The following is a 62773-nucleotide window of genomic DNA, read 5'->3' on the forward strand; positions in this document are numbered from 1 at the left end:
CTCCATACATACGTAGTTAAGTTAAACCAAGTTAAGACCTAGCAGGGCAACCAAGTTAATACCTAGCAGTAGCAGCCGGTAAGCTTCGCTGTGCCTAAGCTTTGCGCGACCGAGTGCAAACTTGCCTGATTTTTTTTTTTTTTTTTGCCGACGTCTATTTCAGGACGTCTTCTGAGGTGTTTTTGCAGTCACGGACAAAGCAATTGTGAAGATACAGCGCTATCAAAGACGACAAAGCATGTTACTTATTCAATTTTTAAATACTAGATAACAAAAACAAGCGTATGGACAGTTTTCGTGTTGCTTTATTGTAGCAATAGAGGCGTGAATACGTTTACAGCAGGGGGAAAGCTTGGGCGTCGTTCCGATGGAAATCGCGCCATCGTGGACACATGTGAAAGCTCGCGGCGAAAATCGCTCAGCGACGTGTGCGGCAGCAGCGATATCTTCGCTCCAGTCGCTGCCTGCGAAACAGCTGTAGGCGTCCTATAAGTGTAACGTTAGTGTTGCCCGACATAAACGTACAATTAGGAATCACACGAGTGGGGAGGGAGTTCATTTTCAAAACAATGGTGACTAGCCGATTGTAGTGTCTTTGCTTTTTGTGGTGATTACTAGGGCGCTAATGAAATGTGCACATAGGGGCTTGCAAAGCATAGTACATCGGACATTTTTACAATTTTTAATCGACACCCTGAGTCCGATCTTTCTAAAGGGCGTGGTTTTTGATGGCCACACAAAAGACATAGTGCTTTCAGTATGGTTATCTTGTGCAATCCGCCTTTTACATTGCTCTGTGGCACCACCTTAGTTGACGTCATGAAAAAAGATGTAACGGCTTCGAACCGTGCTACGCAGGCCGGTGCGCTACATGAATCGAGCTGAAAGGTTTTAAAGCGATTGTTTTTTTTTTTTTTTGCTCTTACTCCCAATTTGCAGTTTGTATGTTTCAGTCTGGTATTTTATGTGAACATTACATGTACTCCTATATACAGTTACATCCATCTAAAAACATGTCCCGTGGTTGGTTTCCAACCACATGCTCTAGTCACAGACACATGCCTGAAAAGGCGGAATAAATCCCATGTTGAAGCCAGGGATTTGAGACACTTAGCGCGTTAGCCACATCACATAGCAACACTTTACTTGAAAAAAGTGAGCACTCTGCGCGATAGAAGTTAAGGGATGCCTCCGTCAGTAAAAATTGTGGCACATTTGTCATCCTACTGTGGCGCTGTGGCGGGTTTACAAAATGTTGAGCATGTCATATCTTGTCATTGAACACGTCATATTGTTAATTAAAGCTACAACTTAATCTACATGTCTACCATGGTGTCTGATGCACGCGTTCGTCCCTGAAATTTGCAGCGAGTCTCTCATCGTATTCGGTAATGTCGTCTTACTGGCTTATGCGAGCTTCGCGTGTACTAATTCCCGCAGTGCGTGGGATGTGCATAACTTTTCTTTGTGTGTTTATATGCGCCGTTCTGACATCTAATTTTGGTTTTGCGTCCGTCTACACTGCCTAGGCAGATCATCGACTCCAATTCCGCCGCGACCGACAACGCTTCGTCGCAGTAAGGCAACGTGGTTTTGTGACAATTACACTGAAGAGACACCGAAAGAGCAAGTCACCTTGCGATGAGTCGGTGAACGAAAACATTGCACCCGAGCATTATTGCCTGACTGCCTGCGCATGTATACACTATGGTTTACTGAAGTAAAGAAAATGAGAACTCAGGCTGCAGCTCCTACATACATTACAAAAACAAGGTGAATGCATTTCAGACCCAAGAGCAAATCAATGAGTTTACCGCTCCAAATGTGCATATGGGCTACATGAGAAGTCAAATTGAAGAACTCCGGACTAATTTTCACCACCAGGCGTTGACGATCGTCAACTGAAATATGTGTACATTCAGTCCGATATTTACCTCACCCGCGCACGCGCAGATGTTTTAATGACAAGCGCTTTGCAGGGGAAATAGCTTTCGAGGTGGTCGATGTTTTCCAAAAGCTCGCAAAGAGCGCAAAAAGAGCTCCGTCATCTCCTATAGGTCGTTCCTTCTTCCCTAAGCTAGCCGCTATTAGAGGTCCATAAAAAGGCAACAAGCCCACGTCGTCACGCGACAGGCTTATAGGATATATTTGACAGCCACTTTCTACAAGCGAATTAGTTCACGTCTGGAAGCAGAACACCTCATCCATACTTTGGTTTGTCATTGACAGGTGTGCTTGGTCATTACATGTGCGGGTGATGCCACACGCTTGCTGCCTCTTTGTGCTGCGCTAGTAGTGACTTGCAGTGGGGAGAAGAAACATTTTAGCAAGCGATGCAACTCTTTGCACCATCCGTACGCGCATGCGCTTACCAAAGACACTCGTCGATTCCATGCCGACGGAAGGCGCTTACCTACAGAAACATCGGTTATGAATTCTACAACTGTTCCACCGAGAACCATTAATGCTTTTTTCGATGTGTTACGAAGTAATTTGGAGTGCTTTTGTTTTTGTTTGTTCTAATAAGTATATTGGTCATTGTAATAAGTAACATGGTTATTGTAATACCCAGTGACTGAAGCTGGCGACAAAGACATTCATTGAACAACCGCACACACCCGGTGGCACATACCATCGGGCCCACCGACCTGTACTATGTTTAGAGACCAGTGCGCTGGCCCCTCGGGCACATAACCCGGTGAAACGTAGCGAAAGGAAGGGCCCGAATTTGAGACTATACTACTCGAGGGATCGGCCCAAATTTTGCGACTGCACTATCGTAGGGGTCGGTCAACGAATACCGCCTGATAGTGGTCACAAAAAAAAAAACTGCGTTGCACTGTTCAAGAACACTCTATAATGAAAAGCAACACAACGTACACTTATTACGCAGAACCTGGAAATGCCTTCCTGGAGTTGAATGATCGCTAAAGACATCAAGAACACTCCAATCGTCTTCGACAAGGTAATATTCCTCAGCTCGCTAGCGCATGTGATCTGGCGCTGGTGCGATTGGGGAAACCTTGAGCGACTACTGCCTACAGGAATGCTGCCGCCATGGCTAACTGCGTAAGCACCAAGAGGCCGCCATAACCACGGCGCCATCGCGGCAGGTCTTCTTTCATATAAAAGAAGTCTCAGTGGAGAAATGTGCGCCGCTCGCAATTACAGGTATAACCGCGTTCCTCTAGGAAGAACCAAAGCGTTGAACAACGAATCAAGGTTGCGGTATTCTTCAACATCAACATAACATCCGTTGGTTTGAGACCGACTAAGTTTTCGTTGGACCGATAAAACAGCCACGGGCTGAATATGCCGCGTGGTACGATCCAGGAGTACAACGTGGCCACACGCTGAAGCCCTTCTTTAGGCTTTCGGGTGGCTTGCAGTATGCGTCGGATTGTGTCCACAGCCGCTAACAGACTCAGGCCGTTGATACGTGGAGGCCACGGAACTTGGTGTTGTCCAAGGAAGTGCACTTCTTCAAATGTCAGGCAGTAGAAAGTGCAGCACAGCTTTTCTATTTCCTTGGCCGACAGCACTGAAACTTGGTTCTGCTGGTTTAGGCTGCTTGGGCGTCGGAAATTCGGGCTCAGTTTCTTGGCGTCCGTGCGCAGAGCGAGCAGGCTGCGTCCTATTCAGCTTTGAAGCAGCAGCTTTGCGGGAAGTAATTAGAGGCTCGGTGTTTACAGAACAATGACGGCACTATCGCTATTCTGCCAAGACTGCAGCGGAAGTACTCGGGGTAGTGCTGGGCTGAAGAGGTATACTGTGGGAACGAGCATATATAAAAGAGGTTTGGCGTAGGCTACCATGGTAGCGGGCTTGATACTATATCTGATAGGCAGAAAAAAAATGTTGGAATGAAACTTGGATAAGGAAAAAAAAACTAAAATATAATGCGCTGCAGTTGGATGATGGCCTTCAAAGTGACATATGAAAATACAGAATTTGATATCGGAGTGCGTCCTTTTATCTGCCTATTCCTTTCGTGAAATTTCGAATCAGATTAGGAATCACAGTGCTGTTAAACGGAAAGGCGAAGTAGCAAGTGACGGTTGAAGTTTTTCACTTACACTTTATATTCTCGATCTTACGCGGTTTTCACAAGATCGCATATTAGACGGAACCTGCCGTAGTTGCTTAGTGGCTATGGTGTTGGGCTGCTAAGCGCGAGGTCGAGGGGTCATGTCCCGGCCATGGCGGCCGCATTTCGATGGGAGCGAAAGGCGAAAACTGCCCGTGTACTTAGATTTAGGTGCACCTTAAAGAACCGCTGGTGGTCCGAATGATTCCGGAGTCCCCCACTATGGTATGCCTCATAATCAGATCGTGGTTTTCACACGTAAAACCCCATAATGTTTCTTTTTTTATAGTAGGCGAATGTAGAAGCAGTGTTATGGCACCCAAGGGAATTTGCAAGGTCCGTAAAAACAGAGCATTTGCGGCAAAAAGCTTCCAATGCCTACTAAAAACAAAACAAAAATCAACTAAGCTGCATGAAAGCCAGTCGCCCTGTATTTTCATCTCAATGTATCAGGCAGAATATTATCTTCAAAATATGCGGAAATGAATCATTTTAACGCTACGAAAGCATTAATTACATTATTCCACAAAACATTTTCCTACACGCTTACTTGGTGTCGATGGCGCCAACTATTTCATCATTTGGATTCCTAGTGAATTTGCCCGTTTCGAAAGCAGTCATCGTGGAACACTCATCGTCTCGACCCTCTACGAAACTTGGGAAGAGAGCCCGCACACTTTCCCCAGGCTAGTTCCCACGCCTTCGCTCCATCATGTGCGACCTACCGGTGTACCAGCGACCTACCACGAAAACAGCGCAAACAGAGAAAGAAGGCTGTTCGCTTTAAATCCGGCAGAACCCATCTGACAGTGAACGTTGACCCATGAGACTTAGATGGCTCATGGGTCGACAATTTGGCCATCCAAAAAATTGATGGTGCTGTCATTTATTGTCGAACGAAGGACCTTTGTTATTAAGGCACATTTACTTAAGATAAGTTTATCAAGGCGCTCGGTCCCACTACCTTTGTTGGCAGTCATACCATCGACCTTTGCTGGGATCGGAACCGCATTTGGTGGGAGAAAGCAATAGGAAGTAGCAATGCATTAGAACGATTCATGGAACCACCATGCCACATGGTGCCACCAACAAAAGTCGTGGGTGCGAGTGCCTCAAATAACTCTACCTTAATTAAGATAGAGTTAATTAAGGCACTCAAACCCATGACCTTTGGAAGCACAAAACAAGTAATAGGACGAAACAATGCATTGGAGTGAGAATGTCAAATAATTTAATGAATGTCTCGTTAACGCGCGGGCTTTCGCCTTCCTTCTCTTAGGCGTATGCTAAAGCGGCCGTGAAGTTTTGCAGCTCGTCAAAAAACAGATCTGATGTTAAAACCGAGTGTGCTTCAGTTGTTTTGCTGCATAGCAAAGTGAGTTCGATGTGCCTTTCCACTTAAGAGTGGCGCAGTCATGGCAACTCACTGTGGTTTTTGTGTAATTTCAGTTTCTAAAATAGCCATCTTTTTTGCGCGTGCTTGAACAAATACATTGAACAAGCATGAAGACTGAACAGGTTGCTCTTAACCTATTTAGTCTCATTGTTTTGTATTCTTCCTAGTCCTATTTTTCTCGGGCTAGCACAAAAAAGATCCAAATTCACCAGCTAGTACAAGCTGAAGCTTTCCTAAAACAAGCACTTAAGCTGTTAGAAAGCACAAGTCCTGTACTCCACCGTCTTTGTGCCTCCGTGCTTTTGCTAACAATGTTAAATCAAAGACTTCCCATTATTACGGACATTGACAAGTTCTACTACCTTGACCCTGAGTCTCCAGAACATTGTACACGCCACCCACTTACCTGCCCGACCAGCCTAACGTTAACAGCTCTTTTCCTCTGTCTACGTCTGCGAGCCCATCACATTAGAAGTGAAACTACAGTATACCAAGTGCAGATGTGCCGCATCTCTCGCGTTTGGTGATGTTGATGGTTTGTTGCATGTGCAGCGCCTACCCCCTGACTTGTGCAATCTGTCCGCTTGTCTTGGATGCAAAAGTAATAAATTCGCTCATGTAGCTATCTCTCGCAGCGCTACTTTCTCCTCCATAGTCATTCTCATTGTACCTGACACAGAAACAGCTTTTGTTTTCTAATATGTCACTGAACAAATTGTCTCGTCAGCACGTCTTCGTTGTCATCATCTGAACAATGTTGTTCATACATGTCCTGGTCTTGCTTTCGTTGTCGGCGTTGCCATCGATGACGTAGTGTCGTGGTCTGCCAGCGAGGCTGCTGATGAACTCACCTACGACGTAAGCAGCGCTACCATGGTGAAGATAACGTTGTAATTCGAGCTGGCTATGCTTTTCATGCGCAAGGCACTGCTATAACACATAACCATGCTAGATGACCATTCATTACTAGTAGTGTTACTAATGCGACGCATTTTCTGCATCATTCGAGACACTTTCTGAAGGGTAGGTTCTTGTCTCACTTCGTTTTGGGCCTCTTCACTTAAAACAAATGCGACATCAATGGCAGGATCTAAACCTCTGTCTTCCTGTACAGCTGCCTAATGCCTTACTGATAAGGCCACAATCACACGCATATTTCTTTCGTGGGAAAGTCGACTAGCTTTTCGAGACGCCTGGAACTTGCGTCACCGATCAGTTTCTCAAAATATTGCCTCGTGACTGCTCCCGCTATAAAACAGTGTGTTCCACTGGATCACAATCGTGATAGGCCCACATTCCCCAGTCCATTCCTTGCAGCAGCTAATGCTACGTAGAAGCTTTGTGATATTAATATGTGGCGCCTTCATGATTGTCTGAGGTCGCACAAGTGTTAATGTTTTATCACAGGATTACAACTGCCATGGCCATTTTAACACACACCACATGACGCATTCATATAAATGTTACTCGATTGGTAAATAGTCGCAGATCACGTAACGATCTTTGTTACTTTCGGCTACTTTCTTGGCCACGGCAGCCGCATTTTGATGGGGGGCGGGGGGGGGGGGATGCAAAAAACAATAGTGTACTTAGATTCAGGTGCACGTTAACGAACCCTAGGTAGTCCAAATTATGATGGAGCCTCCCACTACTGCGTGCCTCTAAATCAGATCGTGGGTTTTGCACGTAACACCCCATAATTAATTTCGCCTACTCCCGTCCAATGCCTATGGAATCCAACAATCGGCATGTCATAAACTTTCCCTTACGACACCAGTAGAAATTGTGCCGTCGCTGTCATACAATAGTTTTCACCGTCGTTCTCTTGATGCTGTCGTTCCACACATTCTGGACACGACTGGTCGTTTTACGTTGGCCTGCCCGCTGCTGCTTTGCGCAAACCAAACAATGCTGGATTGCCAGCTACCTGGCAAATGCTTCACGTAGAGTGCAGTATCAGGCTGCGTATTACCTGCAGATTTTTTTAATGCGCGGATGTCTTTCTTTGGCTCTTTCGCTTGTTTCAATCGGTAATTGGTGGTCACACACACTGCAGATAAAGGGGCGCGCACTCTTGCACGACCAAGTTTCCATGTGAACAGTAAATATGTGCGTGTAAAAAAAACCTTTGATGAGAACGTGTCTTACCCATTTATAGTTTCAGATGAGGCAATTGCAACGACAAGATGACTATTTTGTCAATATTCAATATACATCCAGGGCTACTGAGGTGGTCGTAAGTTAGGCAAGGGTCTACAATGCGAAGGCACAACTTAACATTGCTGGAAGGTGCGTTATCCAAAATTGTGACTAGAATCATATCAGTCCATTAAATGTTCGCATTCTATTTGCTGTTTTACAAGCAAAAGTAAATGTCACAGAAGGACGAAGCAAGGTAAATATGCCTGGTAGCGAAGCTTCTATAGAAGCCCATACGTTCAAAACATGGCGGTTCATCTGCCGTTCATGGGGTTTAGCGCCATCTGTGTGAGGCGAGAACACTTCCGGCCGAAGAAAAAGTAATTTCACAACATTTCCATTAAAAACAGAAGTGACGTCATTTTTCTCTTAAAGGCGCGAAATTTGTTTTCGAAGGCCTGCCATTAGAGCTGTATATCGTATTCAAATGCCCCGCCATTCGACTTGATGGGCGTTTCGAGCTTTCAGCGCGGAAAGCGATGCAGGACAAAGTTGAGACGTGCGGGCGTCGAAATCGCGTCACTGCACGGAACATACTTTCTTTGAAGGCCGACGAACGCTTTGGGGGTAGAGTGCTCGTCCTTTCGTCGGACGCCAAGCCCGTCGGCCAGCGCTGTCCCACGAAAACAACTAATGTAAACAACTATCTGGCGGTCGCAACTCACTACTTTTGACTGAACAGGTTAAGAAACAATGAAACTACCCGCGTCACCAAATTCAGACAAACGTCGACAAGCAAAGCAACACATCATGTGAGGGGGGCGTCAACTTGACGCGCGCGCCTTTCTGTCCACTTCAATTGCATTGCAAGTGATAGCGGCGTCAACGCCCGCCGCTATCTGTGGGCGCTCTTACGTTGGGCGCTAAAAAGATATTTGTTGATAATGATGAAGTAAAATGGAGTTCTTTTTTAGTCATGCGTATATACAATTGAATAGGAATATTATTTTTGTTGAATGAATCAAACTGTGCCTCGCTTTAATTAAGAACGCTTGTTTCTTTCCCAGTGTTTGTTCCCTCCAAACATAGTCGCGCTGTAATCGCTGCTCCCATAACCACCCTTGCTGATTTCGGTGACAATTCGTTCTGAACCAGTTTTCGCCCGAAGCTTCGCGACCATTTGTATCGACCTTGGACGAAGTCCTACGCATATCAAGTGTTTCGTAGTAGCCCGAATAACGACTGTGCTGCCATGTGCCTTCACTGCAGCGCAAGTCACTTGTCAAGGGTTTGCGTGCAATAGCGACGTTAAGTCTAGTGGACACGTGCAAAACTTACACCCTAAAACACCCGGCTAAGACGAAGGCAAGAGTCTTATTTATGGCTTCTGGTGGTCCCTTCGTAAATGAATGCAATCCAAACATGTTTCGTCACCGACTGAGCTACAGCTATCCAGTGAGCGTAAACTCTGTGGTAGCACCTTGATAAATAATGCATTTTTACATCTGTCCTGTAAAAACTCTTGATGCATCAAATTTTCATGCGTTTTCATTGATCAGAGTGTTCAAACTGCTATCGCCAGAAGCGCAGCTGAGCATAAATTTTTTGATATTACGGCAAGGATACCTCTTAATTCATGACACGGCCAATATAGCTCCTTAAAATCAACTAGCGCGACAAACCCACGAGTTACGTATTTGTAGGACTTAACGTCGTGAAAATAAAGATACTTTTTACGCACATAGACTGAACATTTTCGAACGCTTCTGAGCCGAAACTTTCGTTAAAAGGGAAATGAAATGCTATAGGTGTACTCATTTCGTTCCAGTATCCGACATAAATCCAAATGACGCAAGCATGTGCTCTCGGAAACCGCTGCTACGCAATGTGACCAACACGTGAATCATTTCAAAGATCTAGTTGGCGTTGAGACGATAAAAGCATGCGTGCGATTGTGACCTAATGGTTATAAGGCTTCGCGCTTTTGTGCGGGGGCACCGAGGTAATTCAATTCAGTAAGTATAGGCTATTCTGCAAGATATCAGAAGCAACGAAGGTAGGGAGAGCTGGGAAAAAGCTATTCTTAAAAAATCCAAACTTTCAGATGCCAAAACCCCGTCCTGATAATGAGGCACACCGTTAAACATCTCAAGTTGTAATAAATTTTTTTTGGAGAACTCGCAAAAGGTCGCACCACTTCTGATGTTTAATGTGCACCCGCCACACCGGTACACGATTATATTGGCATTCCACCCTCACCTAATAGTGGCAGCTACGGGTGGGAACAAAACAGCGCCCTCGTTCTCAGCAGCTCATCTCCACGGCCACTTATCGGCCATGGCCAGTGATGCGCCCGCTAGTTAATTGTAGCGCACCAAAGCAATTTTCCGTGAAATATTTTTGAAGAACACCAGACAGGAACCATAACAGAAGTGTTTCACGTTATCATCGAATAATAATTTGCTATAGTGCTCTATTGTCAATCGATGTACAAAAGACGAGTGGACAGTACAGAACGCAAGAGTTGAACGAACTGGCGGGCAAACATTTCGCATTACGGCGTTCGTGAAGTGCACAAGTGTTGGGAGTGTTTAGTCTCGACCAAGTCGTCTGTTTTGGTCTTCAGTCACCGCTTTGGGGGTCGTGTCGTAGGGCTTCTGTCCATAATACACTTTGGCCAAAGGCAAATTGACAAGCGTTGCTTCCGTACGGCAATAAGTTGCACTTTATTTAGACATCGTAATACGTGAACCCCAAATCGGCAAATAAGCAGAAGTGCAGCATATCAGATGACGGCGCCGGATAGAGACCACAGCCTTGAAGCAAGTGTAGCAAGACACCGATCACTTAAGAGCAACGACATCAATTTTTTTTTGAAGATGGAACAGAAGATAGACGAGTATGGGGGCACCGAATGGCATATTTGAGCAACGTTTCTGTTGGGGCAGTGTTTTTGATACGCTGCGCATTGACAACCAAGACAACATCGGAAGCGCATAAGGATTTAAGATACTAGGTACTGCAGATTACTGTAACGAGTCTGCGTTCGTTCGAGTACTCTGCTTGGTAAACTTGCTGGAAGAAGTTTGAAATGGCGCTGCTAAACTTTGCCGCACCGTGGCTCGAAGATTACTTGCACATGAAACGTTCCTTGATGTCACTCTGGAAGTAGAGGTTCACTTTGGCACGACTGATCGACGGCCTGGTGAGTTTGTGCACAAGAGAGCACCAGTTCTTGTTCCGTCTTTTCCTGTCCCGTGAACTTGCGCGACGAATCAACCTTGAGTCTTCCATAACAGTATGATGCGGTTTGATTTTACCTTAAAGGGAAAAAAACGTGGAATAAAAGCACTCATTATTGTGACAACAATATCGACGTAAAAAACAGTACTATATATTTTCTAAGGCGATAGCACATCGAGATCACGAGGTTACTTCCATGTACTTATCCATAAGGCGAGGTGGGGCGGGGGGAGCGATCATTGGCAGCGAGCAAACCCTAGATCAGCCACCTTAGGATCGTAGCCGGGAACGCTCGCAACATGTTTGATCTGTTGTTCTGGCCTCTGCACATGGCTCCTACAACTATGGATGTTTGGCCAAGACGTTCTTAGCAAGCGCTCCTGTCGTCCTAATGGGACAGGGCACATATGTAGACGGCAGTGCCATTGTAGGGCCAACAACCTCATCCGGGGCTTTGAAGGCATGCAATACAATAACAACTTTTCTTTCATGCACATTTTAAGGTTAAGGGCATCGTAATAAAGTGGTCAAACACTCCCTGGCTGGTTTCTTGACGTGCTGTTAGTAAATCTGGAAATATTATCATATACTTACCGACATAACCGCCACTCATCCATCCTAAAGACGAAAGGTGCCAGATTTTGCGATTTTCCTGGTGTGAACTCAAGAAGATGCTGCCAGTTTTCATTTCTCAAATAGTTTCAAACTGCGACTTCTCAATTCCAACTTTTCAATTCTAAAACAAACTTTAAAGAAACAAATTCGAGCGTCTTTTTCTACGGGTGGAACCTGCGCTTCATCCGCGTCATTATGTAGGATCATATAATGAAACACAATAATTGAAGTGCGTATTTTACGCAAGGTAATGCGCCTCCCCTTAGCGCACGAGGAGACCAGCGATGTTGTACCGGGTGTTCTATTTGTTCTTTGCTAAATTAATTTCGCTATCCGGCTCACAACATTGTTGAAAATGTATTGCGCCAATGTGAGATTCTAAAGGCGATACGGCGCGATTGTTGTTGCTAGTGCTTTTACTCATATTCGACGTACTAAATTCAATGGGCGCGCTCACACACACATACATGCACAAAAGAAAGGAAATATGTATATGGAACGGGCGCAGGCGTCTTCAATTTACGCGGCGAATGTGAATGCAAACTCTAAGATAGTGGGGTACGTATTGCGCGCCGTGAAATCAAAAACAAGTTATGTGAAAGTCACGTGCAGGCATTTTCCTGCCAAACAATTTGAAAGCTGTCCTTCAATATAACTGACAAAGTGAATTGAAAATGGTTGCCCGCAAATCTTTGCGCCAAAGTGTATTCCGCGCAGCTTACAAGAACTAATTTTGCCCGAAAACGTTAGTAACAGTTATTCTTTGTATGGCGTGCTGTCTACTTGTAGTTGAAACGAAGCATCGAATAACTCCATGGCGAGTCATATAGTTCCTATTATTTGAAAGCCTATTCATCAGACGATTTTCCTTCTTCCTCAATAGACTAATATACGCTCAGCTGGTAATTGGCTAATTGATCAACCAACTACTTTTTGGACAGTTTGAAGGACCAACACGTTCAAAAAATTGTTCCTAGAAGCGCAGGCTCATTTTGTGACACCGTTTTACACACGTAATTTTTGAGGTCGACAAAAATATTTCTTACCAGAATGCATTTTGAGGCCGTCATCGTTTGGCTAGATGTGCCGCCCAAACAGCTCAGGGAATGTCACCGTTGCCAGATGTCTGATTCCACGAATACCCATGTCATCGAGAGCGGCAGCGAAGCCGCTGCTCAACGTCTCGTAACCGCCAACCAGGTGCTCATCGAGGCTGCCTCCTAACACATTGTTTAGAGTGAGCATCAGCTTTCTCATATCAATCACATCGGCTGCACGAACGGCCAAGTAGGGCATTTCCAACCAAGCACACAAACATATAAGACTGTGCACTTCAGGCTCGTCCTCCAGGTCACCGGTCACAGCACATGCGTAGCGGCCATGTGTGCATGCCAAGGGCACGTACGTGTTTATCCTACCTCGATAGCAGAACTCTCGCGCTATCATAGAGTGTAGCTTGAAATCGTCGACAAACTGTTTCAGTCTGCTGTTGAGGCGATAAAGCTGCCACCCTTTTAGTCTGTCGTGCGGTATAAGCCAGCAATAGAGCCATGTGATCAGTCTAAGCCGCTCATGCAATGATCTGACGGCTTTCAAGTTGCCGCGGATTGCCTCAACGGCTAGGTGCCGTGGAACGCCTGTGACCCGCACACTTGGAAGTATACAGGCGACGTCCAGCTTTGCCAGTTCCTCTTCCGGCACCTCATATAAGCAATGGCATAGCTTTTCCAAGTCTTTGTCTGTCATGGCCGGAACTGCGAACGGCTCGTAGAACTAGTAGAAATAGGGTGGTCAGACAGGCGGTAGCTCCGGTAGTTCCAAGGCGTTCAGTCTCAGCTCAGTTGACCCAATGGAAAGAAGCGCGCTGGTTGCAGTGGCAGATGGTGGCGATGATCCGTGGTCAGGAGGCTGGCTTTCGCAGTTGTCTTCGTATTATTGCAAATGTCACACTGAAGTGCTGATGTTCGGCTTAGCAAGAATGACAGCTTTAGCAAAGATATTACAAGCGATATTGTATTAGTGATAAGAATAAAGAAGGAAATCTTAAGATTTGCACTCAAGAAGTGGCCAAATGGTTTGAAATCACGCGTGCTTGGGTTCCTGAAGATTGCGCTTGCGCATTTTGTCCTTTTCGCATGCTGCACAAAGATTGCACATGAAAATACTTATATGTAAGTACACTGGCGTTTTTTGCACTTCATCCCCGTGAAAATGCAGCTTAGCGTGCCCCTTCCTGCGTCATGCTTAGCGAACTTAAAATATTACAGCGGACTTATGCGTGCTTGAAGAATCCCAGTTCAACTTGCTGCGAAGCTGTTTCTTTAGCAGTGTCATTATTAACTTCAACTGGCTGTTACAAAACAGCCCACGCAAACGACACGCTGCAATGATACCTTAAACGTTACCCGCATGACTTGCCCGTTGGTCTACACGCTTAAAACATTCACCAAGTAAAACGCTTTTGAGCACTTTTTCTAATAATTTTTAAGTAAAAGTCGTACTTCACCCATACATTTATGCCTTTACATGCGCATCAAGAATAATATTTCTCTATTTACAGTATATTTACTCTAACTGTGCTTATAGTTCTATTAAGCTAACTAAACTATATGAAGCTAGTACTCTTTTGACGCTCTGAATGTTCGTTTATAGACACCTTGCAGTGCAATTTGCGCGTGACCTAAGTGCCGATCTGCAAGTGAAGCACTGGGACGGTCAGCGTCAAAAGCAGCAAAACGGGAGAAACTCTGTATGGCATTCGCTGCGACACTTTCGATCTCTCATCATGAGGCAAGACTGTCCGAGTTGTAAAAGCGTCGAAGCGCCTATGCTCAGCATATGACAGCACACGTTCGCGATCGATATCAGAAGCGCGAACAATTGCGAACTTGATATCGTTCAAGCGCAGTGCATAACACTCAGATGAGCGACGAAAAGTGAGGCACTGTCCTTTGGAATGGCGTATTATTCTTGTCGCAACTCTATCGGCCGGTGTCGGCGATATTGGGGCGGAAAATGAAAATTAACTGCACACGGTGCCTATGTACTTTTTTTGGAAAGGAATCATTCACTAGCACAGGTATAGCTTTTCGTGCAGAACATCTACAACCTGGCCCTTATATTTTTCTAAATGTGAACAAGCTTCGTCAGTCACGATTGGAGTAAACGTGCGATAAGGGCCTAATATTTAGAGGATCTGGCTCGTTTAGGGCATAGGGGACGCTGCAGGACTTCTACAAACAGGCTATTCAAAAGTCATTCTACGCTAGTACTATAACCGAATATGATATAGCCTTGAGTGGCTATACTTCCAGACAACCCTCGTTGTCTGGAAGTTCGCAAGTTATACAGAAATGAGTAGAAACAGGAAAGATTGAAAGTGTGGGACAAACACGAAGGTTGAAGAGAAGGACAGCAAAAAGCGACTACCGATTTCTCGCGGAATTGTAAATCCGGAGGTGCCGTCTACCTGAAGCTGAGGCTAAAGGGGTGTGTTGCCTCTGGCGATGGGCCTTAAGTATCGAATTACTCAGCAACGGCTCAACCACCACCATCCCCTTTTTCTCGGAACAGGATTACGTCGCACAGGTAATCACAGGAGGGTCCGTTACCCATGTGCTTGTGTTCGTGGTGCCGCAAAACACGAAACGCCGGCTCACGCAGATTTCCCTGCGGGCAACCTCGTAGAAAAAAGTACTTTCCTTTAGTCTATGAACAACAGATTTTTCTCATGCAGCAATGTTATCTCGTAGAGACGGATTCTGTGACATTAAAGCAATCCTAACATTTTTAAATGATGCCGGCCTACTGCAAGGCATCAGCCCTAAAAGGTCATAGCACATCTTCCCACTAGAGACCGCTGCTGCGAAAATGCCACATTGTAAAGCACGCGCCTCCAGGCTCTTGGGTTCAAGGGTGAGACATTATTGCTACTGCTCTAACACTAACAGCAATAATATGGACACTCCAAGCGCATTTCCTGTCGTCACCGTCCTCGTCGTCGTGATGATCCGTGTAAATTAAAACACGATAACAATATCATAGTGCGCTGTACGCTGTATGTGCAAGTGAAAGGTTGCGAGGATCAGGCGACGATCGCGGTTCGATCTCGCACGCGCTATGGTGAAAGGAGGGGCGGAAACGCGCCATCTTCTGTCGCACGCGAGGCAAAGGGGGGGGGTGGGGGGGACGAGAAAGGTGGGAGTTGCGTTCTACTCCGGTGGCTGATCCTGAAGGCGCGGCCGCGCGGCCGCCGTGTTTTGACAGCGATCTGCGACGTGGACAAATTACACGCCCGCGCAGGCCTCATCTTCAAAACGATCTGCGATGTGTACAAGGTGCTACTAGTGCCGATAGCTTCGTACGCGCTGTGCTTTCGACGTTTAGTATTTACGAATAGTGACTTTTCGATTCGAAGACCGAATCTAATGGGACAGTATTCAATTCGTTATTCGAAACTTTCGAATATTCGCACGCCCCTAGCCACCTGTGACAGGGACACAGTCTGCCGCGCGCTATGTTTTAGCAGCTTAGTTTGCGTTGATGCGAGGGACAGCACGAATGTCAATTGGCTCGCTGCTGCAGCCGCGTTTCCCGAGTGCAGCGTTTTGACAGCGAGTTTCCGCGGTCATCGTGCGAGATGTGTTCATATTTACCTGTGTGCGCGTGACACTGCGATTGTTAATTTAGTTGGTACGCGAACGTTTGCCCGTTTATACGGCCGACAAAACTAATATCCGTATATCATATACCTGTATACTACTTTTCTATCGCAATCGATGCTTCACCTTTTGGGCAAAACTACGACTTTTTAGCACATAATTTCTGCGTCGGATTAATTCATGTACAGAGCAGACCTCCTACTCTTAGCAAATACCGGCTTAAAACAACGCATATAGGGCGGAAAGTAGATCAAAATTTCGACGCTTATAAATGGCTCACTGTAAGCGGCCTACTGCGTATGCGGCTCTTGCTTATGCGGCCTGCATTTAAACGGCCCATAGTAAGGCCGCTTGGTGAATTTCACGCATAACCCCAAATTTTATGCGGTATTTCAGATCAAATCTGTCCGGCTTACTAAGCGGCCAAAATCTTATGCGGCCCATTGGGTATTTTTTACCGAAAAAAATTATTTTAAGACAGGCGCCATCCACAGTGGTTTTGCGTGCTGTTTCATAGACATTGCATAGAACCACATTATAGGAAATTGATAACACAACACAAGCATGACAACGCACTTCACACAAACATGGGCACACTGGGAATCGAACCTGGGTACACCGCGTGAGGACCAAACACGCTAACCACTACTCCACATCCCTACGCTGCCGCGGAGGACTCGCACAGCTATTTGTAGATACATTTGTGTTTCCGAGGCTGTCGTTGTATGTCGATTGTAGGGTTGGTAATATCGATGACCGATTAATCGAATAATCGATTAAAAGTATCCCGCAATACGATTAATCACCAGTGATGTCCACCGTTCATTTAATCGACTTAATCGATTAGGCCTGTTCGATTAATCGTTTTCAAGAGTTCGTCAGGAGTGGCACGAGAATTCTGAAATCGTACTGGAATGGCGGCCCACGAGCAGTGTCTGTGCGGCTGGGGTGGAGCGACTGTCGACTGTCTTTCTGAGTCCCGAGTGATGCCGAGCCGAGTGCTTCCCCTCTCCCCTCCCCCCCACCCACCACACACGCCACCACGCCGCGCGATGCCGGAGGCTTGAAATGCCCTCACAATTCAAGGTACACTATAGCAACCCAGTCGTTGATCTTAGTACCACTGCCAGTCCACTAAAAATGTTTCACAGCATGCGCGCTGGCTTAGACCATGTATTTCATTGACATAGCGACGGAGTTCTATATTCTCGCGTGCTGGTTGTGTGCCATTCAAAGTAGGTGTCGGTCTCACCCAAACATGCCAGCCAATGGACATTCCTTCGCTCTGTAGAAAAGATGATATGGAATAAAATCCTAAACCACTGACTTCCTTTTCCCCTGTGTACATTGCATTTTCTTGCATATTTCAGTTGGACTTCACCTTTCACTTTTGCCATTTTTCTTAATTCTTCTTTAACTGTACTGTACTGGGATTCACTAGTGCATAGTGTACCTTATTAAAGCGAAGCTGGATATGTCTATAGTCGGATGCAACTTAAGTATGCAGTGAAGCCCCGCCCACGCCCTCATAACCGCCAGCCACTGTTCCTCCGCGAGGCTGAAAATAGTTCGTATTTCAAAGTTTCCCTGTTACCTAAATAAGGCGGTAACCACAAAAACAAAATTATAAACGCGTAATTTTATACGTTTTCACTCAACTATTATAGCGGAAAATACAATACAAGTACAGTCGTATCAAGTATGACGACATTTTGAAAACGTCGCATAACGACGATTTTGTTTGCTTCTGTGATTGGTTGGCGGAGTAACACAACCCCGCGTGGTCCATCTACCTTTTGTGCCAACTGCTGTTTATAAATTTGTATCCTACTATAGGCGGAATCATATGGCTAGGCGAAATCGCCTGTGTACACAAAATTATCACCATCAGCATTGGCTCGAGCGACGTCGTCTTCTTCCGCACCTGGCTCCTTGGCGCCCTTCGAGTTGCGCTCGTGCTCATGCTCGACATGCGCTCGTGCCACTGCTCCCGCGTTCGTCGTCGTCGTCTGCATCCACAGCTGGCTGCGTTGCCGCTAATCATTCCAGCGTAGAATTTCACTTCTCTTCTGTTGTCGTAATGGGGAGGCCGCATTTACGGCGCTACGATCCATTGCTTAAGGGGTATGAGCCAATTATTCTCTTACGTGATGGACAGATTAAATTTTTGAAGCAATTTAATTTAGAAGAATCGCAAGCGGCAGTGGCGGGCGAATGCTGCTAACAACGCCGCCGAGCAAATTCGAGACATCGAACGCAAGCGACAACGGTGAACTGCGGGCATACCGTCAGTGACTTTCTCTCCGTCGCAGCCGAACGTGTGTGTAACCTCATAATTGAGAAATACTTTATTGAACCCTAGGCATTAACCCAGTGATAAACACCGGGGCCGCACGTATAAGCTTCGCTGGTTAACCATCTTCACGGAGTGGCAGGGCCGATGATTTTTTTCATTCTGGACTAAGTGCCATTTTATAACATAGATTGTTCATCTTGTCAAAAGCCAATAGCCTTTAGCAAGGTAAATATTACATTTATCAAACATTTATACACTTGTGTTTCAAACTTGGTTCCACCTATAAAACATTAAAACAGGGCTCTACAAAAGTAGATAACTGCGTTTCAGCCTTTTTGAAAGTGCCCGGCAAAAATTTCGATTAATCGATTAATCGATGAAAAACCGTGCATTGATAGCGATTAATCGATTAAAGGCTAAAATGATGAACGATTAATCGTTAATCGATTAAAATAATTCATCGACCATCCCTAGTCGATCGTTCACCGTCGGCGATGGTGCGTGATATACACATTGTTTTTGTAGCTGTTACCGATGCTTAGGTGGTTGGTGACAGCAGATGTATGTAAATGAGTATCAGTATACGAATAGCTCATAAATCAGGTAATCGAGAAATCTTCTGAGTACAATCAACCTCTCTACATGGCTTTCATAGATTATGAAAAGGCATTTGATTCATTAGAGATTCCAGCAGTCATAGATGCATTGCGTAATCAAGGAGTACAGGAGGCATACATGAATATCTTAGCAAACATCTACAAGGATTCCACAGCTACCTTGGTTCTCCACAAGAAAAGCAGAAAGTTACCTATCAAGAAAGGGGTCAGGCAAGGAGACACAATCTCTCCAATGCTATTCACTGCATGCTTAGAAGAAGTATTCAAGCTCTTAGACTGGGAAGGCTTAGGAGTGAGGATCAACGGCGAATATCTCAGCAACCTTCGATTTGCAGATGACATTGTCCTATTCAGCAACAATGGAGACGAATTACAACAAATGATTGAGGACCTTAATCGAGAAAGTGTAAGAATTGGGTTGAAGATGAATATGCAGAAGACAAAGATAATGTTCAATAGCCTGGCAACAAGAATTCGGGATCGCCAGTCAGCCTCTAGAGTCTGTAAAGGAGTACGTTTATCTAGGTCAATTACTCACAAGGGACCCTGATCACGAGAAAGAAATTTACAGAAGAATATAATTGGGTTGGAGTGCATACGGCAGGCATTACCAAATCCTGACTGGGAGCTTACCACTGTCGTTGAAAAGAAAAGTGTACAATCATTGCATTCTACCGGTGCTAACATATGGGGCAGAAACTTGGAGGTTAACGAAGAAGCTCGAGAACAAGTTAAGGTTCGAACAAAGAGCGATGGAACGAAAAATCTTAGGACTAACGTTAAGAGACAGGAAGAGAGCGGCGTGGATCAGAGAACAAACGGGGATAGCCGATATTCTAGTTCACATTAAGCGGAAGAAATGGAGCTGGGCAGGCTATCTAATGCGTAGGATGGATAACCGGTGGACCATTAGGGTTACAGAATGGATACCAAGAGAAGGGAAGTGCAGTCGAGGTCAGCAGAAAACCAGATGGTATGATGAAGTTAGGAAATTTGCAGGCGCAAGTTGGAATACGCTAGCGCAAGACAGGGGTAATTGGAGATCGCAGGGAGAGGCCTTCGTCCTGCAGTGGACATAAAATATAGGCTGATGATGATGATGATACGAATAGCGCTTTCAACAGCTGTCATGTGGGGCGGAAAGGCTAAATGGGGTATAATTACGGAGCATGGGGGCTGCATGAAAAGAAAAACTGCTTCGCCAGGCAAATCTAGTTCTGCATTATTTTCTCTTTATTCGCTATGATACGGCTGCAGTCACTGTTTACCCGGTAACTCAGCTTTGTCTGAGAAACTTTCAACCTTGCTCAGAAGGTTCAGTTAAAACTTATCTGCGCTGTTGCGCTGCCTCGACGGTGTAACGACAATACGGCTCCGGTATTCTGAGACGTCGAATAAGCGGGTGGGATATTACCGGCAGGTCTATGTTTGTTTGACCGACAATTATTTCCATTCACCTCCACTGGCCTCAACAGGGATGTCCTGTCCGAAAGACTGACATATATATCTTTTGTGAGTATCAAGAAGAATGCTTTCGAACTGATCATATTATGCTGTTCCGTTGTAGTTAATGAATCAGTCTTTATTTTGAAGCAGCAAGGCGCGTCGGTATCTCCGCCCGTGAGCCTACCGTAACAGCATTGCAAATATCGGAAGCTTCACTGCTTTGCACAAGCTAGCTTCTTTTCACATATTCACCTGACAGGTACATGCACGCGACGTTGCAACGAGCTACCATGGCCATACATGTAGTGGCGTCGAGCTTAAAGGAACGAGGCGTCGTTAAAGAATTTATATTATGGGGCTTAGCGTCCCGAAACTGCTGTGGATTATGAGGGACGCAATAATAGATAGCTACGGATTCATCGTGGCCACCTGAAGTTATTTAACGCGCACCGAAAGAATGACACAAACTTTTCTGCATTTCCGTCGGAATGCTACAGGTTCGGCCGAAACGCTAAGGTCACCTTGTTACTGCGGCGACTGTCATTGAAAGTGAACGGATCAGCTGTTTGAAATTTCGCATAACAAGGTGGGATTTTACCGGCGTGTCGAAGCTTACGATGGCTCCATTCATATACCCTTGCAAGTCGATAGCTTCAACGCAAAATTAACGTGGAATAACCGCAATTTGCCCATTGTATCTTGCGTTGGATTTGTGAGATCAGCACCACCGCAATGAGCACTCTCTGCTATCTGGAATGCAAGTGAATCACCGTGCGCAAGACCAGCCGCATTCATGCACAAACTACTTTTTGTTATCTCAAAAAAAAGAAAAAGAAAGCACCGTGCAGACTGCAAAAAAGTGCACGCGCTGTAGTTAGTAGGCACGCACTATTGTGCTGTGTCCGGCAAAGGAAGGTGTGTCATGAAGTGGTTGCAAGCAGGTCAGATGGACTGCCCGCTTGCATACCTAATTATCTCGAAGGAGAGATCGAATTCGGATTTAGGTGTCATGTACATTAGTTGAGTGCCTCTGCCTTCGTCATATCAACTGTGCCCTATATGCACAGTTATTAAAAGCACAAGTTTTTTCCTACAACGTTAAGTATGCTTTTTGCGGAATGTCCACTTTATCTGTGCACGCCATCTGAAAGCATGCTGTACATTATTGCAGACGCGTACGTTCATGCAGACACAGACAAAGAAGATATTTTTCAAAGCAGCATGATTTATTTACAATACAACAAAGTGAAAAGTGCCCAGCATAGCTTCACTGTAGGTGTTCAACACAGAATGGGGACTTATATACCAAGCTCTAACAGTAACAAATAAAAGCCACACTGCCACAGGAAATCCTAAAGCAGATAGGCAGTGTTAGTGCCTGCAACTTTTAAAATGTGAAACAAGCATAACGCATTAACTTCCATGTACTTCATGCAGTTGCGACCAACAAGAGTTGGGCCTCTCAGTTCACTCTTGTTCAATAAAGAATGTTTTGTTTATAACCAAAACTATATATATGCGTAAAATAGCAGATAACTACAACATGAGGAACAGAACGCACATATGTACTAAACTTACTGTAAGGTCACATTTTCTATAGATAAGTTATCTAATGAGGAATTTAGACAGCTAAGTGCTCGCAGCTTTAATGAAAAATAGTTATCTATGACTAGCATGAAAAAAAGAGAAAGAATGAAAGCGCTGCATGAAAATGTACGAGGTGTCTTCAAAAGAAACCAAACTTTTGAAATAGCACGCAAACCGGCAAAGAGCACGCTGCGGCTCCTCAATGGATGTAGCAGCTGGTTTAGACAACAAACTACCATTTGCCGCGTTTCACTCTGACCATTGGTTTGTGAGCTAGAGCCGCCGAAGTGCGCACGTGTACAAGCTTTTTGTTGGATAGTGCCAAAGTAACAACGAATGAGGTTGAAGAACAACATGTGCGCGTGAAATTTTGCCACAAACTTGGCAAAACTTTCACAGAGACATTTCAGTTGCTTAACCAAGCATACGGGGAAAACTGTATGAGTCGCACTCAGTGCTATGAGTAGTTCAAGCATTTTGAACAAGGCAGAATGTTGGTGATGATCCCAAGCCTGGACGACCTTCCACATCATAGATGGTGAATATGTCAAGATAGTGCGTGCTTTGATTCGTGAAAATCATCATTTAACTGTTCGAGAACTATCTGACGAATTGGTCATCAGCATACTATCATGGCATCCTATTGTGAATGACAAACTTGAGATGCGTCGTGTCAGTGCAAAATTCGTGCCGCGTTTGTTTACTGTCGATCAGAAACCCCTGTGCTGAAATATGCCAGGAACTGCATGCCACTGGCAATGATAATGAAAACTTCTGTAGCATCACAACAGGCAATGAGACGTGGGCTTATGGCTCTGATATTGAAACAACAGTGCAATCATCGCAGTGGGTGGGTGAACAGTCTTCTCGTCCAAGAAAGCACGCATTAGTCAGCTAAAAATCAAGGTAATGGTGGTGTTTTCTGACTGGAAAGACATAGTCCATCAGGAATTTGTACCACGTGGTCAGATGGTAAACAAGGCAGTGTACCAAGGAATTCTAGCGTGTTTGCGGGATGCTGTGCGCAGTAGGAAGCCTTAATTGTGGGAAACCCCGTCTTAATTGTTGCAGCATGACAATGAGCTAGATCACGCTTCGCTCCTTGTCTGCGGCTATCTAGCAAAACATCACACTCTCGTGCCCCATCCACCGTACTTTCCAGACCTAGCCCAAGAAGCCTTTTTTCTGTTTCCTGAACTTAAAATCACGTTGAAAGGACGTCGTTTCCAACCCATAAAAGCAATTTCAAGACAATGAGACACGAGACCTACGCGCCATCCCAGAAAAAGCGTTCCAGGAGGCTTTCCAAAAATGGATGTGATGATAGGAACAATGTATTGCCAGAATAAGGGACTACTTTGAAGGGCACATGCTTAAAATGTTGTATAATAATCAATAAAGATGTTAAAGCAAAAGGTTGGTTTCTTTTTGAACACACATTGTATGTATTTGAATTGAAGAACTCTTTTGGGAGCCAAGCAACATAGAAAAGCTTTTGTTATGCGGAGCACACTCTGTACACATGCCGCACTGGTTGGGTGAATGCGCAGAAATCCAAAGTGAAGTTATTTATGTTTACATTGCTAACAAGAGAAAAAATGCATTTTTAGATATGTGTTTCATTTTAACATAATTGCTCCGTCATCGCAAGCACATTAGATATCATTCATATATATTCACAGTTATTTGTCCTGATGACTCCTGGGCCTCCAGGTGACCGTCGTACCTGGAAGGAAGAAGAAATGCCACTTAACGTTAGACGATTCCAAAAACTGCTTCACCTTGTCCCTCTTAGGGTTATGTTTGTTCAATAGTTGTTCGAGGCCAATATAGTAGTCATCTTGCAAGAAACAGATCTCAATTTTAACCATAAACTTCTGAGACTGCGAGATAACAATCCGAGGTCTTTTATTTGACTGCCCTCATTTTGGTGTGGCTAAAAAACCACACTTGACCGCGCTCAATTGCACCTTGTTGGGGGAGAGAAAATTGTCCAGACTGTGTTCAACACCCTTGCATTGTCCTGCTACTTCACATGTTGGTTGTTGCTGTAGTGCACAGCATTGTATTGATGTGCACACATTCTCTTCCTTTCTATTTTAAATCTTGGCTCTCCTGCTGCCTTTCATTCCCTTTATACCCCTTCCTCAGCACAGTCACTTGTATTTGAGCTGGTGGACCTGCCTGTCTTCGTATCTTTCTACCTCCTTTCTCCAAGAGCACGTGTCAGCATTATAAAACTCGGTGTCCATGATTTACTATAGAAAGCTGAACATTCCATATCACACACTTCACATGTGAATAACTCATAAGAGATTGTGAAAGACATGCGAATGTGTCCGACCTTTGAATTTACAGCATTGTATTTCAAATTTCACTGGCATTATTAACACTAAAGTCCACCCCAGTTAATCTGAATATAATGAGTGCATACACAGTATAAACAAAGTAATCAAGCCATGACAATAGACACAAGCACATAATGCTCTGGCAAGCAACTAAAGAGAGAAACATATATTCAGTTGAATTCTTCACGTTATGTACAAACACATTTCACATATTCTTGGCCTCTTTGAATCAACTCAATGTGCTTGGGCTTATTATTTATTTCACAGTCATATTTCCTCACGTTTTCAGGTAATTATTAATTGGCCCACATTGTCAGCTGGCTCTCAGGGGCACTGATTTATGTCCCTTACACTTACTGGCATTCAGTTGTATTTGCATTTATTTACACTGGCCTAAACTCTGTGGCTTCCCACTGTTCTGAAATCAGCAAAAATTAGTGAGAGGCTCTCGAATGTGTGTCTATCTCTAGTGATATTACAGCTCGTCTAAGTGCTTCGAAGTTCACCGCATGCCAGCAATATTGTAAACACTTGTATCTTTCTGAGCCCCACACCACTTTTGAGCTGGCAAAATATTAGCTTTTTTTTCGTGTGCTTCATCATAAGCATATATTTCCGCTCTGCAATGAACAGCCATTTTTGGCCTGATTTTCGCTTACCGGTCGGTGGTGCACTCTAACGTTCCAATGGAGAGCCCGGGGTTCTGCTTTCATGGGTGGCGTTCTTATTAGTGTTGACGTCCCACTTCATTCCTGTATAGAAAAAATACATTTAAGCGAGAATAAAAAGAAAATGCAAAAATTTGAGAACTCGAGAAGCATAAGCTCATAAGAAAGGTCTTATTAAAGCATATTTTGGGGCTAGCTTCATAGTCGCAAATCAACACAACATAGCAATCACCACACAAAAGCAAAATGTCCAACTTGTATAATGTTCTTTTGCTTCTTTCATAGTTTTTTTAGCTATGCATGCAGCGCTTTTATCTCACAACATTATGGAACGACGCAAGTACTGAAAACCAGAGTTTTCCGTCTGCTATAAAACTTGAAATTGCTACAATCGACGTGACATGTCGCGTTGTTGAAATTTTGCGAGTTGCATAGAACTTCGCCCCTTCTACAAGTGACGAGTGTACTGCTTATCTCCAAGAGATAATGTGGCAAATCCTGCGGCTAGTGCAAGCCGTCACTTCGGAGCTGCTGCGTTATTTGATTATGGTAGCGTCACACAAGCTTCGAGCTAAATCGGCCTTTGAATTTTAGTGAACTCGACGCATTAAACAGGAAAGCCAGAAATCTACGCAAATCGACACACTACACAGAGGAAAGTGCGTAACGCGCCAGAATTTTTTTTTTCAAAATATAACCGTCGTTTGACAAACTGGAACTACAAAATGCAATGAACTAATCACGCAAAGCCCACCAAAGGAATTAAAAAAAGGCACATTTCACGGTTAGAACGCTACACGCTATTACCAGCGCCGCTATAAAACGCAAACCCTAACGAAAATTCGCGCATGAAGTTTCAACAAATGGACACCTGACTGCACAAGAAAAAAAATCGCCTGCAATCATGCAATTGGGGGAAACCTAAACGGAGCTACGCCTGCAGTTATAACTACTTCACACACCAAAACTTCCAATGCGCGTGTTCGCATTAGTACTGCACGTTCAGATATTTAAATCACCGACATTCGTTATCTGCTGGCTCATAATAATGCAATGGTAGAAATTAAGTATTTAGTAAGCGTAGCATACAGGAAGTAAAAATCGACCTACCAAATAGGCACAGGTTCGCAGCTCTACAGCACGCACTCCTGGGCCCGCCGACCCAGCGAACATGGCGGCCCGCCGCCGCTGATCGCCGGTGTGGCCGTTGTACTCGCACGAGTTGTCGAAGTTTCACTGCTTCCTTGCAATTTCCGGTAACAACGGTGGATTTGAACATCACTGACATCACCGAGAGCGTTCACCGACGCGGCCAGATCACTTCACAACACGAACACATTCGCATAATGTCGCCGGTACAAATATATGACGATAATTACCGCCGAAAACAATCTCCTCGTATACGCCGGCATACGCCATGTTCTCGCTCCTTCCCGGTCTGGTCGGCGCAGCCTTTCCTCCTCCTCCGCCATGAAAGCAACGGGGAGGCGTCGACTTGTTTCTCTTCGTTCTCTCCTTTCGCCTTTCGCTTTACTTTCTCCCTCAAACATTACCCTCACTGCTCCTTACAGCTTTTTCATTGTAACGCTTTCTCAAAGGTTCGGCGCGTTTTTCGCGCGCCAAATTTGCAAGGCTGCATATAAGCGTTCCGTCCGCTCGCATGCCGCGCTCGTAAGGACCTGACATTCCATTGCAGCACAGAGGGACGGGGCTTTCCACGAGCATTCATATTTCTTGTGAAGGCCGTCGAGCACTGGAACAAGAGCCTCTAGCAGTTGCTCTGCAGCTAATGCTGCTGGTGACTGACGACCGGCAATCAGAGACCTAACAACGTTGACAAGCATCTTAGGCAGGTTGATAAGTTGTTCGTCATCGTTGACCGAGACCGCTGTAGGCACCCTATTTACAGAGTTTACTACTGCAGACGGGCACGCCTTGGATGGAGCTGGTTCCGAAGCTTTCGGAGGCGTGATCTTGGCATATACTGGTTCGGACGCTTTCGATGGAAGCGCCGGCCATGATATCGCAGAGAGACAGAAATTCCGCTTCCCACTTTCCTGCCGACGCGCGTTGTCCTTGTTATTCTTCGTACGTGCTGGTATATCTTCAGTTTTGCCATTTGTAGCCGCTGGACGGGCACTGCGGCTACTCGGCTTCTCTCCTGATGCCTTCTTCTTAGCTTTCTCTTTAAGGAACTTTAGTTTTTTCTTCAGTGTGGGACATTCTTTGTCTGTTGCCAAGTGTTCACCGTTACAGTTCGGGCACCGAGATGTCGGACTGTCGCAAGAATTTGCGTCCTGATTTTGACCACATTTGGCACACACCACAGCACTTGTGCAGAAACCCTGCACATGACCAAGCTTTAAACATTTGCGGAACTGTAAGGGTCTTGGTACGAAAGGCCCTTCTGGGTATCGCACTAGTCCAGCCTTTATATGACTAGGCAGTTTTGCACAGTCGAAAAGAATCTTCACACACTTTGACGAGCCGAGCCGCCGAACGCTGATGATTTTGCATGGTGGCGTGCAAACGATCATACTTTTTAACACGTCGTCTTGAAGTTCGAGGTCAACATCAGATATGACGCCAGCTGTTACATCCGCGCCCTGTGGTATGTAAGCCCGCGTGTTGACACCACAGAGTTGAGACAGACCAAGTAGAGTTTGCACCGTCTTCTCATCTGTTGTGTCCACGGCAATGATATTTTTCCTTGGGTTCACTCGAACCTCTTGAATAAGACCCGGTGCCAGTTTGAAGGTCCTTACGACCGTGGCATGCGGATCTAGTCCTTCGGCTTCTCGCAATGAACACCCCGCCAGATGTTATAGCACTTCAAGAAACCAATGTAAGAAAAGATTATTTCAGACTTCCTGGTTACGTTGGCATCCACAGCAACGCTCGATGCACAGTGCCGGCATGCGGATCCTTCCAGTGTACGGACGCCACGCATCCGCGAAATACTTCAAGAGCATCGCTATACATCCGAGCTGACCTACATTTTGCAGTTATTGACACAAGTGATACCTGCGATGCCGATTTTGAATGTACAGCCGTTACTGTGAGTCTCAGAGATACGACGGCGACTGTGGCAAGTATATATTATCGACCGACACGATCTTCAGACACCACCTTATTGGAGTTCTTAGTCTCTCGGTGTAGCCCATCATTTGTGCTGTGTGGGTACTTATATGCTCACCATCTTCGTTGGTGTTCTCGTCAACAAGACCAGCGTGGGATAGAGATCAACGAGCTTATTGTTAGGCATGATCTACAAACACCCAATGACGGCTCACCTACATTTGTCGGCAGTGGTAAGGGACAGTCCACCATCGACCTTGCGATATCAACAAGAGAGGTGTGTCTTGCCTGGTCATGTGAATCTGTCCCATGGGGCTCAGATCACCTACCAATTTGGTTGATTCCAGAACATACTCCTAGCCGCCAGACTACCGCCTACACAGTGACGAACTGGAACAAGTTCCGTCAGCTGATTTCAGAGGCCCCATCGCACGACAAGTTGTTTAAACTGGTGAGCGAGTGTCTTCAACAAGCTACCGTAAGACGACGGCGGGGCATAGATAAACCGAACCCTGATCTTAAGGTGGCGGTCCCACTCCGGCGGCACGAGCCCCCCGTTTTTAGTACTTTTGGAGCAACCGTGGCGGCTCTTCTACTTAAGATATGAAGTTATCGTATAAACCATAAAAAGCTTAATTCTTGTAGATTCTAACTATATATAATATAAAGAAATTGATTGGTGTGATTTAGAAGTAAATGTTCAAGAACAAGCATGAGATACATGGTTTTTGCGAACGGTGTCTCAGTTGTGACCATATTTAGAACAAACTACCGCACTTACTGCATTGCGGCTTGCTGTATTGATTTAGGACATATTTATCTAGTTCCTAGACGTAGCAAATTAATTTTTAATTTTTACTTTTTGGATAATTTGCTTTTGAAAATTGCCAAATATTGCAATCTTCTGTTGTAAACAGCCCGGCAACTACATGCTCAAGGAAGCTTCATTTTGGAGAAAGTAGAGTTCAAAGAATTTACATTTAGGACGCAAAATTTCATTCATGTAACTTTATTAGTTTTCCTAATAATGCGGCCGAAAACAAGAAATATTTAGAATTCTGGTTTTCTTTTTGCCCATTTTTGCGGGAAGGTAATAAAGCTACGAAGCTGCGCTTTAAAACTAATAAAGTTACATGAATGAAATTTTGTGTCCTAAATGGAAATTCCTTGAACTCTACTTTATCCAAAATTTAGCTTCCTTGAGCATGTAGTTGCCGGGATGTTTACAACAGAAGATTGCAATATTTGGCAATTTTCAAAAGCAAATTATCCTAAAAGTAAAAATGAAAAATTAATTTGCTACGTCAAGGAACTAGATAAATATGTCCTAAAGCTACACAGCAAGCCGCAATGCAGTAAGTGCGGTAGTTCCTTCTAAATATGGTCACAACTGAGACACAGTTCGCAAAAACCATGTATCTCATGCTTGTTCTTGAACATTTATTTCTAAATCACATTAATCAATTTCCTTATATTATATATATGGATGGAATCTACAAGAATTAAGCTTTTTATGGTATATACCACAACTTTATATCCTAAGTAAAAGAGCCGCCACGGTTACTCCAAAAGTACTGAAAACGGGGGGCTCGTGCCGCCGGAGTGGGACCACCGCCTTAAGCTCTTGAGGCTACGCGCCTGTCGACGCCGCGCTTACAGGAGAGCGCAGCGCTCTAAAAGAAGCTCCGATTGGACGGTGTATAACCGCCTAGACGCAGCCATACGGCGGCACACAAAACAACTTCGTCGAAAGAGCTGGGCAGCACTGTGTAGTTCACTGCATACGGCAAATGGTTTTGGAAGTGTTTGGCGAATACTGAAGGCTCTTCGCACTCGTGAGATCTGCAAGAATCCAACTGCTGCTTTGTGCATAACGACTGGCCGGACTCCGAAAATTCTTGCGGAAGCATTTGCCGACCTTTTCGTACCTCCTATGCCAAGTGGCAACGCAAACAATGACCTTAATCCTCTGACAAGTCAGAACATCACAACGTTCTGCTATGGTCCAGCCTGCCAGATGGATGAAACAGACTTTACTCTCGAAGAGCTGCATCACGCCCTCAGCCTCTCCAAACGTCGCACTGCCCCTGGTGAAGACGGTGTTACGTACCAGGCATTACGAAACATCGATGAGGCCTTTCATCAAAATGTCTTGGACGCATATAACGAAGTGTGGCGAACGTCTGTGATCCCCAATGATTGGAAATCATCTGTGGTGATACCAGTCTTAAAGCCCGGCCGCCCTGCAAAACACCTAAAGTCTTACCGGCCAATATCGCTAACTTCTAATGTTATGAAGCTGATGGAACGAATGGTACTGTTTCGTCTAGACGGCAGGCTACAAGAGCTTAATTTCTTTCCTGATGTCATGAGCGGCTTTCGTCGTCACCGTTCAGCCCTCGATAGCATAGCAGACCTCGTTTCATCTCTAGAGTCTGCTCGAGAAAACAAGCACTCTGCATACATGCTCTTCTTGGATATACAGCAAGCATTCGATTCGGTTCCCCATAAGGCGATTATTATCGCCCTTAGGAATGCGGGAATTTCGGGTCGACTGCTTCATTTCGTGCAAGACTTTCTATCTGAGCGCCACATGAAAGTGCGTGTTGGAGGAGCAACAAGTGATTTTCGCCCTGTTAAGTGCGGTGTACCACAAGGCAGCGTCTTGTCGCCGCTTCTCTTCAACAGTGTACTTGTTGGACTTCCAAGCCGATTGCCTCAGGAAGCAGACTTTCCAATATGTATAGCAATCTATGCTGATGACATTGCACTGTGGATCAGCGGTCCTTCGTACCACGGTCCGCGTCTTCGTGGAATCCTGCAGAGAGCTCTGAATGCGACTTCAGAGTACTTGGAGGAAGTTGGTCTGCAGATCTCACCAGCTAAGTCAGCCGCGATTGCGTATCATCCAAGGCAACGGGCTCGTCGAACCATGAGCCGGCTGTACCTCGGAGAGACACCGGTACAATGGGTACAGCACCACCGCTACCTGGGCGTAATTACCGATGATCGCCTCTCTTGGCGCCCTGCCTTTACCGCTGTGCGGTGCAAATCCCGGTCGCTGCTCAAGTATGTGGCCGCCTTGACTGCTAGGGGCGCTGGCTGCGACCAGACGACACGACTCTCACGAGTGAAGCCGACGGGAGCGGACGTGTCGAGTCGAGGTGCCATTTCAGCGCAGCAGGAGCAGCGTGCCAAAGAGCTAAGTTTTGTTATTTTATATTTCACTTTTTGGTTTTTTTAGGAGGGTTAGCTTAGCCAAGCAATCTTTATAAATTATCTTAAGGCTTTGTCACTTTCTTGGTCTTCTCGCTTAGATAAAAGTAGGTAAAGAAATTTTTTTTCCACATCTACGCCTTGTTAGTACGAGATGATGGTTGGTACTAGGGGGAACCCACGCGTGCGTTGTTCTGAGTGCGAGCGTTCCTACGCGCTGGAAGAAACGCGGTTTAAGTCAGCACGCGAAGCGAATTTTGCAGATTTTATCTGTAGGATGTGTGTGCTAGGGTCGCGGCTAGACCGCCTAGAGCAATACAAGGATAAGTTAGCTACGCGGGTTGGAAAGCTAGAAAAGGAACTTAAAATCGAGCAGAAGCAGAGGAAGGAGGCAGAAGAAAAGCTAGCTAACGCAGAAATCCAGCTGAGCGCCACCATTCTGCAAAGCAATGATGAACGCATCGAGGCGAGCACCGCGAACGGAGCTGGCTCCGATGCGAGTGCAGAGACAGCCGAACCCGCCACGCCGGGAAGCAGTGGCGGAAACGTCAGTGATAGTCACGAAGGGGATACCACTGACGCGGCCGGGGAAGAAAACAAAGCCAAGGGCAAGGATAAGAAAGGAGGGGAGGGCATTGTGACTTCGGGGGCAGCTTTCGGCGGTGAAGGGGAAGGAAAGCGTCGAGTTGTCTTTGTTGGGGATTCCAACATGCGTAAAGTAGAACCGGCGATAGCAGAGAGGGTAGGGGCAGACGAACGAGTCCAGGTTAGCGCGCTTCCCGGAAAGCCGACTAGAGAGGTGATAGCGAAGGCCAAGGAACGCATGTGGGACACAATGGAGGAGAGACACCTAGTGGTGATAATGGGCGGAGTGATTGACGTACTGAACGGACGAGGAGCAGGAATCACAAAGCAAATAGCCAAAGGGGTCACCGACCTGCGGAATGTTTCAAAAGAAGTACAAATCGCGGTGTGCACGGTGCCAGAGGTTGAAAGGCAGGGTTATAAAATTGAAAGGGCAGTTCTTGCAGTAAACAGGGAAATTTGGACTCTAGCTAAAGCAATGAATTTTACGGTCATTGACATCAACCGAGAAGTGCACCGAGCAGGCCGCGAAGGCGCTTTTGTGCGTGACGGGACACATTTTAGTGAAAGTGTAGCAACACCGGTCGGAAGTCGATTCGCGGCACGAGCTGTAGCTTTTTTAGGCGGGCCCCAGGCAATCAGGAAGCAGGATTGAGTATTGAACATAGCGAAACACCAGTAAAGGGCAGAATTAGGCGACCAGGAGTCAGGAAAAGACGCAGAAAGGATAAGAATAGAGAAGGTAAAATTTGCTACATTAACATGCAGGGTGGTCGTAAGCAGGAAAAATGGCTGGAAATTCAAACGCAACTGAATGATGAAGCGATTAGCGTGTACGCCTTGACCGAAACGCATCTACGAGATTTGGAGCAGCCGCCTGTTATTGACAACTTTGTATGGGAAGGGTGCAACAGAATGACCGGGTCAAGGAAAGGCGGAGGCGTAGGCGTACTAATTAGGCGAGGTCTGAAGTGGCGAAGGGTAAACGAGACATGTAAAGAGCATTTATGGATTAGTGGTACATGGCAAGGTAAAAAGACGTGGCTGGGAGTAGCTTACCTATGGACAGGTAGTGATAGCAGGGAAAAAAATAAGGAATTGGTCGATTGCATTAGAAGCGATATTAATCAGTTCAGTAACTCGGGCCAGGTGATATTAGTGGGAGATATGAACGCGCACATGGACGATTTAGACGGATATACTGATTACAACGGCTCTTTAGTGCTGGATTTGTGTGATGAACAGAACCTTATAGTAGTTAACAGGGAGAATAAGTGTCATGGACAGGTAACGTGGCAATGCGGAAACAGGCAGTCATGTATTGACTACGCCTTAGTCTCAGAAATGGTCTACGAACAACTGGACCAAATGATAATAGACGAAAATGGAAAAAATAGCCTGGGAAGCGATCATAGACGTTTAGCATTAAAGTTTGGGAGAGATACCAGCGCAGAACATGAACCAATAGCCTCAGAGTTTTTAAAAATGAATGACGAGCAAATAACAGAGATCGCAAACAACATAGAGAAGAAAATTGAGGCTTTTCCTACAGCAGTCTGGGAATATAAGGAACTGGTGGAGGTTATGCAGCATGAAATAAGGCGGACACGGCAATACAATTGTTGGATTGGAAAGAGGAAACCACGTAAGTGGTGGAACAAGGAAATTAAACAAGCTATAGAAGAGCGTAAAGAGGCATCTAGGGCTCATCGAGAAGCCAAAAAGTTGGGATTACAAGAAGAAGAGGTGCTCCTTAGATGGAATACATACAGAGAAAAGAAAAGGGTTGCGAGTGAGCTCGTGCAAGAGAAAATTAAATGCGCAAGTGAACGTTGGGTGCATAACATTCACAAAAGAGACAAAGGCGCCCCAAAAAGATTCTGGAACCATATAAAAGCACTCGGAGCTCCAACTAGAAACTCGCAAACGGCTATAAGGGATGAAGACGGTAACATCTATGAAGGCGATGATGCGCTGCGGTACATCACAGACGTTATCAGGCATAACTTCGGTACGAGAAAAAGCGTAGTTCAGACAACAGATCCAGCAACAACAGAGAGGCTTGAGAGATAAAAATTCAGCATAGAAAGCTTTTATTGGAAAAAGGCAACAGAAAATGTCCCTAACAACACGGCAGCAGGACCCGATGAAATCCCAATACAGCTAATCAAAAACCTCGGTCCAAAAAGCAAGGCACTGCTGACTAATGCCATAGAGCAAGTGATTAGAACAAAGAATATTTCCGTTGGATGGCGTGAAAGCAAGATGAATCTCATCTACAAAGGCAAAGGAGATAAGTATAAGACGAGCTCGTACAGGCCATTTACAGTAACGTCGGTGATATATAGAATGGCAATGCAAGCCATAAAATTAGAACTGTCGAAGTGGGTGGAGGAAAACGGTGTATTGGGGGAACTACAGAATGGGTTCAGGCCAGGCAGACGCTTAGATGACAATATGTTTGTGCTAACTCATTGCATAGAGATTTCAGTAGCTCAGAAAAGACCTTTATGGGTAGCATTTCTAGATATTAAAGGAGCTTATGACAACGTAGACAGGAAATTGTTGTGGGATATTCTTCAATACGAAGGCATGGATGACGATTTCGTGGAGCTGCTGAGGGAGATATATCGAGACAACCAAGTACAAGTGGCATGGGAAGGCCGAAAAGGAAATGAAATGGTGGGAATTCACCAAGGATTGAAGCAAGGATGCCCTCTGTCACCATTGTTGTTCACGCTTTACGTCAAGGACATAGAAAGACGACTGGAAAACAGCGAATTAGGTTTTGATTTATCCTACATGCGTAATGGACAAATGGTGCAACAGAAGGTCCCTGGATTGATGTACGCAGACGACATTGTGCTACTAGCAGACAATAAAAAAGATTTACAGATACTTGCGAATATCTGTGGGAACGCAGCGACAAATCTAGGCCTTAAGTTTATCACAGAGAAATCAGGGATTATGATCTTTAATGAACACACGAGTAACTTCGTGGTGTCCATTCAACAGCAAGTAATACCCATAGTGAAGCAATATAAGTACCTCGGCGTACACATAAACGAAGGAAAGAATTACTCAAGCGACCACCAAGATAATCTGAAAATAAAGGGGAAGCGGAATGCAGCATTAATGAAACACAGAGCACTGTGGGGCCACAATAAGTATGAGGTGGTGCGTGGAATCTGGAAAGGAGTAATGGTGCCAGCGCTAACATTCGCAAATGCCATTATATGCTTAAAATCGGATATATTGGCGGGTTTGGAAGTTAACCAAAGATCAGTAGGCCGGTTGGCTTTGGGAGCACACGGTAATACGACAAATGAGGCAGTGCATGGAGACATGGGTTGGGCCTCTTTTGAAGTCAGAGAAGCACAAAGCAAAATTAGTTTTGAAGAAAGGCTCAGGAACATGGATGAAAATAAATGGGCGGCTAAAGTGCACAAGTATCTCTACATGAAAAGCGTGGACACAGAATGGAGGAAGAGGTCAAGGAAGTTGGCAACCAAGTACAGGAAAATCGAAACTGCAAATAGACAACCAGGGGTCATCAGAAAGAAAGTGAGAGAAATAGAGACCGTGAATTGTATGCAAAGAATGGAAACGAAAAGGACAATGGAGATTTACAAGAATGAGAAGAAAGAAATTAGAAGGGAAAATCTGTACGATAACACAAAGGGCAGTGCCTTGCTATTTGAGGCTCGAGCCGGTTGCCTAAGGACGAAAACATATCGGAACAAATATTCGGAACTAGATGAGACATGTGTATGCTGCAGTAAAGATCCAGAGACCACTCAGCACATCCTAATGGAATGCGACGGGATCCACCCAGCGAGAACCGTAGGTAACGTGCAACTCCCAGAAGCGCTTGGGTTTAAAGTGGAAGGAAACATAAACAGATCAGCCGTAGAGATCAGCACGAGACGATTAGAGTACTGGTGGAAAAAAAGCAGGGAAAAGATGGATACGACCTGATCTCTTAAAATCATAGGCAGCGGTACAAGCTAAATTTTTGAAAAAGAAAGATAATGAGAGGTATACAAAAATGCTAGATAAAGAACATGTGTAGTATACCTGATTAAATCAAGCAGGCTAGGTGACTATTTGTCGCCACCCCGTTTCAAAGGGGATGCCAATAAATCATCATCATCGACAGCACTTCAGGTATACCAATCGTCTGTCCTCTCTGGCGTGATGTATGCCTTGCCAGTCTTGAACGTGCCACCAAATGTGATGTCTGAGTTGGAACGGGACCATCGTGTTGCCCTCCGAGTCATGCTTGGCTTACCTCGTGAGGCGCAATCTGTTCCACTACTCACGGAAGCGCACCAGTTGCCCCTGAGCTTGCAAGCACACCAGAGAGCGCTACACCATATCGAGCGTTTGCACCGAGCATCAGACGGCCAAGCACTGATTAATCGGCTGCTTCAGCGCCCATTCTCTCAGATGGGAAAAATGGCGGCATTGTTTGTGGACATTACTCACAGGTCAGGAGACACTACTTCTTTCACAACTCCGACGAAGCGCAACAAATGCTCCTTCCCAATTTATCTGAGAATTCCTGAAATCCACAAAAAATCTAGTCAGCCTGTTCCGGCACTATTTCAATTGGCCCAGTCCCACCTATTTGAAAAAATTGAAGGTTATATTGAAGTATTCACGGACGCATCTGTACACAGCGACGCGCAAGGCGCTTCTGTAGCTTTCTTCTGCCCTTCGATTGGCATCAGACGGGTATTTAGAATACTACATCCAACCTCATCAACAACTGCAGAACTAGCAGCGATTGATGTTGCTCTGAAATACGTACACGAAGAATTAAACGCCTTGGAGGTCGTCATTATTACAGATTCCCGTGCTGCCCTCAGCAGACTTAGACAAGATGCCGATGCCCATTGTTGTGCAGTATCCAAGAAACTTCCGGCAAAATTACTTCCTGAGGAGTGTCCCTCATTGCCCGGTGGGTACCCTCGCATGTGGGCATCGCTGGAAATGAAGAGGCTGATCACTTCGCTTCAAGCTGTGCCCACCATGAATGTGACTGCGCTGACATTTCGTGCACGTTTGAAAATGCCCGTCTCCTGATACGCCGACCCCTCCTAAAGCAGCACCCAGACCAGCGTGTTGCAGACGGATCGTTCCCTCCCCGCGTTCGTGGTCGAGGCTTGCCCCGTCGTGCTAGAGCACTGTTATACAAGTTAAGGGTTGGGTCTGTGTCGGTGCGCGAACGCCTATACCGACAAGGACGTGTGGACAGCCCGTCGTGTACGTTTTGTGGCTCCTGTGAGACACTTGAACATCTAGTTTTAGAGTGTCCCGCATTCGTTGCGCAGCGCACATTACTAATTAAGGAGTATAGACTTATGGGGCTGTAATGTGCTACCCTTGACGATTGCCTTTTTCCAAGGGGGAGCGCTGCAAGACGTGACCAGGCCCATCGAGCCCTGCTAAGTTTTCTGAAGGACACTGACTTGGCCTCCCGATTATAGACATTATTTTATTTTGTTTTGTTTTTGTTTTTTTTTGTTTTTTGTTCTGTCTGTGTCTCCGTCATTTCTTGATTTCCTCTTGTCTTTTCTCATATTTTCATTTCCTCTATTCCCTCCTCCTATAGGAGTAGGCAGGCGTTGTGCCCCTCTCGGTGGCAGTTGTCAGCTTGCTCCCTCCTTAATCCCTTTGTGTCCTTGTGTGTATATGTGTACAAATCAAATAATAATAATAATAATAATAATCCGCTCGCGGCCGCATATGGCGAGCCTAGCCTGCCGCCGCAGCCATTGTCACGCATGATATTGCTTGAAAGTCCGTTTATATGCAGTACTTTACACTGGAACGAAAATATGCCGCATATGTGCCGGACATTATACGGTACTTGACTAAGAGTGTAGGCTGTTTGGGCGTCGGAAACACGGCCTCAGTTTCTTGGCGTCCGTACGCAGAGCGAGCAGGCTGCGTCCTATTCTGCTTTGAAGCAGCAGCTTCGCGGCATGTAATTAGGGGCTCGGTGTTTGCAGAACAATGACGGCACTATCGCTATTCTGCCAAGACTGCGGCGGAAGTACTCGAGGTAGTGCTGGGCTGGCGAGTGAAGAGGCGTACTGTGGGAACGAGCACTTATAAAAGCGGTTTTGCGTAGGTTACCATGGTAGCGGGCTTGATACTAAATCTCATAGGCACAAAAAATGTTGGAATGAAACTGATATAAGGAAAATAAACTAAAATGTAATGCACTACAGTTGGATGATGGCCGTCGAAGGGACATGCAAATACAGAATTTGATATCGGAGTGCCTCCTTTTATCTGCCTATTCTTTTCGTGAAATTTAGAATCTGACTAGGAACCACAGTGCTGGTAAACGGAAAGGCGAAGTAGCAAGCGACGGTTGAAGACGCGGCTTTCGCAAGATCGCATATTAGACGGAACCTGCCGTAGTTGCTTAGTGGCTATAGTGTTGGGCTGCTAAGCGCGAGGTCGAGGGATCATGTCCCGGCCATGGCGGCCGCATTTCGATGGGAGCGAAAGGCGAAAACCGCCCGTGTACTTACATTTAGGTGCACGTTAAAGAACCGATGGTGGTCCAAATGATTCCGGAGTCCCCCACTGTGGTATGCCTCATAATCAGATCGTGGTTTTCACGCGTAAAACCCCATAATGTTTCTTTTTTCTTGTTTTATAGTAGGCGAATGTAGAAGCAGTGTAATGGGCACCCAAGGGAATTTTCAAGGTCCGTAAAAAAGAGCATTTGCGGCAAAGAGCTTCCAATACATACTAAGAAGAAAAAAATCAACTAAGTTGTATGGAAGCCAGCCACCCTGTATTTTGATCTCAATGTATTAGGCAGCTTGTTATCTTCATAGTATGCGGAAGGGAATTATTTTCACGCCACAAAAGCATCACTTACATTATTTTGCAAAAGATTTTCCTGCAGGCTTACTTGGTGCGGATGGCGCCAACTATTTCATTATTTGGATTCCTAGTGAATTTGCCCGTTTTTAAAGCATCGTGGAGCAGTCATCTTGTCGCCCCTCTACGAAACTTGGCGCCCCGAGAGCCCGTAGAATTTCCCCGCGCGCGTTCCCACGCCCTCTCTCCCTCAAGTCCGACTTACCGGCGTACCAGTGACCTACCACGAAAAGAGCGCAAAGAGATAAAGAAGGCTGTTCGCTTTAAAATCCGGCAGAACCCATCTCACAGCGAACGTTGACGGTATTAAGGCGACAGTCTTAGGTGGCTCATGGGTCGAAAATTTGGCCGTCCAGAAAATTCAATTGCACCAAAATTGAAAGTGCCATCATTGATAGTCGATCCCACAACCTTTGGTATTAAGGGTCATTTACTTAAGATACAGTTTATCAAGACAATCGGACCCGCTTCCTTTGTGGGTGGTCATATCCTCGACCTTTGCTGCGAGTCGAACCATCTTTGGTGGGAGAAAGCAATAGGAAGTAGCAATGCATTAGAACGATTCATGGAACCACCATGGTACATGTTGCCACCAACAAACGTCGTGGGTTCGAGTACCTTTAGTAACACCACCTTAATTAAGATTAAGTTATTCGAGGCACTCAAACCAACGACCTTTGGAAGCACAAAACAAGTAATAGAAAGAAAAAACGCAATGCAATGAGAATGTCAAGTAATTTAATGAATGTCTCCTCAACACGCAGGCCTTCGCCTTCCTTCTCTTTGGTGTATGCTAAAGCGGCAGTCAAGTTTTGCAGCTCGTCCAAAAAAGAAAAAACAGATATGATGCTAAAACCGAGTGCGATTCAGTTGTTTTGCTTCACATCAAAATGACTTCGATGTTCCTTTCCACTTAAGAGTGGTGCAGTCATAGGAACTCACTGTGGTTCTTACGTAATCTCAGTTTCTAAAATAGCCATCTATTTTTGCGCGTGTTTGAATAAATACATTGTAAACATCATGAAGACTGAACAGGTTGCTCTTAACCTATTCAGTCTTGTTGCTTTGTATCCGTGCTAGTCCTAGTTTTCTCAGGCTAGCACAAAAAAAGATGAAAATTCACCAGCTAGTACAAGCTCAAGTTTTCCTAAAAAAGCACCAAAGTTCTTAGAAAGCACCAGTCCTGTTTTCCACCGTCTTTGTCCCTCTGCGCTTTTTCTAACAATGTTACATCAAAGTCTTCCTATTATTACGGGCATTGACAACTTCTATCACCTTGACCCTGAGTCTCCAGAGCGTTGTAGATGCCGTCCAATTACCAGCCCGACCACCCCAACGTTAACAGTTCCTTTCCTTTGTCTACGTCTGCGAGCCCATCGCATTAGAAGTGAAATGACTGTATGCCAAGTGCAGATGTCCCGCATATCTCGCGTTTGTTGATTTTGATGGTTTGTTGCATGCGCAGCGCCTACCCCCTGATTTGTGCAATCTGCCCGCGTGTCTTGGATGCAAAATCAATAAATACGCTCATGCAGCTATCTATCGCCACGCTACTTTCTCCTCTATAGTCATTCTCATTGTACCTGACACAGAGACAGCTCTTTGCTTTCCAATATGTCACTGAACAAATTGTCGCGTCAGCATGTCTTCGTTGTCATCATCATAACAATGTTGTTCATACATGTGGTCTCGCTTTCGTTGTCGGCGTTGCCATCGATCACGTAGTGTCGTGGTCTGCCAGCGAGGCTGCAGACGATCTCACCTACAGCGTAAGCAGCACTATCATGGTGAAGATAACGTTGCCATTCGAGCAGGCTCTGCTTATCATGCGCAAGCCTCTGAAACCACACCATCTGTTAGCCAGAATCGTTACCATGCTAGATGACCAGTCGTTGCTAGTAGTGTTACAAATGTTAAGCATTTTTTTCCTCATTCGAGACACTTTCTGATGGGCAGGTTCTTGTCTCACCTCGTTGTGGGCGTCTTCACTAAAAAACAAATGTGACATCAATGGCAGGATCTAAACCTCTGTCTTCCTGTACAGCTGCTTAATGCCTTAATGATAATGCCACTATCAGAAGCATATTTCTTTCGTGGGAAAGTCTACTAGCTTTTTGAGACGCCTGGCACGTGCGTCACCTATCAGTTTCTCAAAATATTGCCTCGTGACTGCTCCCGCTATAAAACAGCATGTTCGACTGGATCACAATCGTGATAGCCCCACATTCCCCAGTCCATTCCTTGCAACAGCTAATGCTACGTAGAAGCTTTGTGATATTGTGCCGCCTTCATGATTGTCTAAGGTCGCACAGGTGTTAATGTTTTATCACAGGAGTACAACTGCCATAGCCATTTTAACACACACCACACGACGTATTCGTATAAATCTTACTCGATTGGTAAAGAGTGGCATATCAGTTAACAATCTTTGTTACTTTCTCCAACTTTCTTGGCCAAAGCAGCCGTATTTTGAAGGGGGGTGGTGGGGGGGGGGGGGGGGGGAATGGGAAAACACTAGTGTACTTATACAGTTGGCACACGGGCAGAAGTAAAGTCCTTTGCAGGAAACCCCTTTTGTTACTCTGAATTACCCCTTGAAGAAAGGAGTTGCGCCGATGACACACGGCAGCGCACTAACTTCTTTAGGTGTCGACGTCTGTGACTATTAGTGCAATAACACACGCGTCAGCGAACTAACCGCTAATTTCCCTTTTTTCCTTCCCTCCTCTCTCTCCCTGTCATCTTTGTGTTCCCTTTTCCCATTCCCCCGATGTAGGGCAGCCAACCGGACTTTATTCTGGTTAACCTCCCTGCTTTCTCTTCCTTCCTTCCTTCCTCAAATGAAATGTGCCTGCGTTGTAGAGCACGTTAAAGAACCCCAGGTGGTCAAAATTAATCCGGAGCCCTCCACTACGGCGTGCCTCATAATCACAATTAGTTTTGGCGCGTAAAACCCCAGAAAGAAAGAAAAGAAGAACGCCGCCCCAAAAAAAGCACTGCTTATTAAAGCAGCGAGAGAGAAAACATTTACAAGAATCAGCGCATGTCGATTACATTTAGTGATTTTACAACCTAAAAACATTTTTCCCCATTTTGGTGGCTTATAATGCGCATATTTGGAATTCAACATGGCAGCGCTAGCGACGTGGCGCAGGCGTTTGAGAGTACAGCAAGAGTAAATCTTCACTGTTCGACATATCGCATTACCCGCTAAATTTTAAAACATTTCCCAGGGTAAAAGAATACCTACGGGGCGCCTTAGTTATGTAACAGGTTCTCATGTATTGATGAGTTGTGCAGGCTGTATGCAAGACTACGCCTTTCCGTTCGAAAAGTTTATGCGCGATCTCTTTTCCCGCAAAGGAACTTTGTCGGAAGGGAGATACTCCATTGTCGTGTGTCACTGCACTGGAACGCCTTTTCAGTAGATACCCCCTTACCTAAAGGACCTTAGAGTGCCCGTGTGTCAGGGGTATTAGATTCAGGTACATGTTAACCAACCCTAGGTAGACCAAATTATGATGGAGTCTCCCACTACTGCGTGCCTCATCAGATCGTGGGTTTAGCACGTAAAACCCCATAATTAATTACGCCTGCTCCCGTCCAATGCCTATGGAACCCAACAATCGGCATGTCGTAAACTTGCCCCTAACGACACCAGTAGAAATTGTGCCGTCGCTGTCATACAATAGTTTCACCGTCGTTCTCATGATGCTTCGCGTGGAGTGCATTATCACGCTGCGTAGGACCTGTAAATTTTTTTTAATGCGCGAATGTCTTTACTTCGATCTTTCGCTTCTTTTAATCGGTAATTGGTGGTCACACACACTGCATATAAAGGGGCGCGTACTTTCGCACGACCAAGTTTCCATGTCAGCAGTAAATATACATCCAGGGCTACTGAGGTGGTCGTAAGTTAGGCAAGGGTCTACAATGCGACGGCACAATTTCACATTGTTGGAAAGTGTGATTATCGAAAATTGTGGCTAGAATCATATCAGTTCTTCAAATGATGTTATTTTTGTTTACTCCATTCTATTTGCTGCTTTACAAGCAAAAGTACATGTCACAGAAAGACGAAGTCCTACATATATCAAGTGTTTAGTAGTAGCCAAAATTACGGCTGAGCTGCTATGTGCCTTCACTGCAGCGCTATTCACGTGTCAAGGGTTTGGGTGCAATAGCGACGTTTACCCTAGCGGATGCGTGCAAAACGTACACGCTAAAACACCCGGCTTAGACGTAGGCAAGAGTGTTATTTACGGCTACTGGTGGCCTCTTCGTAAATGAATGCAATGCAAACATATTTCGCCACTGACTGAGCGTAAACTCTGTGGTGGCACCTTGATAAATAATTCATTTTTACACTTTTCCTTCTGTAAATACTCCTGATGCATCAAATTTTGATGCGTTTTCCTTGATCAGAGTGGTTCAGACTGCTGTCGCCAGAAGCGCAGCTGCGCATAAATTTTTTGACATTCCGGCAAGCATATCTCCTAATTCCTTACACGGCCAATGTAGCTCCTTAAAATCAACTATCGCGACAAACCCACGAGTTATGTATTTGTAGGACTTAACGCCGTGAAAATAAAGAAATGTCTTACGCACATAGACTGATCATTTTCGAATGCTTCTGAACCGAAAATTTCGTTAAACAGGAAATGAAATGCTATAGGTTTAGTCATTTCGTTTCAGTGTCCGACAGAAATCCAACTGACGCAAGATTGAGCTTTCGGGAACCGCTGCTACGCAATGTGACACACACGTGAAACATTTCAAAGATATAGCTGGCATTGAGACGATAAAAGCGTAGGTGCGATTGTGGCCTAATGGTTAGGGCTTCGCGCTTTTGTACGGGGGGGACCGACGTAATTCTATTCTTTAAGTATAAGCTATTATGCAAGATATCAAAAGCAACGCAGGTTGGGACAGCTGGGAAAGAAATCTATTCTTAAAAAATCCAAACTTTCAGATGCCAGAATCCCGGCCTTCTAATGAGGCGCGTACACCGTTAAACATCTCATGTTGTAATACTTTTTTTGGGAACCGGGAAAAGGTTACACCACTTCAGTTGTTTAATGTGCACCGGTACATGATTTCTTGGTAATCCACCCCCACCTTATAGTGGCAGCCACGGGTGGGAATAAAACAGCGCCCTCGTTCTCAGCAGCTCATCTCCACCGCCACTGATCGACCACGGTGGGTTATGCGCCCGCTAGTTAATTATAGCGCATCAAAACAAATTTCCGCGAAATATTTTTGAGGAACACGAGACCTGCAGGAAGCATAACAGTAGTGTTTTACGTTATCATCGATTAATAATTTGCTACAGTGCTCTATTGTCAATCAATGTACAAAAGGTGAGTGGCCAGTATAGAACGGACGAGTTGAACGGACTGGCGCGCAAACATCTCGCCTTACGGTCTTCGTGAAGTTCACAAGTGTTGGGAGTGTTTAGCCTCGAGCAAGTCGTCTGTTTTGGTCTTCATTCACCGCTTTGGTGGCCATGTCGTAGGGCTTCTGCCCATAATACCCTTTGGCCAAAGGGAAATTAATAAGCGTTGCTTCCCTACGGCAATAAGTTGTACTTTATTTAGACATCGTAATACGTGAGCCCCAAATCGGCGAATAAACAGAAGTGCAGCATGTCAGATGACGGCGCCGGATAGAGACCACAGCCTTGAAGCAACTGTAGCAAAACGCCGATCCCGTACGAGCAACCACATCAAAGTTTTTGAAGATTGAACAGCAGATATCAGACGAGTATGGGGGCACCGAATGGCATACTTGAGCAACGTATTTGTTGGGGCAGTGTTTTTCACACGCTGCGCATTGACAACCAAGACAACATCGAAAGCGTATAAGGTTTTAAGATATAGGTACCGCAGATTACTGTAAGGAGTCTGCGTTCGTTCGAGTACTCTTCTTGGTAAACTTGCTGGAGGACGTTTGAAATGGCGCCACCAAACTTTGCCGCGCCGTGGCTCGAAGATTACTTGCACATGCAACGTCCCTTGATGTCACTCTGGAAGTAGAGGTGCACTTTGGCACGACATATCGACGGCCTGGTGATTTTGTGCACAAGAGAGCACCAGTTCTTGTTCCGCCTTTTCCTGTCCCTTGAATTTGCGCGACGAATCAACCTTGACTCTTCCATAACAGTCTGATGTGGTTTCATTTTACCTTAAAGAAAAAAACGTGGATTAAAAGCACTCATTATTGTGACAACAGTATCGACGTAAAAAACAGCACTATATATTTTCTAAGGTGATAGCACATCGAGAGTACGAGGTTACTTTCATGTACTTATACTTAAGGCGAGGTGGGGCGTGGGTGGGGGAGCAGTCATTGGCAGCGAGATGACCGTGGATAAGTCACCTAAGGACCGTAGCCGGAAACGTTCGCAACTTGTTTGATCTGTTGTTTTGGCCTCTGCGCATGGTTCCTGCAACTATGTGTGATTGGTCAAGACGTTCTTAACAAGCACTCCTGTCATCCTAATCGGACAGGGCACAGATGTAGACGGCAGCGCCACTGTATGGCCAAAAACCTCATCCGGGGTTTGCATGCTGCAATACAATAACAACTTTACTTTCATGCACATTCTAAGGTTAAGGAGCACGTAATAAAGTGGTCAAACACTCACTGGCTGGTTTCTTGATGTGCGGTTAGGAAGTCTGGAAATATCATATACTTACCGACATAACCGCCACTCATCCACCCTAAAGACGAAAAGTGCAAGATTTTACAATTTTCCTGGTCTGTACTCAAGAAAATGCTGCCATTTTTCATTTCTCAAATAGTTGAGAACAGCTATTTTTCAATTCCAACTTTAAAATTCTAAAACAAGCTTTCAGAGAAACAAATTCCAGCGTGTTTTTATCATGCGCTTCATCCGCGCAATGATGTAGGATCATATAATGAAACACAATAAATGAAGTGCGTATTTTACGCCAGGTAATGCACCTCCCGTTAGCGCACGAAGAGACCAGTAATGTTACACCGGGTGTTCTATTTGTTCTTTGCTAAATTCATTTTGTAATCATCAGGCTCACGACATTGTTGAAAATGTATCGTGCCAATCTGAGATTCTAAAGGCGGTACGGCGCGATAGTTGTTGCTGGTGCTTCTACTCACATTCGACGCACTAAAGTCAATAGGCTCTCTCTCTCTCTCTCTCTCACACACACACACACACACACACACACACACACACACACAAAAGAAGGGAAATATGTATATGGAGCGGGCGCTGGCGCCTTCAATTTCCGCTGCGAATGTGAATGCAAACTCTAAGACAGCGGTGTACGTCTTCGTCGCCATGAAATCAAAAACGATTTATGTGAAAGTCACGTGGAGGCATTTTCCTGCCAAATAATTTGAAAGCTGTCCTTCAATATAGCTGACGAAGTGAATTGAAAATGGTTGCTTGCAAATCTTTGTGCCAAAGTGTATTCCGCGCAGCTTACAAGAACTAATTTTGCCCGAAAACGTTAGTAACCGTTATTCTTTGTAGGACGTGCTGTCTACTTGTAGATGAAAAGAAGCATCGAATAACTCATTGCGAGTCATATAGTTCTTTATGTTTGAAAGCCTATTCGTCAGACGATTTTTCTTCTTCCTCAATGGACTAATATACGCTCAGCTGGTAATTGGCTAATTGATCAACCAACTATTTTTTGGACAGTTTGAAGCATCAACACGTTCAAAAATTGTTCCTAGAAGCACACGCTCATTTTGTGACACCGTTTTACAAACGTAATTTTTGAGGTCGACGAAAATATTTCTTACCAGAATGCATTTTGAGGCCGTCAGCGTTTGGCTAGATGTTCCGCCCAAACACCTCTGGGAATGTCACCGCTGCCAGCTGTCTGCTTGCACGTTGTCTCTTGTCAAGGAGAGCGGCAGTGAAGCCACTGCTCAACGTCTCGTAAGAGCCAACCAGGTGTTCATTGAGCCTGCGTCCTATCACATTATTTAGAGTGTGCATCAGCTGTCTCCTATCAATCACATCGACTGAACGAACGGCCAAGTAGGGCATTTCCAACCAAGCACACAAACATATAAGACTGTGCACTTCAGGCTCGTCCTCCAGGTCACCGGTCACAGCACATGCGTAGCGGCCATCTGTGCATGCCAAGGGCACGTACGTGTTTATCCTACCGCGCCAGCAGAACTCTTGCGCTATAATAGAGTGTAGCTTGAAATCGGCGACAAGCTGCTGCAGTCTGCTGTTGAGGCGATAAAGCTGCCACCCTTTTAGTCTGTCGTGCGGTAAAAGCCAGCAATAGAGCCATGTGATCAGTCTTAGCCGCTCATGCAATGATTTGATGGCTTTCAAGTTGCCGCGGATTGCCTCAACGGTATGGTGCCGTGAAACGCCTGTGACCCGCACATTTGGAAGTATACAGGTGCCGTCCAGCTTTGCCAGTTCCTCTTCCGGCACCTCATGTAAGCAATGGCATAGCTTGTCCAAGTCTTTGTCTGTCATGATCGGAACTGCGGACTGCTCGTAGAACCAGTAGAAATACGGTGGTCAGACAGGCGGTAGCTCCGGTAGTTCCAAGGCGTTCAGTCTCAGCTCAGTTGACCCAATGGAAAGCAGCACGCGTGTTGCAGTGGCAGTTGGTGGCGATGATCCGTGGTCAGGAGGCTGTCTTTCCCAGTTGCCTTCGTATTATTGCAAATGGCACACTGAAGTGCTTATGTTCGGCTTAGCAAGCAAGATAGCTTTAGCAAAGATTCTACAAGCGATATTGTGTTCGTGATAAGAATAAAGCAGGAAATCTTAAGATTTGCACTGAAAATGTGGCCAAATGGTTTGAAATCACACGTGCTTGAGTTCCTGAAGATTGTGCTTGCGCATTTTGTCCTTTTCGCATGCTGCACAAAGATTGCACAAGAAAATACTTATATGTAAGTACACTGGCATTTTTGGCACTTCATCCCCGTGAAAATGCATCTTAGCGTGCTCTTCCTGCGTCATGCTTACCGAACTTAAGATATTACAGCAGACTCATGCGAGCTTGGAGAATTGCAGTTAAGCTTGCTGCGAAGCTAGTTCTTTAGCAGTGTCATTATTAACTTCAACTGGCTGTTACAAAACAGCCCACGTAAACGACACGCTGCACTGAGACCTTAAACGTTACCCGCATGACTCACCCGTTCATCTACACGCTTAAAACATTCACCAAATAAAACGCTTTTGAGCACTTTTTCTAATTATTTAAGTAAAAGTCGTACTTCACCCATACATTTATGCCTTTCCATGCGCATCAAGAATAATATTTCTCTATTTTCAATGTATTTACTCTAACTGTGCTTATAGTTCTTTTAAGCTAACTAAACTATATGAAGCTAGTACTCTTTTAACACTCTGAATACTCGTTTATAGACACCCTGCAACGCAATTTGCGCATGACCTAAGTGCCATCTGCAAGTGAAGCACTGGGACGGTCAGCGTCAAAAGCAACAAAACGGGAGAAACTCTGTATGGCATTCGCTGCGACACTTTCGATCTCTCATCATGAGGCAAGACTGTCCGAGTTGTAAAAGCCTCGAAGCGCCTATGCTCAGCATATGACAGCACACGTTCGCGATCGATATCAGAAGCGCGAACAATTGCGAACTTGATATCGTTCAAGCGCAGTGCATAACACTCAGATGAGCGACGAAAAGTGAGGCACTGTCCTTTGGAATGGCGTATTATTCTTGTCGCAACTCTATTGGCCGGTGTCGGCGATATTGGGGCGGAAAATGAAAATTAACTGCACACGGTGCCTATGTACTTTTTTTGGAAAGGAATCATTCACTAGCACAGGTATAGCTTTTCGTGCAGAACATCTACAACCTGGCCCTTATATTTTTCTAAATGTGAACAAGCTTCGTCAGTCACTATTGGAGTAAACGTGCGATAAGGGCCTAATATTTAGAGGATCTGGCTCGTTTAGGGCATAGGGGACGCTGCAGGACTTCTACAAACAGGCTATTCAAAAGTCATTCTACGCTAGTACTATAACCGAATATGATATAGCCTTGAGTGGCTATACTTCCAGACAACCCTCGTTGTCTGGAAGTTCGCAAGGTATACAGAAATGAGTAGAAACAGGAAAGATTGAAAGTGTGGGACAAACACGAAGGTTGAAGAGAAGGACAGCAAAAAGCGACTACCGATTTCTCGCGGAATTGTAAATCCGGAGGTGCCGTCTACCTGAAGCTGAGGCTAAAGGGGTGTATTGCCTCTGGCGATGGGCCTTAAGTATCGAACGGCTGAACCACCACCATCCCCTTTTTCTCGGAACAGGATTACGTCGCACAGGTAATCACAGGAGGGTCCGTTACCCATGTGCTTGTGTTCGTGGTGCCGCAAAACACGAAACGCCGGCTCACGCAGATTTCCCTGCGGGCAACCTCGTAGAAAAAAGTACTTTCCTTTAGTCTATGAACAACAGATTTTTCTCATGCAGCAATGTTATCTCGTAGAGACGGATTCTGTGACATTAAAGCAATCCTAACATTTTTAAATGATGCCGGCCTACTGCAAGGCATCAGCCCAAAAAGGTCATAGCACATCTTCCCACTAGAGACCGCTGCTGCGAAAATGCCACATTGTAAAGCACGCGCCTCCGGGCTCTTGGGTTCAAGGGTGAGACATTATTGCTACTGCTCTAACACTAACAGCAATAATATGGACACTCCAAGCGCATTTCTGTCGTCACCGTCCTCGTCGTCGTGATGATCCGTGTAAATTAAAACACGATAACAATATCATAGTGCGCTGTACGCTGTATGTGCAAGTGAAAGGTTGCGAGGATCAGGCGACGATCGCGGTGCGATCTCGCACGCGCTATGGTGAAAGGAGGGGCGGAAACGCGCCGTCTTCTGTCGCACGCGAGGCAAAGGGGGAGGGGGGGGGGGACGAGAAAGGTGGGAGTTGCGTTCTACACCGGTGGCTGATCCTGAAGGCGCGGCCGCGCGGCCGCCGTTTTTTGACAGCGATCTGCGACGTGGACAAATTACACGCCCGCGCAGGCCTCATCTTCAAAACGATCTGCGATGTGGACAACGTGCTACTAGTGCCGATAGCTTCGTATGTGCTGTGCTTTCGACGTTTAGTATTTACGAATAGTGACGTTTCGATTCGAAGACCGAATCTAATGGGACAGTATTCAATTCGTTATTCGAAACTTTCGAATATTCGCACGCCCCTAGCCACCTGTGACAGGGACACAGTCTGCCGCGCGCTATGATTTAGCAGCTTAGTTTGCGTTGATGCGAGAGACAGCACGAATGTCAATTGGCTCGCTGCTGCAGCCGCGTTTCCCGAGTGCAGCGTTTTGACAGCGAGTTTCCGCGGTCATCGTGCGAGATGTGTTCATATTTACCTGTGTGCGCGTGACACTGCGATTGTTAATTTAGTTGGTACGCGAACGTTTGCCCGTTTATATGGCCGACAAAACTAATATCCGTATATCATATACCTGTATACTACTTTTCTATCACAATCGATGCTTCACCTTTTGGGCAAAACTACGACTTTTTAGCACATAATTTCTGCGTCGGATTAATTCATGTACAGAGCAGACCTCCTACTCTTAGCAAATACCGGCTTAAAACAACGCATATAGGGCGGAAAGTAGATCAAAATTTCGACGCTTATAAATGGCTCACTGTAAGCGGCCTACTGCGTATGCGGCTCTTGCTTATGCGGCCTACATTTAAATGGCCCATAGTAAGGCCGCTTGGTGAATTTCACGCATAACCCCAAATTTTATGCGGTATTTCAGATCAAATCTGTCCGGCTTACTAAGCGGCCAAAATCTTATGCGGCCCATTGGGTATTTTTTACCGAAAAAAAATTATTTTAAGACAGGCGCCATCCAAAGTGGTTTTGCGTGCTGTTTCATAGACATTGCATAGAACCACATTATAGGAAATTGATAACACAACACAAGCATGACAACGCACTTCACACAAACATGGGCACACTGGGAATCGAACCTGGGTACACCGCGTGAGGACCAAATACGCTAACCACTACTCCACATCCCTACGCTGCCGCGGAGGACTCGCACAGCTATTTGTAGATACATTTGTGTTTCCGAGGCTGTCGTTGTATGTCGATTGTAGGGTTGGTAATATCGATGACCGATTAATCGAATAATCGATTAAAAGTATCCCGCAATACGATTAATCGCCAGTGATGTCCACCGTTCATTTAATCGACTTAATCGATTAGGCCTGTTCGATTAATCGTTTTCGAGAGTTCGACAGGAGTGGCACGAGAATTCTGAAATCGTACTGGAATGGCGGCCCACGAGCAGTGTCTGTGCGGCTTGGGTGGAGCGACTGTCGACTGTCTTTCTGAGTCCCGAGTGATGCCGAGCCGAGTGCTTCCCCTCTCCCCCCCCCCCCCACCGCACATGCCGGAGGCTTGAAATGCCCTCACAATTCAAGGCACACTATAGCAACCCAGTCGTTGATCTTAGTACCACTGCCAGTCCACTAAAAATGTTTCACAGCATGCGCGCTGGCTTAGACCATGTATTTCATTGACATAGCGATGGAGTTCTATATTCTCGCGTGCTGGTTGTGTACCATTCAAAGTAGGTGTCGGTTTCACCCAAACATGCCAGCCAATGGACATTCCTTCGCTCTGTAGAAAAGATGATGTGGAATAAAATCCTAAACCACTGACTTCCTTTTCCCCTGTGTACATTGCATTTTCTTGCATATTTCAGTTGGACTTCACCTTTCACTTTTGCCATTTTTCTTAATTCTTCTTTAACTGTACTGTACTGGGATTCACTAGTGCATAGTGTACCTTATTAAAGCGAAGCTGGATATGTCTATAGTCGGATGCAACTTAAGTATGCAGTGAAGCCCCGCCCACGCCCTCATAACCGCCAGCCACTGTTCCTCCGCGAGGCTGAAAATAGTTCGTATTTCAAAGTTTCCCTGTTACCTAAATAAGGCGGTAACCACAAAAACAAAGTTATAAACGCGTAATTTTATACGTTTTCACTCAACTATTATAGCGGAAAATACAATACAAGTACAGTCGTATCAAGTATGACGACATTTTGAAAACGTCGCATAACGACGATTTTGTTTGCTTCTGTGATTGGTTGGCGGAGTAACACAACCCCGCGCGGTCCATCTACCTTTTGTGCCAACTGCTGTTTATAAATTTGTATCCTACTATAGGCGAAATCATATGGCTAGGCGAAATCGCCTGTGTACACAAAATTATCACCATCAGCATTGGCTCGAGCGACGTCGTCTTCTTCCGCACCTGGCTCCTTGGCGCCCTTCGAGTTGCGCTCGTGCTCGTGCTCGACATGCTCTCGTGCCACTGCTCCCGCGTTCGTCGTCGTCGTCTTCATCCACAGCTGGCTGCGTTGCCGCTAATCATTCCAGCGTAGAATTTCACTTCTCTTCTGTTGTCGTAATGGGGAGCAACCCCAGCAATTCCGGACATCGCCTTTAGTTCACAGCTTTTACACCACGTGGCGTACGGACCTTTAAGATTCGAAATTCGCGCGATGACGCACGAAGTGTACTGGACGATAACAGAATACACGTTGTAACAATAAAATAAAAATAAAAATAAGGACCACGCCAACAGATTTCACCGTCGAGCATGGACAAGCGTGAATCAGGAATAACTGATCTGATAACCGCCGCGCGTATAAGACGAGCGGCCAGCTAGTCTACTGTGAATCAGCAGTTTTGCTGCTATTGATAGTCGTTTAGAGGCTCAGCCCCGCTTCGAGAAAGCGGGTGCAGAATCTTGAAAGAGCGGCCTCCGCCCCCCCCCCCTTCCGTCCATCTTTTCCTCGTCCATCTTTTTGTCCGATCGAATCAAAAAAAAGCAAAAATGCCATTTTGTCGCTTCATTTCTCGAAAGCTGATTCTGAAATAATAATGTAAGCTTGCTAAATGGTCGCGATGGGCGCATGTTTCAGGATATGCAGTCGCATGATTGACACCCTTAATCTCGGTTGGCCTCAGTTTACGAGTCCATTTGCGCATTTGCGTGCAGGTGCCTTATCGAGTTATGTTCACTGCCACGGAATTTCTGTTTTTCGAAGGCGAAAGCCTTAGGTGCATGGCTATATTTTCGGTGCCATTGGCAGTGACCTTGGCGAAACCGCGCCATAACGAAAATGGCCGACACTGCAAAGAGTAAAATCACGTCAACAAAAGCTCGGATTGACGTCAGTTTTCTCAGGGAGGTTCCTGTGAACAAAGTAAATTAGTAGCTCTGTAAAGAAGATTTGCTACATTTCAGCCGAACACGTTTTCTAAGTTCTTGGTAAGCGACGGGTGTAAATGCAGAAAATCATCTGTAACTGGTCAGTGTTCGAAGACCTGCTTCACTGCACAGTGGCATAGCCAGAAATTTTGTTCGGAGAGGGGGGCTCACGTTGCAGCGCGGCCTCCTCCCGATAGAATTTGTCGAGGGATCAAATACATGAATAATAACTGCATTTCCATTGCCAATGTCATTGTATATTAGAGGCTGCAAAGAAACTACCGAACGCTACCCACTGTTAAGTAAACTATGTATTTTTTCATAAAAGAATATATTCGTATGTCCCAAAAATTGTGGCAGAAATAACTGATATCAATGCTTCCGCGTTTTTTTTTGTCTATTTAATAAGTAATGAAATTATCACACGTACTTTAGAACATCAGAATATCATAGAATTCCAAACCAGCAAAGCAGTGCATACAGCTGGTGCGAAAAACGTAAGGGCCATGAAAAGAACAAGTTGGGCACAAATATTTTGATAAATATTTGTCATTAAAGAACCTTGTTTACTTTTTTGTACAGTCGCGAGCAGAAGTTTGGAGACCATGGCATCAGCAAAAATTTTAAACATATTGAAGCGCAGCTGCACGGCCCCGAATTGGCTTAATACGTTGTATTGGTCCATCACGCGCACGTAGGCTTGCGCTCTTGATTTCAGCCGGAATGCCCAGGCTGCGAAGGAAAAAAAAATAAAATCGTGGCAGCAGAGAGGCTCGGCCTTTCTGTACCGACGTGGGAGCGGGTCGCTACGTGCTGACGCGCGTTCCGAGGGAACGTAATAAAGCTTTATCCTACCATCCTACCATACCTTTGGTCCACAAACTTTTGCTCGTGACTGTACATATGCAACGGCCAGGGAAAACCCTCAATTGCGCTGTCCTTCGTTGCAATAGATTGCGCATGAGCAGTTGTTACCGGTCGTGTATTGTAATTACATCGATAATATAGTCGCAGCAGTGAGTACATATAAGAAGCAGGAGTTCTGCAAGATGTAGATTAGAATTGCGAAAATAGAATGGAATATACAAGTGCGAAGATACAAGTTGATAAAGGGCACAAAAGTGTCACTGGTAACAAAATGCACTGTTTGTATACACAAAGCCTTGCAACAAGATGTTTAAATATATGTACAAGTATCCAAAAAATCCACGTATTTAAGTAAACGTCACTGTATGTAATGCGTCAAACAAGACAAATAGACATGTAGCGCAGTCACACATAGTAGTAGCTTTACGCATAGAAAGACAGACGATCCCGGCAAGAACAAAACTATGATAGCAGAAATCGTGATATGTTCCACAAGGACCACCTGTTGGGCTAGTTGGTCTAACATAGTTACTTTCAGTTTGGCAGAACAGTTTGGTTCTCCTAGAAGCTGACAAGGAAGGTGGATTTGTTGTGATGCCGAAAGCCATGTTCAACGAAAAAACCCAAGCGGCAGTGGACAAGAACTTTGTGGCTGTTTAAAAAAAGTGCAGTGAGGGTTAAGACTAAGTTCATCAAATTTTATAAGGACTTGGAATTGAATGTTCTTGCTAGTTCTATTAGAAATAGTAAGGGGAACAGTCTGAATGTTTTCTTTTCTGCAAAAACACATAAGGCAGATGTCCCTTTCAGAACCATTGTGAGCGAAGGGGGGGCTTGGCAAAAGAAGGTTAATCAGTTTTTACTGAAGAGCCTTAAGTAACTCACGGTTGTTGATCCTTTCCGCGTGAGGAAATCTGAAGAAGTCACTGAATATGTGAAACACAACGAGAGTATAGATTATGGCTTGTCTGTGGACGTTGAGGACTTGTTTTATTCAGTACCCCAAGATGAGCTTTTAGTTGCTGTTAGGAAGTGCATTGAACAGAGTGGCGAATGCGATTTCCAAAACTCCGCTTGCTTGTCGATTCATAATTTAACGCTTTTAGAATTTTAGCTTAGTGTAACATTTATTGCTTTTAACGAGCAGCATTTTTCGCAACGCAGAGGAATGTGTATTGGGTCTTGCGTGGCTCCGATTCTATGCGACATATTTTTAGCTGATATTGACACTGCGCTTGATTTGGCTTTTAATGGGGGGGAAGGTATTCAAAGTGCTTCGGTACGTCGATGACTTTTTAATTCTTTTAAAGAAAGAGGACGGTTTCACTGCCCTTGGGAGTATTTTAGATGTTTTTATTCAAGCGGGGCAGGGTTTGAGTTTCACTCATGAATTTCTTGGAACTGAGGGCTTACAATTCCTGGATCTCAGGCTAAAATTTAGTGTAGGCTATGTTTGCTGAGAGTACCTCCCACGGGTTAAGAAGTGTCTCCTGCCTTTTGACTCTGCCCACTCTAAAATAGTAAAAAGGGGCATCGCATTACAATGTCGGGATGCTGCGCTCCGTAAGTCATGCCCGCATTCAATGCAGCAAAGCCTTCCCAATCAGATTGGTCGCCTTTTAGCAGCGGGATTCCCTGAGTTGCTTGTTGTTCCGGTGGCCGAGTCTATCCTGCAGAGGGTAAAGAAGAGAGCTGGAGCGGAAAGGGCTGCGACCCAGCGATGGATGGCGACACCCGTAGCCATGCCTTATATGCATCAGGTCTCGCACAACCTGAAGAAGTTCGCGAACAGGCATCGTATTCATGTGGTCTTCACGGCTCCTAATAAGCTATCCAGGCTCTGCCCTCGAATTTGCGATGACAGGAAAGAAGGTTGCCAAACAAGCCAAGATAGCCGCTTCATGGGGTGTGCGACAGGAGTGGCATACTCCGTCCCCTTGTTGTGCGGGAAGGTGTGCATCGGCCAAACCGAACGGTGCATAAACGACCGGCTCAGGGAGCATGCGCTAAAAGTTAAGAAAAAAAGGACAAGTATGCACATTTCGTTGCCCACATCATTACATGTGGTTTTACGTGTGGTTAGGCACGATTTTATGAGACCACTATCTTAGTCAAATCAACAAACTACGCGGCTCGAGTGGCTCTAGAAGCATTCTACACCCACAAGAACTCAGATATTTGTATAAGCGAAGCGTCAATTCTTTTGCACAGTGCCGAACTGAACTATTTGAACTCTGTGACCTGAGGGACATAGTACTGTTAATTTTTTTAGATTTCTTTTTATCACCTCGCATGGGAAAGGGGCGTGACACTGGTGTACGTGGTTCACCTTATAAATCGGAGGGTTAGTTGACTGATTTAAACGGTTGGTAGTAGCGCTCCTCCGCGTCTGTCGTGTCTTCGTGTGTGTTGTGCGTACTTTTTTGCGCTATGTCTGAAAGGAACTCGTGATATGTACTTGGGCCATGCGGCGGTCGCGACAGCACCATATGGGTAGATAATAGAGGAATAATGCAAAAATCAGTACGAAAGTGTGTAATTTAACTGCCTGCAGAGCGGCGACAAATTTTCTGCACCCAAAATTAAGGAAGGGTATTGCTTCGGCTCAAAACAGAAGTAAAAGCGGGTAGCTAAAAAGGAAAGAAAAGACCAAACGAAAGCCACAGATGATGCGGCAAGTTAAACAAACCAATATCCGAGTGTGTTTGTTGGGAAGCGCCGCGAGGGCCGGCATTCAATAAACAAGGTCGGTAAAAATTGGTTACTGATGTCCTCGTAATTTTCGTTTTCACACGATAGATTTGATCATGATGCTACCTGTTTGAATAAACGGCGATAATTTCTGCGGTTTTACAAACTAATGAACAGTCATACGTTTTAATAATCACGCGTTTATGTACCTGAAGGAACAGAACCTTTACTTGCATTGATTTTTGCCGCTTTCCTATCTAAAGGACAAACTTCACTCGGCGGGAAAGTTTAGTGAAGCGGTCAATGACTTCGGACACGTTGATGCCGACGTCTCTGTGGACGTCGGCGTCCTTGTTGAGCCAGACCTTGTCGTCCGCAAAAAAGAACCGCCTCAAAAATAGGCCGTTAACTTTCTTCTGTTTTCTCGTATTTTACTTTGCCTGCCTAACCATGTGTTCCTCAGACATTGTAGAGCGCAAGTAGTTTTTCTAATCTCATGTTAAAAATATACTATCTGCGCTTGAAGTGGTCACTGGAACGGTGGCTAGAATCTGAAGCCGTTTCTACACATTTACATAGAACCTGCAGTCGCAATGAGAGAGGGCATCTTTTCCGGTGCTAAAACCTAAAAGTACTCCTTGGATGTCGTTGGCATCCTTGTTTAGGTACCTTGTAAAGAACCGCCTCAAAAATAGGCCGTTAACTTTCTTCTGATTTCTCTTATTTCACTTTGCCTGCCCTGGTCCAGCTTATCGATCACATCGGGCGCCCTTCCTGAAAATGTTTGGAGAAAATTATCAGCTGCCGGCTGGCAGTCACGGTCCTATTTAGTATTTTCGTGTGTGTGGAAGATTGCCAGCGCGGCCTTCAATTTCTGAAACGGCTTGGACACGAGGGCTCCAGTGCGCGCATGTTAGCTCAAGTTTATAAGAACATTAAACGCATAAAGTTCCAGAATTGAAAATCTAAAGCACGCCTTTGGAAATGTCAGTGCACCTTTCGCGTCATAAGTTTATGAGAACTTTATACCCATAAAGTTTCGGAATTGAATTCCATGCGCTCCGCAGATTCCGCGGCCGCTGCGAAATGCCACAACGCGCCCGCTCGCTATCGAAAAACCCTTGAAAGATTGTGCTCGGATTTGGCTCCTTGGGTTATGCGAGTCCAGGGGCGCGATCTTGTACGCGTTCCAAAATGGAGCGGAGGCGTTCCGTTCCATCGAGCCGCACACGATTGGTCCATTTGAACCGCGACGTTCAAATTGACCAATCGTGTGCGGCTCGATGGAACGCAACGCCTCCGTTCCATTTTGGAACGCGTACAAAATCGCGCCCCAGGTGCCAAGGGCGTTGCGACGGAAACCAGCCCGAGTTCGCAAAAGTGCGTGCCGAAATCTGTTTTCGAGCGTGAAAAGGACATTGTGGACAAAATCCAGAATTATTCCCGGCGCCGGTGGTTGTTCTGGTCGGCGGTTCATGCCAGCAAGAAATTATTTCGGGGGGGGGGGGGGGGGGTCTGAAGTTCCATCAGTGCTGCTACTGCTACTACTACCCCTACTGCTACTACTAGTACATTATTAATAAATAATTATTATAGAAGAAGTACAACAACAATGACAGCTTTACATGAGATCCAACGAAGTGTTTTAGCATAAGTGATGCGAATGTTCCATTGCGATTATAGAAAAGTTTTCATGTGTTAAATTTGTCGATTTGATGCAGATTGACAGTGGAAGCAACATTCTTTGGCTTACTTATCGTGATTATTTTTTTTTCATTTCCCACAAACCACATCTCCACTATTAAATCTCTTAAGCAAACTTTAGTGGACTCTGGGCTTGGATTCCCGTGTACTGGTGAGGGATAGTGCCCCTGTATACGCAGGGCCTCTCTTTTCCTCGCGCCGCCATCACCGCCGTTGGCCGAGCGTCGTCACGCCGTGACAAGTAATATAAGTCGTTCTACTCGGCACAGAAAATAGAAAATGGCGGAAACAACGCCGGTATACCACTTGCTTCAGCTCTTGTGCCATCCGTATCGGCAAAGGCGCGTTCCCACCACGGCGTCAGGCCGCACATCTGGCCGCTTAAGCCGGAGCAGCGGTCTCACTCCTATCGCGTGCACTCGAGCAGTATACACGCTCCCCCTCGTCGCCGCGCAAGAACTATTTGCAGCAACTCTGAGCATGACGGGACGCTGCGCACCGGGGCTGCGCAAATCGCAATGAAAGTGGGAAAGCTGTTTACTCTGCGCCGTACAGACGGACCGTTGTCGTCTACAGTAGTCATTAATGCGAAAACATTACATGAGCCATGAGGCAGAAAAGCCGGCGTCATCCACAACGAGTGGTATCAAAAGTCAATGTGACTTCGTCAGCGTCTTGAATGAAATCAGTAGTAATAGAGAAGATAGTAAATGGTATGACGACGTTAATTAGTAGTAATTATGGGTAGTTATTGTGAATTAAGGTGAATTACAGTGAAGTGAAATAAAGTTACAAGTTAGAGAAGGGTGACTTAAGGTGGAGTCAAGTGAATTAAGGTGAAGTAAACTATATTACAATGAATTAAATTTGGTTAAGGTGGATTAAAGTGGATCACCATATCAACTCGTAGCTACTTGGCGAAGAGTTCTGAATGGTTGTGGTCTGGTGATTAATGAACGCAGAGAAAAGAAAGTGAAGGAAGGATCGCAAACAGATTGTAATACTTAAGAAGTCTTTATTGGTAATGACTAAGAGGAGTCATAATGCATTCGCATTCAAATCACGTAAGGATACTTAAGGTACAATTTTTTTTTGCCCATGGGCCGCCACAGGGCTATCGCTTTAAACCCCACCGCGCCTCTGCCCGCCATATAACGCTTTGCAGTAAACCTTCTCTGTGATAGCGTTCATGATCCACCAATAAAACCCGCCATGTTTGGCTACGTCACAGTGCACAGCTGTCGCTTTAATATCAACAATCTTTTTAATCTTCGGCGCGAACGTCCGTCACATCCAATTATCCTCGCGCTGCAACGGCAGCCCCTGCCACATCCGAGTTTCACCCCACCGCCCGTATATTTCGGCCGGCAGCATGCTGCACTGTAAATGCTTGAAGGGGTCTGCTGCGTCACGGCGGGAAGCTCCCCTCGCTAGAAACCGGCGAAGTTTCTGCGCACGCTAAGAGTGCATGTTTATTTCCCCTTAAACACTACAATTAGCAACATCTAGGTTTCTTTTTCTTAAATTTTTGCGCGCAAACAAACAGGGACGAAGAAAAGGAGACACAAGGACGAGCGCTTTCTAACAACTGATGTTTATTATTGAAGAACCTGTTCCAACTAGGCCGACTCGCAGTTATGATCTAGGTTTCAAAATTTTAATTAAATTATCGGCTTTTACGTATTATCAGGCACGCTGTAGTTAGGGACTCCGGAATAATTTGGACCACCTGGGGTTCTTTACCGTGCACCTAAATCTAAGTACACGGGTGTTTTCACATTTCGCCCCCATCGAAATGCGGCCGCCGTGGCCGGGATTCGATCCCGCGACTTCGTGCTCAGCAACCCAACACCATAGCCACTCAGAAACCACGGCCGGTCGGAACAGATAGGAAATTGAAATGAATCACATGCATCAAAGTTTGCATTGCGAGTATTATGAAGTACATTTTTAGTTTTTTTTTCTTGCAATTTATGATATATGGCAGTCTTTGTGATGACTTCAATTTCCTGTTTTACGTTTAGGCTACTGACACTGCAGAAACTATATTTTTTGTCATAATACAGAATACAGGCACCAGAGTGCGGCTCATAAACACATCGGTATAATGAGGTGTAATTTGTGGATACATTTCTCACTATGGGTAATAATGGAGCTCCTTTCTCGCAAATATGTGTCTTGGGTCAGAGCACTTATGCTGAAAGTGGACTGATTTTCCGTGTTTTCCGTGGAGCTACCGAAGTGACTGTGAAAGCCTTTCGCTGTTTAAAGGTGTAAGCCTTTCGCTGTTTAAAGGTGTAAGCCTTTCGATGCCAGGCGCCTGAATTATACACAAAGAACGCGCTCGTCCGGAACCAGAAAAGTCGCAAGCATCATGCCAAAGTCGGGATTACCCTTCTACGGGTTAGTCGGGTCCTTGACAAAAAAAAAAGAAAAACCGGGGAGTGACAAGTCATTTTTAACGACGGGTGGTCGTTCTTATCGTGATCACACATGACGACTTGCGCCAACGTACCGCGCTTTGTCGGGAAGCTGTGATGATTCATTCTTTAGAAAGGGTATTTATTTTTTCCGCAACGTTACTAACGTCATCGGGGCAGATTTAAATATATAAAGGTCACGAGTCAGGCAGTGGTACCCTAGGTGAAATGAACGCCCGAGAAAGTTGGACTTGTAGTCGCTTTCTTTTGGAAACGCTGATAACGTCGCAGTTTAAACCACAATTGAACTTCGTACAGAGCATTTTTACCAACAGCTTAACAGAAGGCTATTCAGTCGTGATATTAAACTTATAACTTTTTAGCAGAGACACTCTCACATGACTTCAACATATATACAATAAAGGGCTCTGTAATTTCCACCGTGACTTAACCTAGGTACGTTGGCGCACTTGATGTAATCTCGTCAGCCTACTCACATATACCGCATTACTAATCATATCTACCATGGCCTCGGCTACATCCCAAGAAGCAATTGCCTACCTCTTCTCATTGCTAAAGATTCTGTAGGCGTAAGACAGGCCAAAATTAGAATATGAATGCCCTGTATGGAATTAGCATGGAACCTTCAGTGATATAGAACGTATGCATTACACTCGAGTCTGTCCAGAAACGGGCAGTAACATTAATTTACTCTGACTATTCATTTATCATCAGTGTTAATAAACAAAAATCATGCTGAGCTTCTATCGCTAGGTTTGCGTCGTGAAGTCACCTGACCTTGCACAAGTTCTAAAATTCTACGCTCTAATATTCCATCATCAAGAGCTCGGCGCTTGTCATCACGTATAAGCTAAAAAGCAGCCTGGCCTTCAGGACGTATAGTCAGCGTCCAAAGCTTTCGCATGCCTCAAGCTGAAAAAATATTATATTTCCACGCCTGAGGCACGGATCGGGGCATTCGGATTTACAGCGTATACTATTCTAGAGTAAACAAAAGTTGTGCATACTTTTACTGGCTGTGGGCGTGGCTGCGTTGAAAATGAACTTATTCGCAGAATCTCGGCCGCGTAAACTTTTGACGGTGACTGTGCCATTCAACACCTGTATTTTCTTTATTCTGCACATGTTTTTTAATGAATGGCCTTCCAGGCAACGTCATGCAATGCTTACACCTGGTTAATTTTCAGGACAGCCATCTCAGACATGATGTATTAAGTATATGAACTGAACTACTATGTAGTGTCATTATTATCACCTATGAGGTGGAATAAATTTGTGAACAAATAAAGGATAATAACATTGCCTATGAAATTTTACTCAAATCTCAGGACTACTTCAAAATTTCGCCTGTTCGTCTTGTGTACCTCCCTATGCTTTCTAGGAAACTGAAAGGGATAAAATCAAGTGTGAGATTGACATGTCCTGTGGCACCATGGCAGAAAAGGGAAGGTTTGGCTTAGTAGGACCATGTGAAAGGTTCAGCTGCCGTTGTGCTACTCACACACACGGAACGACACTTTTGTATTTTATTTATAGGCAGTAGACAAAATGATAAATGATGCTCAGTGCACGCTGGCGTGATCTTGACAAAACGACCGTACCGATATGGGTCATAAACGATTCTAATAAAGGAACATTTCTGCTAACCCTCACGGTCCTTTCTCATGTTTCTTCAATTGTTCAAACATATTAAATTTAGGGTAGAAGAATATGCGCACATAATTACTAAAGAATTGCACCAGTAATCACATAATGCATCTTCGACCTGATTCAGCAATAGAGTTAGTCAAGAACAGAACAGCAGAATGCTATATGGCAACTTCGGTAATTGTAGCCGAAAACAGTGTCTTCTTGCACAACTTTGTGGGCATAATTCAAAAAGGGTGTGGTCTGTGATTGGAGTCGTTCTCTATTTTTACACGACA

At 45.2% G+C, this 62773-nt stretch overlaps 1 long non-coding RNA gene across 1 annotated transcript; it reads right to left on the minus strand.

Annotated features, from left to right (window-relative positions):
- Positions 1–10193: 10193 nt before the first annotated feature.
- Positions 10194–47417, minus strand: LOC125940233 (uncharacterized). The gene is made up of 3 exons (XR_007463456.1): positions 47335–47417; positions 12527–13181; positions 10194–10942 (listed from the first exon to the last, which is right to left on the minus strand). It is a non-coding gene; the product is annotated as an uncharacterized LOC125940233 (long non-coding RNA).
- Positions 47418–62773: the final 15356 nt, after the last annotated feature.

This window comes from Dermacentor silvarum, chromosome 9 (genome assembly GCF_013339745.2).
Source record: "Dermacentor silvarum isolate Dsil-2018 chromosome 9, BIME_Dsil_1.4, whole genome shotgun sequence".
NCBI classification, from domain to species: Eukaryota; Metazoa; Arthropoda; class Arachnida; order Ixodida; family Ixodidae; genus Dermacentor; species Dermacentor silvarum.